The sequence below is a fragment of the Eubalaena glacialis genome, chromosome X (genome assembly GCF_028564815.1).
Source record: "Eubalaena glacialis isolate mEubGla1 chromosome X, mEubGla1.1.hap2.+ XY, whole genome shotgun sequence".
NCBI classification, from domain to species: domain Eukaryota; kingdom Metazoa; phylum Chordata; class Mammalia; order Artiodactyla; family Balaenidae; genus Eubalaena; species Eubalaena glacialis.
The window spans coordinates 68,381,264-68,453,352 of NC_083736.1; the positions used below are offsets into that span (position 1 = coordinate 68,381,264).

At 37.7% G+C, this 72,089-nt stretch overlaps 1 protein-coding gene across 1 annotated transcript; it reads right to left on the reverse strand.

Annotated features, from left to right (window-relative positions):
- Positions 1-617: 617 nt before the first annotated feature.
- On the reverse strand, positions 618-27,684 carry RLIM (ring finger protein, LIM domain interacting). The gene is made up of 4 exons (XM_061178309.1): positions 27,489-27,684; positions 4,740-4,932; positions 3,742-3,825; positions 618-2,429 (listed from the first exon to the last, which is right to left on the reverse strand). Exons 2-4 carry the CDS (start codon positions 4,906-4,908, stop codon positions 811-813), a joined length of 1,872 nt encoding a protein of 623 aa, XP_061034292.1. The 5' UTR covers positions 4,909-4,932; positions 27,489-27,684; the 3' UTR covers positions 618-810.
- Between the last annotated feature and the right edge of the window lie 44,405 nt (positions 27,685-72,089).

Sequence of the window (72,089 nt, forward strand, 5' to 3'; positions counted from 1 at the left end):
TATGTTGGCTCACAAAAAGCAGTTTTTTCATTTCTAAGCATGGTACTTTACAATTTTTAACGCATTAATACAACAGTGCATTGGAAAAGTACTGAGCCTCTACAAAATAGCTTTACATTTTTAAACAAATGAATGTGATTTTTTTTCACTTACACAAGCATAGGCTTTTTTTTTTTAATATTTCCACAAGATAAATATCTCAATTAAACTATAAGCTCACTCTACAGTGTGCCACAGTGATGGGCTTAGGAGACAGTTATACACTTAGAAGATCCTAACCTTAGTGTTATTTACACTGACATGTCCAATATCACCTTGTCTGAAAGGTGAACAAATGATATTCAGAATGTAGGTGAATTTGTGCCAACTAATAACTGGGAACAGTATAGCTTTAAGCAATCACTTAGGAAACATGTACTGTAACTTAGTCTAAACTGGGAATTTCCTTCGCCCCTCTTTCCTATGGCATAGGAAACTTTAAAGATCAACGTGAAACAGATAAGAGCCATTGCTAAGACAGATCTTTTAAGATAACAAAGGAGAAACTGACAACTATATATGATAAATCATCAGTAATAACAATTACTGATACTGAAATCAGATTTTTATGTCCTAAAACGTTGCTTTTTAAATATTTCCTTTTATTCTGGAACAGAAATTAGAGAAAGGACAATGATTCATTCAGAAAGCAATGACTCAATTCAGGTTGCTACTTTACATTTAAGCACCACTCAAAAAGTGGACATAAAGCAAGTGATTCCTGTTTGCCCATCACTATACCAGCTACATAGCTGAGAGTTCAGACCTTAATCACACAATGCTTTCTCTGTTACCTGAAGCTAAGACTGCTCTGCGACATATAGGACAAGTAGAATTCTCAGATAACCAGCGATCGATGCAGTGGACATGGTACTCATGGGAACACGGTAGTTTACGAAGTTTGTTGCCTTCTGTGTATTCTGTAATGCAAACACTACAGGTTTTTAATGCATCGTTTTCACCAAAACTTCTCATTGCCAAGTTGTCAATCTGTTCTTTGGTGAGTCCTCTAGGTTGGTCATCATCATCCTCATTTAAGAGGAAAAACTGAGCCAGACTAAGGAAGGGCAAAGAGCCACTTTCATCAAATGTTACTGGGGCCCTGTGTCGACCCTCTCGCCTGGCACCTGATGAGCCTGATGATGAGCTTCCTTCATTACTGCCTTCAAATACCTCTGAGCTAGTCTCTGAACTCTCACCACTGGAACTGGAACTAGGACTGGAACTGGAACTAGAACTGGAACTAGAACTGGAACTTGAACTGGAACTCGAACCAGAACTGCTACTACCACCAGAACCCCCTCTTCCATTCCGTGACTCTGACCTTTCCATATTTCGACTCGAGACTGAGCCACTAGGCTCTGAATCACTATCACTGTACATAAAGTAGCTTAACTCACCAAAACCTGTCATTATCTGCCTTAACATGGTCTGAATTGCAACAGATGTAGTCTCACTTAAACCAGTATTTAAGATTCTACGAATTGGAATTCTGATGGTACTGACATAGGTTCTCACACCTGCTCGCTCAGAACGTGAAAACGTACGCCTAAAACCTCCTCGTTCACTTTCGTAAGTGACGGTGTTGTTTGGCGTCTGAGACCTTGACCGAGTTCTGCTAGCTATGCTATCTCTCTGCCGATATTCTCCAGGACGAACTCTTCTTACTTGAAGATCAAGGACTATGGTTGGAGGTCTCTGGCCTGATCCTGTAGATTCACCATTGCCAGTTGTATCTGAAGACCCTGCTCCTTGTGAGGCATTTCTGGTTCCAGAAGCTGCAAAGAGACCTCTACTTAGCAAGTCAGGTCCACTTATTTGCTGTCTCAATGTCACGTGGTGCCGGGTTCTAGAACTTCCCTCAGTCTCATTTACTAAAGGATGCTCAAAAGTCTGAGATGAGATACTATGATGAGATCTTCGTGGAATTTCACTCATTGGATGCAGAGGTGATCTACTTCTTTCAGCTCTTGCTCGGGTTCTCCGATGGTCTGGGCTCCTACTTCTTGCCCTTCTCTGACCTCTGGTAGGTGGGGCTTCTCCTGTTAATGATTCAGTTGAATTTCGTTCTGATCTGGGTGGCCTTGCAGATGTTGATTCAGATCGTGGATTTTCCACTTGCCTTTGGCTGTTGTTGTCCATACTTTCTCCACTAGAACGTCTTGCAGATAGCTCATTTTCATTCTCTGGATTTTGGCTCCCATTATTACGGTTAACATTGATCTCTAAACTGAATCTGAAATCACCGCTGTTTGGATTAGTCCGGCTCACTGCTCTCCAAGATTGGTTTCCTCTTTGCCCACTTCTTGTCGTATTTCCAGTTTGTCTGACGGAGTTAAGCCAGTCTATTATAGAGTCACCATTAGACACATCATCTGAAGAGTCTCCACCTGTTTTTAAAAAAGGGAGGGGAGAGAGGAAGAAAAAGGAACTATTAAAATTAGGAAATCATGTAAGAGTACTCAGAAACTTCATATTAGAAAAAAAGAACAAAGATTCTAAACAGATTTCACATTTACAGATTTTTGTAAACCATACTGCATTGATTTGCAGTAAAAGCAGGAAAGTTTCAATTCCATTTTAAAAGAGCAAGCTAATCGTAGAGAAATTTAGGGAATTTTTTTTTAAAAAAAGGGAATTGGGAAGAACTCTATTTTTAGCACTTCATCATATACAGAGCCTAACATTCCACTGCGGACTGTCAGATGACAACATTTTTTCAGTCCACTGTCAACACTAATGTAATCAAACAAGGTAAACACCAGTTAAGGTACAGGGCTAATATTTTAGTTCAAATTACATTTTTTTGTCAAATTTTCATTAGTCTACATTTCTTTAGGCTCTTGACTTAAGTGCCTTTGATAATATGGGACATTTAAAAATACAAGACTGCTTTAGTCACTGCAAAAATATAAACAAGATTTACAGGCTTAAAAGTATTTGAATACTTCTTCACGTTACCAAGATTTTAAATTAACATGAAATTGGAGATCAGACCAAGTAAATAGTCTGAACCTAGCACAGTACATATAATGGCACATTCGAGAACCTAACTGTTATCATGGCTTCTTATGTTAGTCAAATTCCCTATTTCACATTGAGGGAGAAACACCAGACCCGAGGTAAGAGCAAGATTTCTCAACAGTGGGACTATTTATATTTTGAGCCAGATAATTCTTTGTTGTGGGGGCTGTGCTGTGCATTTTAGGATGTTTAGCAGCATCCCTGACCTCCACCCACTAGATACCAATAGCAAACCCCCAGTCATGACAACCGAAAATGTCTCCAGGCATTGCCAATGTCCCCTAGGGGGCAAAATTATACCCCATTGAGAACCATCAGATTAGAGAATGCAACATGTCTTTCTGCTGGTGAGGAACTCATGTTTATAAGGAAGGAATAATACAGTAGGTAGGGGGAAATTTCAATGGAGGTGGAAAATCAAGAAAAAAAAATCACATTTAAAATAGGCCATTCCTCACTATGTTCCAATTAACACAAAAAACCCAAAGGTGAAGCAGAAAAAAAAAAGTTAACATTCTCACCAAATATCAAGAAAATGCCAGTTGTTTTTATGAGCAGTTACTTAGCACCAAATTAATTTGTGCCATTGCTAGATTATCTTTGGCTGACATTTATCATTAGGAAGCTCCTTATCCATTCCATCCTCCACCCCTCCCCCGACCCCCAAGCAAAATTTACCTCTATTTTCATCTGAGTTTTGTGGTGGTGGGCCCTCTTTAATTTGTTGTAGTCTTCTCAGCAACTCTTCCTCAGTACTTTCACCTAAAATAGTTTAAAATGTTTGCCAAATTATGAATAAAAAACAGTGACTTATCCACCTGAGATGACAACCAGAGAGTGAGTAGGAAACCTGGGTAAAATTCACCTATTTGAGAGCATGACATTACAACTTATATTTATTCACATTTCTTTCCAGTTTACAAAATGCTTTTGCATACAGTATCTCATTGTTTAAAACTGCAACTCTGGGAGGCAGATATTATTTGCATTTTAAAACAATGAAACTCAGACTGAGTGAGAGACTGACGTATTAATTAATATATGGCAGGGCGAGAATGCCAACTTTGGCATTCTGACTCAAATCTGGTACTGTTGCCTCAAAATGCACTCCCTCTTATAAGAGCCATGCTAACTAACACCTTACCTTTTAAAATTTAAGGAATCACTCAAAGGTGAATAGAATTAAAGAGAAACAAGGAGGAAGGGAGATAATGAATTTTAACTAGAATCAAATGGGACCTAATCAAGCAAAGGAGAATAACCAAGTACAAAGTTCTGAATAATTGACTATTTTACCCAAGGCTAGCTCTGGTTGATTATGACAGAGTAAGTCTGTCCTAAGAACTGAAGTTCCCATTAGCTCCTCAAGACTACTAATGTCTAGTAAGTTATATAAAGATAAATAACAAAAAGATTGTTCAGGTCCACTCTCTTGAATTTAGCTCATTATAAATTCACAATATAATTCCTAACTAAAAAACCTGACATAGGATAATTCCAAATATGAGTGAACAAAATCATGTAATAAGTACAGCAGTTAATGTCACTCTACATCCCTTGTATTGAAATCATACTTCATAATGGCTAAAGAAACATTTTTTTAAGATACAGGTTTCCTTTTTTTTTTTAAGACCAGCAATTTACATATATAAATCCTTAAACTACACATTGCATACCTGGGGTGCCTAGCAAATTGTTATCCCTCATAAGCCTATAATCTTCTTCACTGAGGTTATTTACAAATTGATAGAAAGCTTCTTCCCGATCCAATCGGTCCATCTGACTTCTGCGCTGTGCTGCAGACTGATCACCGCTTCCTTTATCGTTAGAATCTGAGCTTTCCATCTTGATGAACAAGTGGAAAATTATCTAAAAGGAGAAAGGAGATCAATCTTGAAAACAGAAGTCAGTATGTATTCTATAGAACAGTTTTAGTTATGCGAAAATCCAGAATGCAGGTCCAGACGTGGATTTTAAGACCTCATATGAATGAAATTTCGTAACAGAAAAACTCCTGAAAAGCACTGTTATACTACGAAAAGACTAGGTCAGGGGTTGGCAAACTATGGCCCATGGGCCAAATTTAGCCCTGGTGCCTATTTTTTTCTCCTTGAGATCTAAGAATGATTTTTACACCTTTAAATGTTTTTTTAAGAGAATATTCTGTGATGTGTGAAAATTATATGAAATCCAAATTTCAGTGTTCAAGTTTTACTGGAATACAGCCATACACATTCACTTACATATTTTCTATGGCTGCTTCATGCTATAATGGCAGAGCTGAGTAGTTGTGACCAAGACTGTATATGGCACTCTCACTACTTTGCATTGGCGATCTGTGCACTGTAAGTTGCAGTGATGCAATTATAACTTGACAGCATTTCAAGTGCCATGCTTATCACCACACTGTGACATTTTTTAAATTACCAATGCACACTCATCATATTAAATGAAGAGAAAATGGACTTCAAATGCCTAAAGGTGCAGTGGAATATGGATTATTTTGTTATTAGATGGCAAAGGTAATATTTATAATGCAACAGCGCTAAAACTGTGCTAAAATAAAATATACATTAATATTATCAGACTAAGCACTCATCACAATATTCCCAATTCACAGGAAAGCTACAGTCTGAAAAATTAAAAAATTTACAACAAAGTATCTCATCACAAAATATTTCCTCACAAAAATAAAAAATGAGGCTTCAACCAGAGTAAGTTTCCAAGTGGCTCATTTGTTGGCTAAGCAAGCAAAGCCATTTGTCGATGATGTGTTAGTTAAACTGTGTTTGACTGCAGAAGCTAAAGAAACGTGTCCACAGAAAATAAACTTGTTTAAGATTATTAGCCTTTTGATGAGAACAGTTGCTCAGAAAGTTGAGGACACTGGGATATGTCAATAATCAAGTGAAAAACAAGGCAGCAAATGATTTCGAGTGGTTTTCCTTGGTTCTTGATAAGCTGACAAATATAACTGATACTATTCAGCTGTTTATTCAAGGAGTCAAGCATTGATTATTTGAGGAGTTTGAAGTAACTACAGAAGTGGCCTCTATGAAGAGTTCGCATGGAACAACTACAGGTGATAATATTTTCAAAGAAGCTGAGAAACACTAATTCAGCACAACATGAAGTGGAATCTGCTAAGATGTGTTACAACTGAAACAGTGGTTAAAAAAAAAGTGTAGACCTACTTGGACAAATTTACAATGCCTACGAAAATGTAAGGTGTTTAAAGTCTATGGTTATTCATTATATAGCAGTTACAGGTAGTTTGTAAAAAATATTTGTATCTATCATTATTGAACCAGTAATGTCAACGGTGAACTTCACTACAGTGGACTTAAACATAGTGAGTTCCATGAATTTTTGTCAGAAATAGAAGCTGAATATCCTGACTTGCTCTACCAGGTGCTCATTTTGATGGCTTAGCACTGGTAAAGTTTTACTGTGATTTGTTGTACCCAGGTCCAAGATTAGATTTGTTTCTGAATGAAAGGAACTACTCTCAGTTACTATTACCAAACAAGGAATGGCTTGGGAAATTAGCTTTTTCTGAAGACTTCATAATGTTTCTGAATGAACTCAACCTAAAATTACAGTGCTTATAATATGTAAATCTTATACTACAGTAAAGTCATTTCAACAATAACTAACAATGGAATCACAATGTCAAGCTGCTTTATGCACTTCTTGTGCTATCAAAGAAATGAGAGCTCCATTCCTATAGAAATTGTAGCAGATATATTTTCTAAGCACAAACTACAATTCCAGAAGTGTTTTTTGGACCTCAATGCAAGTACAAAGGAAATTTCCTTGTTTCAAAATCCACTTAACTGTGTAACTGAGGAGCTTCCACCTAGCCTTCAATTGAAAGTGATGACTCTGCAGTCTAATGATATGCTTGCTAAAAAGTAAATATCTAGAGAAGAATCTAATGAAAAATTCGATAAACGCCTTCTAAGGGGTGAATATACTTCATTAAAATTCTATGCTTGTGTACTGATTAGAGAGCAAGAGCTACCTATATGTGTGAATAGACATTTTCAAAGATGAAATATGTAAAATCTCACTTCAAGTCAGAAAACACTAAATGAACGTCTGCAAATGATTTTGAAAAGGAGTATGTTTAGAACCAATTAAGCAAAATGTTACCCCTCCGCCAGCAAAAGAATACCATTCTTCTCATTAGTAGACCTATATTACAAAACACTGTACTCAATTATTATTACATTGTGAGTTTTATCAAGAAAAACTTTGTGGAAATTTGGTTTCTCTGTTTTTAAATAAATAACTATGTAATATACTCAATTTTGATTAGCAAAGTGAAAAAAATTTACTATCTGGACTTCTACAGAAAGTTTGCCAACCCCTGCTCTGGGATAGTACATGAAACTAGCCAAAACTTTTTTTTTTTTTAACATCTTAATTGGAGTATAATTGTTATACAATGGTGTGTTAGTTTCTGCTGTATAACAAAGTGAATCAGCTATATGTATACATATATCCCCATATCCCCTCCCTCTTGCATCTCCCTCCCACACTCCCTATCCCACCCCTCTAGGCGGACACAAAGCACAGAGCTGATCTGCCTGTGCTATGCGGCTGCTTCCCACTAGCTATCTATTTTACATTTGGTAGTGTATATATATCCATGCCACTCTCTCACTTCGTCCCAGCTTACCCTTCCCCCTCCCAGTGTCCTCAAGTCCATTCTCTACGTCTGTGTCTCTATTCCTGTCCTGCCCCTAGACTCTTCAGAACAATTTTGGTTTTTTTTAGATTCCATATATATGTGTTAGCATACGGTATTTGTTTTTCTCTTTCTGACTTACTTCACTCTGTATGACAGACTCTAGGTCCATCCACCTCACTACATATAACTCAATTTCATTTCTTTTTATGGCTGAGTAATATTCCATTGTATATATGTGCCACATCTTCTTTATCCATTCATCTCTTGATGGACACTTAGGTTGCTTCTATGTCCTGGCTACTGTAAATAGAGCTGCAGTGAACATTATGGTACATGACTCTTTTTGAATTATGGTTTTCTCAGGGTATATGCCCAGCAGTGGGATTGCTGGGTCGTATGGTAGTTCTATTTTTAGTTTTTTAAGGAACCTCCATACTGTTCTCCATAGTGGCTGTATCAATTTACATTCCCACCAACAGTGCAAGAGGGTTCCCTTTTCTCCACACCCTCTCCAGCATTTATTGTTTGTAGATTTTTTGATGATGGCCATTCTGAGTAGCGTGAGGTGATACCTCATTGTAGTTTTGATTTGCATTTCTCTAATGATTAGTGATATTGAGCATCCTTTCACGTGTCTATTTAGCCAAAACCTCTTAATTGTCATTCACTACTTGTACAGCCTTAGATAATTATTATATTGGCAGACCTCCACACACCCATTAACCACTCTAATGAAAAAACAATGGTAGTAAACAATCTAAACTAAGAGAAGAATCCAAACAAAAAATTTCATTCTCTAATTCTTTTCCTTCCAACCTCAGATTGACCTTATTGAAGTTCACATTGACAAAATAAAAGTTAATTCCATAAACATATGAAAATATGATCTGTAGAAAAGAGGTAATCTATATTGGTACTAGGATTTAATCCCACACACAACATATGAAGTATCTGGATGTTTACAAGTCAATACTAGAGAAAAATAAAAACAAACCATCTTTCAGATATAAAAACAAAGAAGCCTCTCTACCTGTCTGATGAGTCTAAACAAATTTTAGGCTGTACATGGGCACACTTAGCTCTCCCCATTGTCTCTCTTAGATCATTATTTTTAGAACTACTCTATCATTGTTTAAACAAATAAGATAAATATGTCAAAGAAGGAGAGGGAGACGCAATATTTTTTGGAGTTTCCTAACCTCATAACTAAGATTCCTTACTTTTGGTAAGAATAAACTATATAGGGCTTCCCTGGTGGCGCAGTGGTTGAGAATCTGCCTGCTAATGCAGGGGACACAGGTTCGAGCCCTGGTCTGGGAAGATCCCACATGCCACGGAGCAACTAGGCCCGTGAGCCACAACTACTGAGCCTGCGCATCTGGAGCCTGTGCTCCGCAACAAGAGAGGCCGCGATAGTGAGAGGCCCGCGCACCGCGATGAAGAGTGGCCCCTACTCGCCGCAACTAGAGAAAGCCCTCGCACAGAAACGAAGACCCAACATAGCAATCAATCAATCAATAAAAAAATAAATAAATCTTTAAAAAAAAAAAAAAGAATAAACTATATAAATTTCTGAAAGATACTGTTTTCATAATAACTTGAAACTTTAAGAAGACTAGAAGTCAAGAGCTTAAATAAAACACTCATAAAAGTTATATGGGCCAGGCAATCAAAGAAACAAACAAAAGGAAGCCAAAATGTCCCATATGTACCTAAGTAACAACTTAGTATTGGTAATAGCACACAGCTAATTTTTAAAAATACAGAAAAGCACAAAGGAAAAAGTTCAGCCATAATTTCTCAAACCAAAGAAAACCACATTTGGCTAACATTAAGCAGTTAATATTCTGAACACTAACAACATGACAAAGTCCACTTGTGAAGGATCAATAAATAGTCCTGAAAATAATTTATAAAAAATACAACTCAGGAGCAGAAGCAAAAAGAATTACAATCCTGCAGCCTGTGGAACAAAAAACACATTCACAGAAAGATAGACAGGATGAAAAGGCAGAGGGCTATGTACCAGATGAAGGAACAAGATAAAACCCCAGAAAAACAATTAAAAGAAGTGGACATAACCTTCCAGAAAAAGAATTCAGAATAATGATAGTGAAGATGATCCAGGACCTCAGAAAAAGAATGGAGGCAAAGAACGAGAAGATGCAAGAAATGCTTAAAAAAGACCCAGAAGAATTAAAGAACAAACACCTAGAAGAATTAAAGAACAAACAAACAGAGATGAACAATACAATAACTGAAATGAAAAACACACTAGAAGGAATCAATAGCAGAATAACTGAGGCAAAAGAATGGATAAGTGACCTGGAAGACAGAATGGTGGAATTCACTGGTGTGGAACAGAATAAAGAAAAAAGAATGACAAGAAATGAAGACAGCCTAACAGACCTCTGGGACAACATTAAACACAAGAACATTCACATTATAGGGTCCCAGAAGGAGAAGAGAGAGAGAAAGGACCTGAGAAAATATTTAAAGAGATTACAGTCGGAAACTTCCCTAACATGGGACAGGAAATAGCCACCCAAGTCCAGGAACCGCAAAGAGTCCCAGGCAGGATAAACACAAGGAGAAACATGCCGAGACACATAGTAATCAAACTGACAAAAATTAAAGACAAAGAAAAATTATTAAAAGCAACAAAGGAAAAATGACAAAAAACATACAAGGGAACTTCCATAAGGTTAACAGCTGCTTTCTCAGCAGAAACTCTACAAGCCTCAAGGGAGTGGCATGATATATTTAATGTGATGAAAGGGAAGAACCTACAACCAAGATTACTCTACCCAGCAAGGATCTCATTCAGATTCGATGGAGAAATCAAAAGCTTTACAGACAAACAAAAGCTAAGAGAATTCAGCACTACCAAACCAGCTCTACAACAAGTGCTAAAGGAACTTCTCTAAGTGGGAAACACATGAGAAGAAAAGGACCTACAAAAACAAACCCATAACAGTTAAGAAAATGGAGCCAGATCCCAGGAGCACAGTGATTAAGGATGCCTGAGTCAATGAAGCTGTTTTCAGCACACACACACAAAAGACACTAAAGAGCATAGCATCTCCGGGTAGGAAGGGTCATTAGAGGTCTAGTCCAACCTCCTAAACAGAGAAAGAAGCTATAAGCTTAGCCTGGGAGGTCAAGGAAAGACTCAAGTCAGTGAAAAAAGAGGAGGGAGGGATAACATATCGATAATTACCTTAAATGTGAATGGATTAAATGCTCCAACCAAAAGACACAGGCCCACTGAATGGATACAAAAACAAGACCCATATATATGCTGTCTACAAGAGACACACTTCAGACCTGGGACATATACAGACTGAAAGTGAGGGGAGGGAAAAAGATATCCCATGCAACTGGAAATCAAAAGAAAGCTGGAGTAGCAATACTCATATCAGATAAAATAGACTTTAAAATGAAGAATGCTACAAGAGACAAGGAAGGACACTACATAATGATCAAGGGATCAATCCAAGAAGAATATATAACAATTATAAATATATATGCACCCGAAATAGGAGCACCTCAATACATAAGGCAACTGCTAACAGCTATAAAAGAGGAAATCGACAGTAACACAGTAATAGTGAGGGATTTTAACACCTCACCTACACCAATGGACAGATCATCCAAACAGAAAATTAATAAGGATACACAAGGTCTAAATGACACAACAGACGAGATAGATTAAATTAACATTTATAGGACATTCCATCCAAAAACAGGAGATTACAACACTTTCTTCTCAAGTGCACACGGAACATTCCCCAGGATAGACCACATCTAGGGTCACAAATCAAGCCTCAGTAAATTTAAGAAAATTGAAATCATATCAAGCATCTTTTCTGACCACAACGCTATGAGATTAGAAATCAATTACAGGGAAAAATACGTAAAAAACACAAATACATGGAGGCTAAACAATACGTTACTAAATAACCAAGAGCTCACTGAAGCTACCAAAGAGGAAATCAAAAAATACCTAGAGACAAATGACAATGAAAACACGATGATCCAAAACCTATGGGATGCAGCAAAAGCAATTCTAAGAGGGAAGTTTATAGCAATACAAGCCTACCTCAAGAAACAAGAAAAATCTCAAATAAACAATCTAACCTTACACCTAAAGGAACGAGAGGAAGAAGAACAAACAAAACCCAAAGTTAGTAGAAGGAAAGAAATCATAAAGATCAGAGCAAAAATAAATGAAACAGAAACAAAGAAAACAACAGCAAAGATCAATAAAACTAAAAACTGGTTCTTTGAGAAGATAAACAAAATTGATAAAGCATTAGCCAGACTCATCAAGAAAAAGAGGGAGAGGACTCAAATCAATAAAATTAGAAATGAAAAAGGAGAAGTTACAACAGATACCGCAGAAATACAAAGCAACCTAAGAGACTACTACAAGCAACTCTATGCCAATAAAATGGACAACCTGGAAGAAATGAACAAGTTCTCAGAAAGATATAACCTTCCAAGACTGAACCAGGAAGAAATAGAAAATATGAACAGACCAATCACAAGTAACGAAATTGAAACTGTGATTAAAAACCTTCCAACAAACAAAAGTCCAGGACCAGATGGCTTCACAGGTGAATTCTATGAAACATTTAGAGAAGAGCTAACACCCATCCTTCTCAAACTCTTGCAAAAAATTGCAGAGGAAGGAACACTCCCAAACTCATTCTATGGGGCCACCATCACCCTGATACCAAAACCAGACACAGATACTACAAAACAGAAAAATTATAGACCAATATCACTGATGAATATAGATGCAAAAATCCTCAACAAAATACTAGCAAACAGAACCCAACAACACAATAAAAGGATCATACACCATGATCAAGTGGGATTTATCACAGGGATGCAAGGATTCTTCAATATATGCAAATCAATGTGATACACCATATTAACAAACTGAAGAATAAAAACCATATGATCATCTCAATAGATGCAGAAAAAGCTTTTGACAAAATTCAACACCCATTTATGATAAAAACTCTCCAGAAAGTGGGCATAGAGGGAACCTACCTCAACATAATAAAGGCCATATATGACAAACCCACAGCAAACATCATCCTCAATGATGAAAAACTGAAAGCATTTCCTCTAAGGTCAGGAACAAGACAAGGATGTCCACTCTCACCGCTATTATTCAACATAGTTTTGGAAGTCCTAGCCACGGCAATCAGAGAAGAAGAAGAAATAAAATGAATACAAATTGGAAAAGAAGAAGTAAAACTGTCACTGTTTGCAGATGACGTGATACGATACATAGAGAATCCTCAAGATGCCACCAGAAAACTACTAGAGCTAATCAATGAATTTGGTAAAGTGGCAGGATACAAAGTTAACGCACAGAAATCTCTTGCATTCCTGTACACTGATAATGAAAAATCTGAAAGAGAAATTAAGGAAACACTCCCATTTACCACTGCAACAAAAAGAATAAAATACCTAGGAATAAACTTACCTAAGGAGACAAAAGACCTGAATGCAGAAAACTATAAGACACTGATGAAAGAAATTAAAGATGATACAAACAGATGGAGAGATATACCATGTTCTTGGATTGGAAGAAACAACATTGTGAAAATGACTATACTACCCAAAGCAATCTACAGATTCAATGCAATCCCTATCAAACTACCCATGGCATTTTTCACAGAACTAGAACAAAAAATCTTAAAATTTGTATGCAGACACAAGAGACCCTGAATAACCAAAGCAGTCTTGAGGGAAAAAAACGGAGCTGGGGGAATCAGACTCCCTGACTTCAGACTATACTACAAAGCTTCAGTAATCAAGACAATATGGTACTGGCACAAAAACAGAAATATGGATCAATGGAACAGAATAGAAAGACCAGAGAAAAACCCACGCACCTATGATCAACTAATCTATGACAAAGGAGGCAAGGATATACAATGGAGAAAAGACAGCCTCTTCAATAAGCGGTGCTGGGAAAACTGGACAGCTACATGTAAAAGAATGATATTAGAACACTCCTTAACACCATACACAAAAATAAACTCAAAATGGATTAGAGACCTAAGTGTAAGACCGGACACTATAAAACTCTTAGAGGAAAACAGGAAGAACACTCTGACATAAATCACAGCAAGATCTTTATTGACCCACCTCCTAGAGAAATGGAAATAAAAACAAAAACAACCAAATGGGACCTAATGAAACTTAAAACCTTTTGCACAGCAAACTACAAACAAGATGAAAAGACAACCCTCAGAATAGGGGAAAATATTTGCCAACGAATCAACGGACAAAGGGTTAATCTCCAAAATACATAAACAGCTCATGCAGCTCAATATTAAAGAAACAAACAACCCAATCAAAAAAAGGGGAGAGGGGCTTCCCTGGTGGCACAGTGGTTGAGAGTCTGCCTGCCAATGCAGGGGACATGGGTTCGAGCCCTGGTCTGGGAAGATCCCACATGCCGCGGAGCAACTGGCTCCGTGAGCCACAACTACTACTGAGCCTGCGCGTCTGGAGCCCGTGCTCCACAACGAGAGGCCGCGATAGTGAGAGGCCCGCGCACTGCGATGAAGAGTGGCCCCTGCTCGCCGCAACGGGAGAAAGCCCTCGCACAGAAACGAAGACCCAAAACACAGCCAAAAAAAAAAAAGATTATAAAAAAAGGGGAGAAGACCTAAATAGACATTTCTCCAAGGAAGATATACAGATGGCCAAGAAGCACATGAAAAGCTGCTCAACATCACTAATTATTAGAGAAATGCAAGCCAAAACTACAATGAGGTATCACCTCACACCAGTTAGAATAGGCATCATCAGAAAATCTACAAACAACAAATGTTGGAGAGGGTGTGGAGAAAAGGGAACTCTCTTGCACTGTTGGTGGGAATGTAAATTGATACAGCCACTATGGAGAACAGTATGGAGGTTCCTTAAAAAGCTAAAAATAGTATTACCATATGACCCAACAATCCCACTATTGGGCATATACCCAGCAAAAACTGTAATTCTAAAAGATACATGCACCCCAATGTTCACTGCAGCACCATTTACAATAGCCAGGTCATGGAAGCAACCTAAATGCCCATCGACAGACGAATGGATAAAGAAAATGTGGTACATATATACAATGCAACATTACTCAGCCCTAAAAAGGAACGAAATTGGGTCATTTGTAGAGACGTGAATGGATCTAGAGACTGTCACACAGAGCGAAATCAGAAAGAGAAAAACAAATATCGTATATTAATGCATATATGTGGAACATAGAAAAATGGTACAGGATGAACCGGTTTGCAGGGCAGAAATAGAGACACAGATGCAGAGAACAAACGTATGGACACCAAGGGGGGAAAGTGGCCAGGGGGTGGTGGTGGTGTGATGAACTGGGAGATTGGGATTGATATATATACAGTAATATGTATAAAATGGATAACTAATAAGAACCTGCTGTATAAAAAAATAAAATTCAAAAAAAAATACAACTCAGTAAGGCTGAAAGGCTTTAAAAATGTAAAGCTTTCAAAGAAGGCAAAAACATCTGATAAGTTCTGACATTTGAAGGACATGAACCAAACAAAGATAACAGAAAACTCACACACCAAGGACTGTTACAAGAATGGCACAAAGTCTTAAGAATAGTGCCAGGGAGGTTAAAGCCCACCAGGAACAGAAACTTTCAAAAGTATGGGAAAGATTTTTTAAAATGGCTTTGAAAAACAAAATCTGAAAGAAGAATGGAGTCTTGTACTAAGCATGTGAGGGGGTTGGTATATTAACAGAAGATGGTAGGTAGAGGCACTCAACTTCTATTTTATTCAACACGGAGAATCATCTTCCAACTGGAACTAGTGGAAAAAACCAAATTTCTCAGAGAGAATCAAGAGCCAAAACTGCAATATTTCCAATGATAATCTCTGAGAAATCACAGAGAACAGGAGAGATGCTAGATGATGTAATCTTCAAAGAAAGTGACGTCTATAAGCTATAGCACAGAAAAATCTGACGAGAAACCTAGGGGGAGATTCTGCAATAGACTATCAGATATATTGCAAACACGTAGAAGAAATATGTTCACCAGAAGTGGAATTCACTGCCAAATTAACCTCATTTGCTTTACATAGTTTTCTTTCACATACAACTTGCTTTACAAGATTCTCACATTAAAATCACCTGGGGAGCTTTCTCTGGGGCGAACCAGACAGTGATATTTTAAAAATTCCACAGGTAATTCCATTGTGCAGTCAGGGTTGAGAAACTCTTTGATAGGGGCATCAGGATAATACTGCCGACTAGTCTAGCTTGGTTTCTGTACAGAGTCTGAAAAGGTTTTGCATCCTATCGTTATGGAGAAATGTGGACTAGATCAGTGCTTCTCAAACTTCAGCATACAAACAAATCATATGGAAATCTTGTAAAAATACAGATTCTGATTCAGTAGGTTGGGGATGAGGCCTGAGAGCGTGCATTTTAAATAAGCCTCCAAGTGATGCTGATGCTGCTGATCAGTCTGAGTAGCAAGGAGCTTGATGACAATAATTTAACAGATTCACAGTTGTTAAATACCACTCTCAAAGATTATGGAGCAATGTTAACCTGCAAACAGCCCTGTTTTTAGCATTTTTAAAAGAACCATGTCGAAATGCTAAACAAATCTACAGACAACTCAAAGCTGGGAGTTAGTAATGAAGATGTATATGATAAAAAATATTCTGAATTCTCCGGGCTGTGAAGATGAGCTGAAATCAACAAAATGATGATAAATGTGCTACCTTAAACACTTTAAGGGTCAGCAAGCTGAAGTAATCCATAGTAAGAGTACAGAATAGGGGGGGCTTCCCTGGTGGCGCAGTGGTTAAGAATCCGCCTGCCAATGCAGGGGACACAGGTTCAATCCCTGGTCCGGGAAGATCCCACATGCCGCAGGGCAACTAAGCCCGTGTGCCACAACTACTGAGCCCGCGTGATGCAACTACTGAAGCCCGTGCGCCTAGAGCCCGTGCTCCAGAAGAGAAGCCACCGCAATGAGAAGCCCACGCACCGCAACGAAGAGTAGCCCCCTGCCCCATTCGCCACAACTAGAGAAAGACTGCATGCAGCAACAAAGACCCAACACAGCCAAAAATAAATAAATTAAAAAAAAAAAGAGTACAGAATAGGGGGAAAAAACCTGTCTTGGTGAGTTCACATGAAGACCTGAAGTTTTTAGTCAACAAAAGCTCAATAAAAAGACCGTTTGACCTGGCTGCTAAGAAACCTAAGAGTCACATGTTGTTTTCCCAGGCCATAGTGTTCAGATAAAAGTAGGTAACAGTGCCAATGCAACTTGCTCTTCAGACTATATGTGGAGTATTTGAAACATTTAAAATACCTCCAAAAGGACGTTGACAAACACAAGAAAGTATCTAGAGTGACCAAGATGGTGAGAAGCCAGGGAATACCATAAAAGAAACGGTTGAGGGACTTCCCTGGTGGTCCAGTGGTAAAGAATCCGCCTTCCAATGCAGGGAAAGTGGGTTCAATCCCTGGCCAGGGAACTAAGATCCCACATGCCGCAGGGCAACTAAGCCCACATGCCATGACTACTGAGCTCGCGTGCCTCAGCAAGAGAGCCCACGTGCTGCAAACTACAAAGCCCACGTGCTCTGGAACCCGCATGCCACAACGAAGAGCCCGCACCACAAGGAAGATCCTGCACGCTGTGACGAAGACCCTGCGTGCTGCAACTAAGACCTGACACAGCCAAAGAAAATAAATTAAAAAAAAAAAGAAAAGAAATGGTTGAATTACTTGGAGATGTCTAGCCTGAAGACAAGACTAAAAATGGACATGATTACCGTCTTCAAATATTTGGAGTTATAACATGAAAGAGAGCAGAACCATAGGGTCAAACTAGGGCCAAGAATTGAAGAAATATGGAAGCAGATAATTCTGTCTTTTAATAGTCTAACAAATAAGATTGTCTAAAAGTGGAGATGTAACCAGTCTCTTGAAGCAAGCTATTACCAATCTCTGGAAATATTCAAGCAGAGGCTAGATATTAGGTGGGAGTTTGTCCTTATTAGGTGGGAGTTTGAACAGACTGATTTCAAAAGACCGTTTGGACTAAAATGTCATTAAGGATGGATAGTCCCTTGGTTTTCTATTCTGGGCCTAGGGTCATACTAAGCCACATATTCCCAGTGGCACAATTTTGTTATAACATTTTCTTGGTAAGACCAATCCACTTATATTGCCCCATCCCCTCCCTCCAACACACTTTGTGCTTTACTACCTTCACACTTCTACTAATGCTGTTCCTTCAGCCCCCGCTTAGTCTTTCCCCATTTCCCTCACGCCTCAAGGTTTAATGAAATCTTACCACCTAAGAAGCTATTACTATCTCAGCTATCAATTTTTTCATCCATCTCTGCACACAGCATTTGTCTGTACCACTAGTGTCACTTCCTGCCTTACATGGTCTTTATATTTTTGAAATATTAATTTTATTAATATCTTATTTACCCAACATAACCAAAATATCATCATTTCAACATGTTATCAATATAAAAATTAGTGAGATGTTTTATATTCTTTTTTAAAATTCTAAGTCTCAGAAATCTGGTGTGTAATTTACACTTACAGCACATCTCAAGTTGGATGCTAAATCTTCATTAAAGTGAAATGTAGTCCTAATGAAACAACAAAGTTGTGTTTAATGGAAAAATTTTACACTGCTTCAGTTTATTTAGCTTAATTAAAATTAAAGCAACTTAAAAGTTCAGTTCCAGTTAATTAGTAACATTTCAAGTGTCCAGTAGCCACATGTGCTTAGAGGTTACCATATTGGGCAGTGCAGCTTTAAAGAATCTGTTTGTAAGACAGAGAAACCCCACATATGGAAAGAGCTTTAAAGTGTATAGTTTATGCTCTATAAACCCACTATTTATGCATCTCCTTTACATTTTTCAAAAATAAAATAATAATGAATACTCTACAAAAACACATGGGATAGATGATTCTTTCCTACACTCACCAATCTTCAAGTTCACTCTTGACATTCTAGAATTTCTAACATTTCCTACATGGAAACTAGAGACAAAAAAATCATACCTCCATTCAAAACCCTCCCAACACTGTGATTTTAGAGACTGTTAAATCCTAAATAGCTCCCACCTGATGAGTTTAGAGGTTGCTTTATTCTATTCAAGAGGGATTTTTATTTTGGTTTAATTTTACTTTTTAATTCAAAATTTTAACGAGACACTCACAAAGCAACATGTGAACAAATCCAAATTACTATTACTTCCATAATAACACGCTGCTCTCCTTTCCCCCTGCCTACACCAGAGAAAATAAAGGAAAATATTTTCCCCACATGGCATCCCTGCAACGCACTCATTTATTTCAAAATTGCAACCAAACTGGCAAGGCTTCATTAAACAGAACACAATGTTTTTGCTAAGGTAAAGGTTTCCATTTAAAATGCAGTTTGTTTCTTGTAGTTGATTAGGGCACAGGGAGAGAAAAAGCCAATTTGCTCCCCTACTTTTGCCCAAAGCCTTCATTCTTTCTGCCTCATTCTGCATTTCCCCTAGGTTGGGAGTGGTGGTCAAGAGATTCCAGCACTGGCAAGACATCTCTACCCTGTATGGACATTTAAGGGGTGAGTTACGGCTGTAACACCTGCCGAGGTCCCCTGGACTAGAAGTAATTATCAATACATCTTCAAAGAAAAGGAAATCCTGAATGTAAGCAATGCCCTCAAATGCCTTGTAAAATCATCTTACTAACATACACCCAAATGAACCTGGTCTCATTTTAAGCAGTCCCTTCACTACCTAAGTGGTATAAAAATGAAAAAAATGTAATAATTCTAAACCACAAGTTCAGTTCAGCCCCTGACAGATGTAATGTCACTATTGTTTGGAAGTGAAAACTAACATTTTAAAGGTTAAAGTATGCCAAAGATGTCAGGAGACTGCAGTCCAAATGATGAAATACAGATCTCTCTCCATTTTGGTGTGAAAAGATCAGTGAAGAATTATGTTAATAAAATGGGTCTCTAGACTCTACTCTGTGGTGAAAAACATTGTGGTACACTTCCAGTTTAACTTAGGTAAGAGAAAAAAAGAATCCCCACCGTCCCCCTCCCTCAGGCTCCTTCTATCATCATAAATGAGAAGATTTTAAATCTTTTTAGTTACCTTATATTCAGTTATAATATTCATGTGCACAAGTCAGAAATTTTGGATTGAGTATACGTTTAGCATCAGCTATCTATCTATCTATCTATCTATCTATTTATTTATTTATTTATGGCTGTGTTGGGTCTTCATTTCTGTGCCAGGGCTTTCTCTAGTTGCGGCAAGTGGGGGCCACTCTTCATCGCGCTGCGCGCGCCTCTCACTATCGCGGCCTCTCTTGTTGCGGAGCACAGGCTCCAGACGCGCAGGCTCAGTAATTGTGGCTCACGGGCCTAGTTGCTCCGCGGCATGTGGGATCTTCCCAGACCAGGGCTCGAACCCGTGTCCCCTGCACTGGCAAGCAGATTCCCAACCACTGCGCCACCAGGGAAGCCCCAGCCATTTTTAAACTTAAATATTTCTAGGGAAAGCTTACCAATAAAACAATTAAGAGAACAAATGTGTAATTGTTCTTAAATCACTTAGGTCTCTTCCTAGTTATAAGCAATACCTACCACCCTATTCATACAGCCCTTTCACCTATATTTCATTGAAGCCTTACAACAATCCTATGAAGTAGGAATCACCAAATCTATTTTACAGATAAAAAACAGAAGCACAGACAGAGGAAGTGATTTACCAAAGGCCATGTGCTTACTAAGTGGAAAGAGCCAGTAATTAAATCCAGGCCTCCTGATTCCAAATCCAGTCAACTTTTCACTAAATGGACAACTGCCTCCCAATATATGCCAAGACTATATACTTTAAATAAATACATTCCTTCAGTCCCAATAGGCATGTCCAATGTATTCAACCTCACTATGAGCTTTTTAGACCATGTTCATTTCCAGTATGAAAACTTCCAAAATGACAAAACACCTTTTATAAGCAGTCTGAACCCAGCAGGGCTTATTTTTAAATAAGTCAACTTTTAGTATTTTTGTTTTAAATAGAGTTGCCCCTCGGATAAATAACATATTTTATTAACCTTATTTCTTTCAGAGTACTGTGTGCCAATATATCCAAATCCATTCCTGGAACACAAGCAGCCAAATTAGAAAATTTGCCCAGTCATTTCAAAAACTACTCATTTGGTCAATAAATGTATGACTGTGTCAGGTAAATTTAATTCCGGGGAGGAAAAGCCAGCAAGAAAACCAAACCTGAGATTTATTCTGTAACTAGGGAGTTTAAAGCAGATTTTATTCACCTTGAGAATTTTAAAGCATTTTTAGAGATCTCCAATTCTCCTATAGGCATTATCATATATTAATATAAGTTATGCAGATTACTATGTTTCTAACCACTGCTAAAAGTATTTCATTTAATTCTCCTAATCCACGTACGCCAATCTTTAAAAAATGTAATCTTGTTATAATGTTAAGGCAAAAAGTTACTTAAAACATACTGTTCGGTACTAATGGGTCAGAAGACCTGGTGCTAAGTATAAGCACACGCATACTATGTTCAATGGACATACTGCATCAATTAAGAAGATTTAAGGCACTAAAATATATGGTCAACAAAACAACACTTAAAAAACTGAATTCTGAAATTCAAATGCTTGTGTGAATATCAGTTTTAAAATATGCCACATCTATTAAGTCTGGAAGAAATAACCTCTTTTTAAAAACAAAAAGGTATGGTGGGAAGGAGGAATCAAGGTAACCTAATATCAACCAACTACTAAAGTATTATACCTTGAGCATCGTCACCTTTTGGATGTGTTCATACAAGCTCCAAAACTCGATAGTGTTCTAAAGCACAACATGCCAATTAAAAAAAATCATAGGTACCAATGTAAAAATGTCATGCTGAAAAGAGAAGGGCAAACATTATTCTGTTTGCAACAGAGCTTCTTCATTAAGAACCTCATAGAGTAGATGAGAATTAATGACATGCAAGCCTTGTGAATAACGAAAATGTCAGCTCAATAATACCATCACCAAAATGAAAAATAATATAGTTAAACAAAAAAAGGTCAAATCACACAGAACTGCTGAATTTGAGGTCATGAAAATAAAATACCATCGTATATGTAGTTATATACAAAAGTGTTGGGAATTCTTCCTATATAGAATGTTTCATTAAAATTTTACAGCATTTGTAGCAGACAAATCAAAGGTTGATTACCAGATAGCTTTTTTATTCTATGAGTAGCAGGGTGGAATTCAGCTCTGTGAAAATGGAAAAAGAGAGGATACTAGGTTCTAGTGTTGGCTGTAACAGTAACTAACTGTGTAAATTTGGCCAATTTATTTAACCTTTTGTGTCTCAGGATCTCCATCAATATTAGAGTACTGGATTAAGCTATCTACAAGATACCTTTCCAATTCTATGAATCTGTGACTATGAATAAGATATAACCTGCATCACATTACAATACTAAGTCAGAAAAATAAAGCTTAAGAAACAACATGAATAACTAGGATGTAAGCTTAGAAGCTGTGCTTTTCTTAGTGCTATTTCACTCATACACTTCTATCTCTTTTTATGACTATCTTTTTTTTTTTTAAAGCATTCCTCTTTAAAAAACAGGGCAGGGTTTATGTTTCACTGCCTTTACTTATTGCACGGTACCGCTCACCACACAAACAATTTGTTGATCATTTCCATTACTGGCCTATCAGAGGATGCTACTAAGGCCTCCACCACTGCTGATACTACTAGAGCAAAATGGGATTATAAAATACCTGCATTGCAATGTTAGCTTAGCCTGGTTTATATTCTTCTATCTTTACCACTTGAAAAGGACAGCAGGAAAAAAAGGATTCAGCATGTGTCTAATCTCTTGGCAGGAAGTCTGCAGCTCACAAACAATTCTGACTTACAACAACCCTCTAAAACAGTTAAACTGAAAGAATATTAAGAATGTCAACAAATCAAAGGATGGAGACCAAGCCAAATGCTGCCAATTCACAGGATCAAGTTAGTTAAAAAAAGAAACCATTATAATGGCATTTCAATTCACTCAAGTACTTTAGACAGTGAATTTAATCTTCAATTACCCAGTTCAACCCAGTTCATGCTCTTTTATTATCAAGCTATGCCACTAAATTAGAATTTGGTCTTATTCACACTAACTCAATTCTGACTTCTCATTATTTTCAAGAAGTCAAAAACTGACTCAAAAACCCAAAAGATTCATGTGTTTATTTTTAAGTTATTAATGTAAGTCACTGATTACTGGCAATTTTGGTGTTAACTGGTAAAGTACTACTTTTTAAGAAATAAGTTTTCCACCAAAAATGAACTATTTAAAAGAGTGAAGTCAATTTTTAAAATTAAAATCACTTGACCAAAAAAGAAAATATTATCTACACAAATACAAATGACTGCTATATTGTTTGAGGAAAACAATATTGTGTTACAGAACCAAACACATTGACAACTGTGATCCCTGAACCAGTGCTCCTACACAGAAATGGTGACAAAGGTGACCATATATCCCCGGTTTATCCAGAAGAGTAGCAGTCTACAACTGTTTTCCTGTAATAATTATTAATATGGCCCTCTTTCATGCCTAAGTGTCCCAGTTTGGATAAATTATATGGTCACCTTAGATGTAACTGACACTAACAGGAACTTTGGTCAATAAAAAATGAAAATTGTAATTAAGAGTTAAATCCTTTCTTCATACACTCAAGTGAAGAACAAGAGGAAAGAGACCATTTTTCATTCCAGAAAAAACTGAAAACACTGAACACAAATATCTCCTCTCCCCCACAGAAAGTATCATGTTCATCACCATGCAAACGCTGTAATAGCAGCCCAACCTGTAGTAGTGAAATTACTGCAAGAGGTCCACAAATCTACATACATACCGTGCACTGTCTACAGATATTTGTCTCCCACATGTCTGTGATATTATGACTAATGAAATTAAAACCTTGGGTTGAAGCACTAAAATACAAGAATATCTACAGCAAAAATATCAAGTATATATTTCAAGAGCAAAACCACAAGTTCACAAATATATTCCCAAATTGTTCAAGATTGTCAAGAATTTTACATCTAAAATGAACTGTTTGATTATCTGGGAAACTTCCACATTCCAGGTTGGAAAAAAAAAATAACGAAGAAAAAATAGGCACAGAAGTGTTATTGCTTTCTTACACTGGGTATCAAAATGTCAAAGGATCATGTAAGCTGGATTCTTTTTAAAATCAATGGGCCATAAGGTTTTGGAAATGTCTGTGTTATACAGAAATGTTAAGGAATTAAACTTACAAAAGAAAAACATGTCCCAGTCCTAGTCAGTGGCCCAAAATTCTAGCACCTGATTGGTCTGGGTTTGACAGAGGACTTTTTACTTTCTAATTTGTTATCTACTTTACGGTAAATCAAGGGAACAGGAGGTTGGTGAGTGGTTTGCTCTATTTCCCAATCCGCTAGAGCTTTGGGAAAAGTAATATACACATTATAATTCCATAAATGCAGATGTCTCATTTGATCTACTGTATTATTTAAGGCCTCACTACATGTTCACTAACCTGAAAATATATCCAACCAGCCTTACATTTCTAGATATGACTTCATTATTAAGCTATTTCTTAAAGCCATTTCTGATTTTAAATTAAGTTTATCAAACTTTATCACAAGCAGTAACAGCTGAAACAGGAACCTTGACAGACCAAAAGAGGGTGTAATTGCTAAATAAGTCTCACCTGCTTCATAAAGCAAATTTCCTTTAACAAAAGTTTTTGATGCAAATAACCTATAGATTCTAAAAATTACAACCTTTAATTTTCTTTGCATTTCCAATCTAATTAGATAGCAATTAAGTCTAAAGACATAAAAGTTTAGTGACTTTGGCATCAGACAGACCTGAGTTAAAATGGGGGCTCTACCACTTATTAGCTATGTAATTGAGGACAAATTACCTAATCTCTCCTTTGAGTCTCAGTTACCTCTGTAAAATAGGTAACATCCTCATGAAGCTTTGCTGTAAGGAATACAAAATGATGCATGTGAAGCACAGGACCTAGCACATAAGTATTCAATACAAATTAGTTATGAATTTAGGCTAACTACCCATCGCAGTTTGCCTGGGACAATGCAGGTTTGCACCTGGATGCATTATTAATAATGTCCCTTTTGCTCTTAAAAGCATCCTGGCTAGGGCAATAAATTATGTGGCTACCTTAACAATGATGATGAAAGGAGTTAATACCAATTACAGTATTATATATCATTTATGACTTTTTAGACCTTGAAGGAAAAAAATCGAATGTCACACAAAATAATGAGATTATATTCCTGTAATACAGTCTACCGATAATTCATTTTGTTATTCAGTAAACATTTAAACACTATTTATTTATACCCATCTCATTCCAACAGTAATTTAAGGCAGCAAATTTCTGTATTGTTTTTTCTGTTCCATACAGGTACTGGTAAATTTCAAACGTTATTTTTTAAAGGAAAAAAATTGACAGATACAGCACTAATGAGGTTCCAGCTACTCAGGAACACTACCTTTTGAATTCCCAGTGAAAAACACCCATTCTGATCATTAAGAATGCCCAAGACCAACTAACATATATCAAATAAGCCCATCCAATTACAGGGCCTGCAAAACAGAATAAATATTTTTAAACATGCATTCTAGACATAAATCATCAGGAGACGCAACAAAAAATAAATTACCTGACTGTTATGACATAGTATTGTAATACAATAAACTGGATTTTAGTTTTCTTCACACTCTGCTCTAGAAAAAAAAAGAATCCATTATTCTTCCTCTTTTATAAGATAGACATTTTCTTTGAATCAGACACATCCTAAAAAAATACATATCCTATATATTTTAGATACAGATACACACACATACACACACACACACACTCACCACAACCCAACGTAACTCAACATTAGTATTAGGATATTTGGGGAGACTGAGAAGGTCAGAGGGAACCAGAAATCTTATATGTTGTACATAAGATAGCCTTTAAAGGCCAAGAGCCAATCTACCTTTTAATATAAAGTTACTTAAAATAGGCCTTTTCTCATCAGACCAGTAATTATTTTCAGATTCTCAGTTACTTCCAAAAACTTATTTGGCACATTACACTAGCCTAAGGCAGTAACTAAAGTATGAAAGATCATCAGGACATCTTAGGCTAAAGAAAAACATTTTTTCAGTAAGAGTATCCTAAAATCCAACTAAAAAATATTTAGATTGGTCTTCCTGGGTACTTTATCTTTACAACTTAGAAAACCGATTTTGGGGGAGCGTAACTGTGCCTGCCTGCTCTCAAATCATCCAGGACGGACATAATGTACCTGATGGGGTGATCTAAGTATTCTGTCTTTAATAAGGAGAAGAATCAAAAAAATGATTAGTAATAGTATGTCTATTTCTTCCTCCCTTCAATCATCCAAAGCCACTGCGGTTAATTCTGATTCAGGAAATGCGGGTTCCTTATTTCCAGCAAAAAATTATTCTGGGGCCTTGCAAACAGTGGATGACAACCTGATATAAATGCTTCCTCTTGCCCCAAAACTAAAGAATGACCTAAATAACAAGCCTGCTAGTCCTCAGAATCCCGGACTAACCTGTGGAATAAGTATGGTGAAACTGTCTAGGGAAGGAACGTGGCTGTCTCCTCCATCTTGAAATTAATCAGCATAAGGGAAAAAGGGACTGAGTATTCAGGAAGCAGAAGCCCAACCGGTTAATACTAGTTACTAAAGCTATGGCGTACGTGGCAGGTACCGCCCGCAGAAGCCGAGACCCTTAGGCATTTTTTTGAGGGGGGAGGGGTTGGGTTGCTCACGGATTGAACGGAAATTAACTTCAAAATCATTTGGCCCAATTCCCACCCTCACCCAGGGAAAAACAACAAACACGCAACGGCTTTTCCCTCCCTTTTGGGGGGATCCTTGCAGTGATATCTGCCAAAGGATATGCCAGGGTTATTCGAGCAAGGGAGTAAACCACATTTGCCTCAGATCCTCAGGGAAGATGTCATCGTGGCCCCAGGGGGCGCCTAATTGATAGTGCCCTGCAGAAGGGCTCAAAATGGGGTTTTGCAAATCCTGGGAAATATAAAGGCCCACGAGTTCTCAGCATCTAACTTAGAGCAGCCTGATTTTTCCCCCATTTCCTAAACCCAAGCCCGCCATGTAAAAGGGAGGGGGGGAGGAGGACGCGAGGGAAGTCTCCAGAGAACCGAGGAGAGAAAAACCTGAGACGGTCAAAGATTCTCACGCCTGAAGCCAACACTCGAAAATCGCCTCCCCAAAATTCTTAAGGTTCTGGAGGGCCCCGGCCGCGGCTCGAGCGACCACGGAGAGGAAGTACTTTCCACCTCCTTCCCCTTCTTCAAAGAGCCTGTCGGCCATACACCCAACTAAAATGGCAGCGGCGACTACGCCACGGAGCCCCCCGCAGCAACCTGCGCCTGGGGTCCGGAGGCGGCGCTGAGCCTCCGCCACGATGCGCCACTCAGGCCATTTTGAGAGAACGCAGTAACCGCGGCTCCGCTGTCTTCCTCTCGCTCTCCATCCATTTCTCAGAGGATTCCCAAAGCTTCACTTACTCGGTTTTAGTGTCGGGATCCGACTCGGTCGGTCCGGCCGCCGCCGCCGCCGCCGCCGCCGGGGCTCCTGCGCGCCTCCCCTACCGCCGCTCTCAAGCCCGCCTCCGATGAGTCGCTGGTTGAGACCCGCCTCTAGCCCAGCGCCTGCTCGGAGACGTTGCTCAGGCAGCCATTATCTTCCCCATTGTTACCAAGCAGCGACAGGAAACGCTTGCGCACAACAGGAAGTGATGATGCCGCGTCCGGGCCCCGCAGCCCGACTCCCAGCCGAGTAGCCAATCCCAGGCGATTCCTCGAAAAGGCTCGGTGGGAGGAGAAGGCTGCCGGCTGACGACGCGGCAAGGCGGGCCGCGGCCTGGAAAAGGAAAACCGCTGTGACGCCCACCATGTGACAGGCCCCACCCTCCTCCGCCATTTTGAATTGTGGCGAGAAATTTCGCGTTCTGAGAATTGTGGGAACGTTGGCTTTCCCGTTTTGAAAGCTGGAGGACGTCACCGTCTGACTGCTGGAAGCCCTTTTCAGAGTGAGAAATGCGATACTAGTCTAACCTGACGTCGATTCACACAATTAGTCCGGACCGGTTAATACAGCATCCTACCTTTATTCGACATTTATCGAGCGCCAGCTGTAGTGTCAAGCACTATTAAAGATGTTGGGGATACAGCGGAAATTAAAGCACACCAAAATCCCAGTTCTCATGGGTCTTTATATTCTACTTGGGGGAGGGACAATAATTACTATATATATATGTGTATATATATGTATAACATATATACAGTTGATGATAAATGCTAGGGAGAAAAATAAAGCGGGGGGAGGTGGGCGGGAGAACGCCCGGTGGGGGCAAACGGGAATTGCAGTTTTAAAAAGAGTGGTCAGAGGTGGCCTCTCTGAGATGGTAATTCTGAAATCCTTGGAAGAGGGCGGTGACTGTAAAACGGTGGGAAAATCTGATAAGGTTGGAATTTAAGGGTGGTTAAGGAAGGCCTTTCTTAGATGGTAATGCGTGAAGGAAGGTAGAGAATGAGCTACCCAGCATCCAACTCCCGTTTTCACAGTTAAAGAAAAACAACCACGGTTTTAGGGTGTGTCCCTGTTTTTTTCCCCCATTTTTCTGTTTTCTGTGTTTTCAGGTAACACTCCAACTACACTGGCTTTCTTAGTAGTATTCCAGCGAACTAAACTTGTTCCCACCTCTACAACTTTACCTTTTCTCAATGTCACCTCCCCAGAGAACACTTCCCTAACCACCCTATCTGAAATAACAACTTACCCGTCCCCTTACCTGCTTAATTTCCTTTAGAGCACTTCATCTGAAAATATATTATTTATTTGTTTACCCCACCCCCTTAAGAACAGTAAACCTTTTTGTTTTGTTCACTGTTATATCCGCAGCGAGCTCATAGTAGGCCCTCAAATATTTTTTGAGAGAGTGCCGGCCTCGGCATGACGGCCATTTCATCAGCCAGAAATATATTTCACTCCAAGCAGTTACAACAATATCCTTCATACTTCCCTGCTCAACGTTCCAACAGGCTTGATATTGTCATTTTTGACAGTATGGGAATATGAGTTTGGTATTGTGTCTCTACTCAGCTTTTGTCTTATATTACATGTCATATACTAGAACTTTTACCTAGAATGTGTAAAATGAGTTCTTCAGTGGCCTGCAATTGCTATTAAGCCTGATATTGAGATTATGGCAATAACATTAGCCACTCCTTGACATATTCTTGAGGCAAACGTGGCTTAATGTAAAATATGAAATCATAAAAGAAGTGGAAAATGTAAGTGAATATGTCCATAGCCTTGGGGAAGTGGAAGGACTTTCTAAACATGATACAAAGTCCATAAAAGGAATTACTGTTAAATACAACTTCATAAATGAAAGTAAAGCTTCTGAATGTCAAAACATAAGGTTAATAAAGTTAAAAGACAAATGACAAACTGAGAAAAATAATTTCCATATGACAGCTAAGGGGTAGTACTGGTTTATAATAAAATTAAAAGAGAAATGAGAAATTGGCAAAAATGCTACATATGATAAGCATGTATGGCTAGTATCACTACAGACAGTCCCCAATTTACGTGGTTTGACTTACGATTTTTTGACTTTACTATGGTGCAAAAGCGATACTCATTCAGTAGAAACTGTACTTCAATTTGAATTTTTATCTTTCTCTGGGCTAGCGATATGCAGTACGATACTTTCTGGTGATGCTGGGCAGCAGCAGCAAGCTGCAGTTCCCAGTCTGCCACATCATGAGGGTAAACAACCCAGACACTGATGATAGCAATTCTGTACCCACACAACCATTCTGTATTTCAGTACAGTATTCAATAAATTACATGAGATATTCATCACTTTATTATAAAATAGGCTTTGTGTTAGATGATTTTGCTCAGCTGTAGGCTAATTTAAGTCTTCTGAGCATGTTTAAGGTAGGCTAGGCTAAACTATGATGTTTGGTATGTTATGTGTATTAAATGCATTTTCCACTTAGGATGGATTTCTTGGGATGTAACCCCATCGTAAATTAAGGAAGATCTGTAGTCTATAAAGTGCTATTATAAATTTTTTTTAAAGATAAATACCCCAATTAAAAAACGTGCAAAGGGCATGAATAGACAATTCAAAGAAGGAGAAAATATTTGGCTGATAAGCATATGATAATATTAATCAGAGTAATCAACCTCACTCATAATGAGAAATAAAAATAAAAACAGTGATATCTCTTTTTTTTCCTATCAGAATGTCAAAGATTAAAAGTTTTATAATATTAAGTGTTGATGAAGATACTATGAAATGGGCACACTTATATGCTACTGGTACAAACTGATATAACCTTTTTTAGGTAATTTGGCAACACGTATCAAAAGCCTAAATATCCATATTGTTTGACCAACAAGTCCACAAACAGAAATTTATTTTAAGGAAAATAAATGGACAAGTTTTCAAAAATATACGTAATAAATGTACAAAGATGTTAACCATAGGTGTATAATATTGAAATACTGAAAAATCAGAAAAAAGAACATTCAACAATAATTAGTTAAATACAGTGCATCCACATAATGGACTCCTACATAGCCATTAGAAATGAGTAGCTAGATCTGGAAATATGTTTTTAAATAAAAAGACAATTTATAAAGTAGCATGTATTATTCTATTTTTATATTAAAAAGATGTGTAAATATACATAGGAAAAAAGTCTAAATGAATATACATGCAAATAAAATGTGAAAGGATTATTAGTCATTTTTAATTCTTTACCTCTTTCTGTATTGTCTTGAATATTTACAATATGCATGTATTTCTTGGTATTGGGAGGAGGGGCCATTTTTATTTTAAAAGAAAAGTCTGTCTGAATCTGAAAATAAAAAGAAAGAGCATCTCCCCATCTGCTTATTCCTTCCACGCTTCAACAAGTCTACTCTTCCTTCTTCCTTCCTCCCTTCCTTCCTTCCTCCCTCCCCCTCTGCCTCCCTTCTTTCTTCTCTCTCTCTCCCTCCCATGTACTCTTCCATGCTCTTTTATAACCAAGGGGCTGCTTACTTCCAACACCTAGGATATGACTTCTTCTCAAAACAGTTTATCCCATGATGGCATTCAGTGCCACCCTAGAACCCAGGGAAGCAACCCACTGAATAATTCTCATTGAGTTTCTCCTCAGCCTAATTGCATTTCTCTCCCATGTGCTTTTTACATATGTGTGATGTTCACATATTTTTATCCCTTCCTTAACAGGAAAATAATAAAAGAATTTTTTAATTTTCCTTCTGTTCATTTACTCAACAAAATGTATTGATCACCTATTATATGATGATCATCTACTGTAGATTGATCATCTACTTTATTTCCCAGCTGGTGGCTGGGAATAGATCAGTAGACCACAGACAAGAAGACCCTGCCCTTGTGGCAAGACAGACATTGACCAAATACTCGTAAATGTAATGAACATTACAAAGGAGACAACATATTGGTACATTGGGACGGGTATATAAAAGGAATATTTAACCCATAGAGTTGCCATTTTTAGCTGAGACTTGAACTGAAGCAAGAATGATGGTTAGGGAAAGAAGGAAGATAAGGGAGGAGCCCTGAGGGAATAACCTGCACAGATTTCCTGGGGTGAGAAAATGGAGCCTGGGAAACTGAAAGAGTAGCTCATTTTCTCTAGAAAATCATTCTATTTTATTTTCTTCATAGCACTCATCACATTGGAATTTATCTTGTCTATTTGTTTGCGATGTTTATTGATTGTATTTCTATGTTTATAGTCTGTCAGTCTTCCCACTGGCCCGCTCCCAGTGTAAAGTTTTGTGGGAACTGAGGCTTTGCCCCCGTGCTTCACCACTGTATTTTCCAAGCCTAAAATACTAATAGACACTCATCAATATTTCTGTAATGAATCAATGAGTTAGCTTATAGTTCAAATTAGAGATTTTGGATCTTATCCTAAAGGCAATGGGAAGTTGTTAAAGAGGTTTAAAAAGGGATCATTTAAAAATGATCTGATGAAGGTTTTTTTTGTTTGTTTTTTTAAAGATCTTTATGGCTGCTATGTGTTTGTGACTGCATTTTCTTTATGGTGGATTTATTTACTATTTTAAGGGTCCAAATTCCTTTATCTTTAAGAAATTAAACTGGTTTTGTTTTTAAAAAGTGACACCATCCAAATATATATTTATTTAGTCTAGATGCTGCCTCTAATGTCTTTATTAAAATTTTTTGCATAAGAATTACTGATCAAAAAAAAAAAAAAAGAATTACTGATCAAAATCAATTAACTAGAAAACCAGTATCTGCCTCTTAGCACTTCCATTTTGCTTAAGGTCATTCCTTTAGGAGTTCATAATAATATTCAAGATATGAATGGATTTTAAATGTTTTCTTCAGTTTGCCCTGAGGAAGGGGATAGCAGGATGAGAAGAGACAACTGAAAGGTAATCAGTAATCCATTCATTCCTTTATTCATTCAGTTGTCATTCATTCAACAATATTTATTGTGTACCATGGCACTGTGCTAGGTCTTGGGGTTACAGATATAAAAGATATAGTCTCTGTCCTGAGGAAGTTCACAGTCTAGAAGGGAGGCATCCTGAGGATGTAATTTCATCTACAGTCATTTTGTGAGATATGCGGAAGCTAAAGCTGATGTGTTGGTTCCATTGTAGGGGCCCAGGCAACACTTTTTAGGAAGTCAGCCACAAGTTTATATTTATAAAATGTTTGAGGTCAGCCATAAAAAGAAACGAAATTAGTTATTCGTAGTGAGGTGGATGGACCTAGAGTCTGTCATACAAAGTGAAGTAAGTCAGAAAGAGAAAAATACCGTATGCTAACACATATATATGGAATCTAAAAAAAAAATGGTTCTGATGAACCTAGGGGCAGGACAGGAATAAAGACACGGACATAGAGAATGGACTTGAGGACACGGAGAGGGAGAAGGGTAAGCTGGGACGAAGTGAGAGAGTAGCACTGACATATATACACTACCAAATGTAAAATAGATAGCTAGTGGGAAGCAGCTGCATGGCACAGGGAGATCAGCTCGGTGATCTGCAACCACCTAGAGGGGTGGGATAAGGAGGATATACATATGCATATAACTGATTCACTTTGTTATACATCAGAAACTAACACAACACTGTAAAGCAATTATACTCCAATAAAGGTGTTAAAAAAAATAAATGAAAGATTAGGGAGTGAAGCACACAAAGCATAAGAGTAAATCCCTTTTATTCCTTACCATCTGTGGAAGATATTTTTAACCTAAAAGCCTTAAGAACATCTTGTATATTTACCTTAGATTAGTAGAAAAGATTACAATTGCTTTCATTCCTAGCAGCACAATGCCATGTTTATACTAGCATTGTTATTGAAGACCTAGTTGCTCTAGAACTCAGTTCATCTTTTTGAAAATGTATATAGTGATGTATATCATTCCTCCTACAAATGCCCTGTAAGTTAATTAACTGGGGTTGTTCTCCTCCAGTAAAATATACTCTAGAAATAAGTATTATATTGCAAATATTCAAACATAGTAGAAATAAAATATGTACTGATGCCTGGTTAATTACATTAGTAGTAGGGGAACTCAGTAGATTAACTGTCATGTCTTTTTTTCCAGCTATTACAGCAGCAATGAAATATCTCTTTCCATTCTATGCTTTTGGGAGATATATGGGAGATATAAAAATGACTGCTTAAGGAAGCAGTATCAAGCACCTTATGTATCCAAACATGAAGGTTTCAGATGCTCTGGTTTAGAAAGCACAGGGCAGTTTTTCAACTCACGCCAAAAACAACCAGAAAGTGATCTTCCTGTAACAAATTAAGTGCAGTATACCAAGGAGAAGACAGAAGACTTGGATTTAGAGAAGAAACACCCATCTTATCTCCAATTATTAATCTATTTTAATAAATACTTTGTCATTTATATAAACTGTGAATAATAAAATGTTTAAAATAGATTCAGTTGACTATGCACTTTCTCTGGCATCAAACAACTTTATACCAAGTTTCTGTTTAGAGAGAGGATGACTCTGTCCCTGCTTCTTATCTGCATCCTCTTCAGTTGTCATGAAAGCTTCAAGCTCATCTGGTCCCGCACCCATCTAAACTCTCATTTCCATAGAGGTCAGCTGTAAATCCACTTCCATCATGATCTGCACTGTTTTGCACTCTCTCAACACTTCCCATTGAGCCCTCTGGGACTGCGCACTCAATACTAACGCACACCTCTGCTTTCTTAGTCTCTTCATTAGAAAGGTCCGTCCTTCTCAGCACTTTGAAAAGTGCCAACTGCCAAAAGACCTCTTCTCCCCACAGACTCACCGAGAAATAAAAAAACAAGTGCAGACTTTTTTCCTCACAAAGCCTTTATATCTCAAACCCAGAAGGAGAGATGGGAGGAGTATTTACTTAAAATATAGATTCCTAGGCTTCATCCTAAGAATCTGATTCAGACATCTTAGGGTAGAACTCAGGAATATTCGTTTTAAATAAACTCTCTACAAGATTCAGATGCAGGTTATCTGCAGAGAAATGTTTGGAAGATGGACTTTAGTTAAAACGATACTAATAGGGCTTCCCTGGTGGCACAGTGGTTAAGAATCCGCCTGCCAAGACGGGAATAAAGACACAGACCTACTAGAGAATGGACTTGAGGATATGGGGAGGGGGAGGGGTGAGATGTGACAGGGTGAGAGAGTGTCATGGACATATATACACTACCAAATGTAAAATAGATAGCTAGTGGGAAGCAGCCGCATAGTCCAGGGAGATCAGCTCGGTGCTTTGTGACCACCTAGAGGGGTGGGATAGGGAGGGTGGGAGGGTGGGAGGGAGGGAGATGCAAGAGGGAAGAGATATGGGAACATATGTATATGTATAACTGATTCACTTTGTTATAAAGCAGAAGCTAACACACCATTGTAAAGCAATTATACTTCAATAAAGATGTTTAAAAAAAAAAAAAAGAATCCGCCTGCCAATGCAGGGGACACGGGTTCGAGCCCTGGTCCGAGAAGATCCCACATGCCGTGGAGCAACTAAGCCCGTGCGCCACAACTACTGAGCCTGTGCTCTAGAGCCTGTGAGCCACAACTACTGAGCCCACGTGCCACAACTACTGAAGCCCATGCGCCTAGGGCCTGTGCTCTGCAACAAGAGAAGCCTCCGCAATGAGAAGCCCATGCACTGCAACGAAGAGTAGCCCCCGCTCGCTGCAACTAGAGAAAAGCCCTCGCGCAGCAATGAAGACCCAACGCAGCTAAAAATAAATAAATAAATAAAATTAAAAAAAAAAAGATACTAATAGTTACCCTCCATTGTGTCCCTAGTATGTGCCAAGAACATAATGCACATTATCTCATTTAACTTTTACCAAAAAAACCTTGAGAGATGTTATGAACATTTTGTAGTTGAGGAAAATGAAGCTTAAAGCAGCAAAACCAAACTTTGCATGAGATCACACAAGTAGTAAATAATGGAGAGATCTGTACTATAATTGTATGCTGCTTCTAACAAACCAGATCTCCAAGCTCCTAAACCAAGGGCTCATGTGAATAATACATTAAAAAATATCTTCTTAAAGATGATTGAAAAGATAGAAAACCTGGCTTTGCTGGAAATTTTGTTCCTCAGAATTTCTATATATCTTACAATACTAAAGATCTTGAATGGGCATGGTCTTTTCAAATAAAAGTTCTCTCTCCCCTCCCCCCCCACCCCCATTATGCAAATCAGCTAAAGTCACTTATTTCTTTGGCTTAGGTTAATTCCTTGTTTTCTTGTTTTGTTTTTGTTTTTGGTTTTGTTTTGGCAGGACAAAAGCACTTGGAAATACCTACAGAAATGGTGCAGTCTCTGACTTCCGGAAAGCCTGGGCAGTGGTCACCTGCTTCTTTGGTCCAGAACTTGATTGAGCAACAAGCCTAAAGTCTTAAATGGAATATCAGACTTAGGCAGCAGTGTAGCTGGACAGGTCACTTTCCATTAGGGTAAAGTTGAAATTGTACAGTTTGACTGATTCATGCTGCCAGTTGAATAAATGTAGTAAAAGACAGCACAAGATGAGGTGAGGAACCTAAGAGACACCAATGTAGTTGGTATTAGCTCTAACCCTGAGCAAAGCTGCCAGATAAAGCTCATTTTAGTTGTCCCTTTGGCATTCTTCCCCAAACTAGACTTCCAAGCATCTACCCCAGGAATCTCATTGTCAGTGTTTAGCCAACTTCAGTTATTTCTAATTATATTCAAAAGTTTGTTATATCCTCTTGCTATCAGTGATTTTTTTCCTTTAAATTGACTCACCTTTTAAAATGTAAATATGTTTATTTAAAAGGATATTTTGTATCACTATTATAAATGGGAAACCAGTATCACTTGTCATAAATGGAGGAAAATCAATACATAATTAGTAAAATAGAGACTGTTCACCTGAATATCACCTAAGATCATGCTGATTACACTTAACATGCTGACAAACATAAGGAAGAGAAACTTTGTTTATGGATTGGTATTCCCAGCCTGGAACCCAATGCTGTCCAGATATTATTACTGCATTATGTTCCTTCCTTCCCTTCCAAATTAAGCCAGTTCTGTACTTTTCCTCTTAGGGCTCAAGCCTCCTTGGTGGCCTATTCCAAAGTGATAATTAGCTCAAATTGAATAAACCAATTTCCAGCTTAGGAGGAGGATTGGGAGAGATTCTCTCCAGATAATATATATGGGTTTTAACTCTTGCCTTCTTGAGATAACTGTTATCTTTTTGCTAGAATCCAATGATTGCCAAACCTCCAAATCACTGGTGCCAGAGCCTGCCCTGGGGAGTCTGATTCCAGTAGGACTGATATCTGTACTTAAAAACAAACAAACAAACAAACAAACCTCCCCAAGTAATTTGAATGTGCAACCTGTTTGGGAACTTTGGTATAACCAAAAGAGACGTCTCTTGGGGGAGCCATAACGGATTGGTGGGGAAGATATTTTCAAGTGGGAGTGCTTGATGGCATTTTAAATCACACTGTAGGCAGTTACTACAGACAAGGTTAATTCTGTAGACTTGAGTACCTAAAGAAGAATTTAATTGGGAGCAAATGACATTTATTATTATTATTATTATTATTATTATTATTATTTTAAGAGAATTTCAAAGAAGTAGTGCCAGATACAAGTTTTGGGAGGGGGGGCAATAGAAAACCTGAACCATATGCAAATATTCCAAGTAAATATCTGATAAAGATGGAATTCCAAATCAACTGAATGATAGATTACTTTTTAATCAGTGATGTTGAGACAATTAATTAACTTTGAACAAAAAAGTACAAAAATGACATCTGTATGGATGAAGCCATTTTATAGATAAAAAATGAAACTCCTAAAAAAATGAAACTCCTGTAATTAGTGAAAGTATACATTGGTCCATCCTTTCTGAAGTAAAATTTGACATTATATCCCAAAAACCTTATAAATATTTTACTTAGCAATTCTGCATTTAGAAATTTATCCTGAGGAAATAATCACATAAGTGCTCAGAAAATGTTGTTAATAATGCAAAACTAGAAACAAAATATTCAGAAATATGGTATTGCTTACAAAACTTATGGTACACTTGTTCAGTGAAATGTATTTCAGAAATGAAATATGATTATGCCTGCCTATATTTATTGGTATGGAAAGACATTTATGATATGAAAATCCAGGTTACCAAATACAGTATGCTCCTTTTAAGATATGTATAATAATATATAAATATTTGTATATAAGAAAAAAAGTCTGGATAGTTACCAAAGTATTAATAGTGTTTAATCTCTGGATAGTGGGGTTAAAAGTAAGTTTTGTATTTTACATTTTTTTGACATTTTCTGAAAAAATTTACAAGCACAAATTATTTTTAAAATAAGGAAAAACAGTAAAGATATTTCTATTTTTGCTCATACCCTTGCTCATAATTGGGAGCTTAGCAGTCCCAATTCTAGGAATTTTACCTATAGAAAGTATCAGAGATATGCACATGCACAAAAATAACACTCAAAGATTGCTCATTATGGAATTATTTATAATAGCAAAAAATTAAAATACCCTCTCTTCAATAATTAGGGAGTTTTTGGTTTGTTTTGAAAGTTATTTTTAACCATCTTAACCATTTTTAAGTGTACAGTTTAGTAGTGTTAAGTATATTCACATTGTTGTGAATTATGATATTTGTTAATAAATTATTGCATACTTTATGATGAGATATTATTGATATGGAAAACTTTGTGGCATATTGTCAGGTAAGAAAAAACAGTTCATAACTTTGTATGCATAGTATGATTCTAATTTTGTTTTAAAGCCATTTAAAACAATATTTTTATTGAAGTATAGTTGATTTACAATGTGTTAATTACTGCTGTACAGCAAAGTGATTCAATTATACATATCTATACATTCTTTTTAAAAAGAATATTTTCCATTATGGTTTATCATAGGATATTGAACATAGTTCTCTGTGCCATACAGTAAGACCTTGCTGCTTATCCATTCCATATATAAAAGCCTATATCTGCTAACACCAAACTCCCACTCCATCCCTCCCCCAACCCTCTCCCCCTTGGCAACCACCAGTTTGTTCTCTATGTCCGTGATTCTGTTTCTGTAAAACAACTTTTTAAAAAAGAGTTTACTTTTTGGAGAAGTTTTAGTTTCACAGCAAAATTAGAGGAAGATATAGAGCTTTCCCCTTTACCCCCTGCCTGCACACATGGCTAGCCTTTCCCACTATCAACATCACTCACCAGAGTGGTACCTTTGTTATTACAATTGATGAACCGACATTGACACATCATTATCACCCAAAGTCCATAGTTTACATTAGGGTTCACTCTTCATGTTGTACAGTCTGTGGTTTTGGACAAATGTATAATGACATGTATCCATTGTTATAGTATCATACAAAGCGTTTTCACTCCCTAAAGTTCTCTGTTCTTTGACTCCTCTGTGCTCTATTCATCCCTCCATCCTTCTCCCTCAACCTCTGGAAACCACCGATCCTGTTATTATCTCCACAGTTTTTCCTTTTCTAGAATGTAATATAGTTGGAATCATACCGTTTGTAGCCTTTAAAGACATTTTATAAGCATAGGAAAAACAAGTCTGGAAGGATATATATTTAAATATATACATATATTTCTGGGTACTGGCATTATAGGTGATTATTTCCCAAAGTTTTTGCAAGAAACATGTATTACTTTTGTACTCAGAAGAAAAAAAAGTAAATGTTATGGAAGAGAAAGAGGTTTTTATCTCTAGAGTAATCAATTTTTGCTCATCTTCCTGCGCATCTCAATTGTCCATTAGACTATAACTATCATGTGGGCAGAGATTAGGCATTTTAAAAAAATTTCCCCTGGTACTTCCTGCCACATAGAGTTCTGCATTCAATAAATGTTGACTAACTGCATTCGTGCATGTGCATACATATAAGCCTATGTACCTATGTGGGCATGCATATTTAGATATGCCAACTTCTTTCTCATCAGTAATGAGAAAAAAGTGACAGGGTTTTTTTTTAATAGTGCTATAGTTCTACAGGCTTTTTGCCATATATTGGGAAAGGGAAGTACTTGCCAAGGCTAAGAGTACGAATGACCATTAAAGATTTGGGGGGCATACCAGTCAAGCTTGTCAACTTTAGCCCAAGCAATTATTTTCTTGTGCTTTCTCTGTTTGGATGATATTGGGTCTAGTCCCAATCTTCTATGACTCTACCAATTAGCTTCTCTGGGCATTTTATTGGTAATATTTAAATAAAAATCCACATACCAGGGCAACTGGTAAATGGGCTATCTGTACCCACTTTGGGCTCCTTGTTATAAGCCAGTGTTAAATCAGCTGAAGTGATAAGGGCTTTGTGCTTTTGGGAGGCTGGTAAGCAGGACAGGTTTACACGTCTTTAGTCACATTTCATTTCTCATCTTCAGAACTCCATACTCCACATCAAAACTGAGATGAGAGTACAAAGTTTGTACTTCAGGATATCAGCAGGTGCCCAAGAGAGAATAAGTGTTAAAACCCCTAAAACCACTAAATTATTTTAAAAGGTTTCTAACAAGCTCTTCAGAATCAGATAGCAGAGCTCAAGGATTTATACATTTGATCTCAGAAATAGGAGGACAGGATAAAGACCAGATTTGAGCCCTTGATGATTTGATTTTTTAAAATAGTTATGGCTGTGCAAGGAAGGCATGGAACGTGGAGGACATTTTAAAGGCAGATTATGGCTTATCCTTAATTATAGCTGCAGCTGAGCTGAGGACATGGGTTGGAGCCTAATCATCCCTCAGAGACACAGCAGGTAACTGGGTAGTACTTTTGCTTCCTCAAAGCCTCTGATAGAGAATTATTGATTCTGAAATCTCCTGTAGTATGTTTTTACACAGGGAAGTGGTGACTGTAGAGGTGGGAGTTTAGAAATATGGGCAGATTGACCAACTGTGAATTTATAATGGGTTAAGATAATGAGGCAGTATAAATTCTGGGGGACACACTAATGCCACTGTCTTCTTACATATTTATTGGGCTGTCAAGGTATAAATGTCACTATGAAAATCCAAAGTGCTATGCAGCAGGCCTTGGCTTAATATTCCTTCTGCTCATCAGCAAGCCCTGTAAGTCTCCCACACCCAAATCCTGGCAGCAGGATCCCTACACTCAGTAAAGATTTAATAGCAGGGAGCACTAGTGAGGTCTCATGTGACCCAGGTGTACTCCTTTTTCAAATTAACCTGGAAGTGTTCATTTGTGAATAATTAAAACTCTAACCCACTTTGAGGCCCCTCAACCACATCAGATCCTACACTGGGAATGATATCTGCTAAAAATCCTATAATTTGCATTTTGTGGGGAGATGCAGGGATTACCCTTGTGATGAAGAAAACATGGGAACTGGCACAGGAGTCAGTGAGAATTATAGGTTTCTAAGCAATACATTCCTAGTCCAGGAGCTTATGGCCCCACTCAAACCCTTGTCCTGTGAAACTTCTATACCACTGGCAAAGTCTGTACCCTTATAGAATATACTCCCAGCTTCTAATCTAGTGACTACATCCTCAGTCTCACCCTTGCATACTAGGTGCTAAATAAATATTTGTTAGATGAATAAATAAATGAATCTAGAGAAATGGTATTTTTAAAGTGCCTGCTAGTGTTAAATTGCATAGAAGTGAGCTTTCAAAATATAGTCCATCTTAAAATGTGTGATCAACTGTAGGGAGTGGACCCTTGGAAAGAGAGGTTGTCTAAAAGTGACATCTGAGAATGAGTTCTAGATATTTTTCTTTAGCAGTTCAGCTTCTAGGCTGAGCCACTCGATTTGCCTTTTTGTTACTTATCCTACAGATTTTAGAAGAGTCAGAAATCTGGCCTTTGTAGCTCTTTGTAGAAACCTGCACACTGGCTACTTTTATTGCCTCCTGGCTGAATGATTTTATATTCTGGTATTTTATTTCCACATTGTCATTGGTCTGGCCAATGCCTGCTCCTTGTTTATATATTCCTTTTCATCCTCATATGAGACTCCCGTTTCACTTCCCCACTCTCCATATACAACTATTCTAAAGTGTTTAGTGGGTATCTTTTCATTTATAGGTATTCTTGCAAAACGTGTATATGCATATTTTTTTTCAATAGATGCTAATGGCATTATGTTGTATATCTTACTTCTTCCTTAGCACTATTTAAAAGCTCCATCCGTGTTGCTATGTGCACATCTAACACTGCTTTTTTCTGCTGCATTCGCTCTCCAAGCATCTTCAACTTCCCACTACCACAAACCATGCTGCAGTGAACATAGCCCTGCCTGAACCCATGTAAGAATTTGGGATACCAGCTCAGGAAAAAGATTGCTGGGGCATAGGACATGCATTAAATTTAACTGCTTCATGTTAGATCTTCAGAGTGATACTACAAATCTACAACCTAACTGCATGAGAGTTCCTACATCCCCAGTCTCCACCAGCACTTGGCCTGACCCTGCTTTCAAATTTTTATCATTTAATAGGTACAAAGAGATATTTCATTGTTTTTTAAATTTACATTTCTCTGATTAAGAATGAGTTTCAGCATCTCTACATATGCTTTATTAGTCTTCTGGGTTTGCTGTTATGTAAATTGCCTATAAATATCATTTGCCTATTTTTCTAGTGAAGCTGCTGATTTTTTTAAACATCTTTATTGGAGTACAATTGCTTTACAATGTTGTGTCAGTTTCTGCTGTACAAAAAAGTGAATCAGAGTTATATGTATACATATATCCCCATATCCCCTCCCTCTTGCGCCTCCCTCCCACCCCCGCATCCCACCCCTCTAGGTGGCCACAAAGCACTGAGCTGATCTCCTTGTACTATGCAACTGCTTCCCACTAGCTATCTATTTTACATTTGGTAGGATATATATGTCCATGCCACTCTCTCACTTCGTTCCAGCTTACCATTCCCCCTCCCCGTGTCCTCAAGTCCATTTACTATGTCTGCGTCTTTATTCCTGTCCTGCCCCTAGGTTCATCAGAACCTTTTTTTTTTCCTTAGATTCCATATATATGTGTTAGCATATGGTGTTTGTTTTTCTCTTTCTGACTTACTTCACTCTGTATGACAGACTATAGGTCCATCCACCTCACTACAAAGAACTCCATTTCTTTTTATGACTGAGTAATATTTCATTGTATATATGTGCCACATCTTCTTTATCTATTCATCTGTCAATGGGCACTTAGGTTGCTTCCATGTCCTGGCTATTGTAAATAGTGCTGCAATGAACACTGTGGTACATGTCTATTTTTGAATTATGGTTTTCTCAGGGTGTATGCCCAGAAGTGGGATTGCTGGGCCATATGGTAGTCTATTTTTAGTTTTTTAAGGAACCTCCATACTATTCTCCATAGCGGCTATATCAATTTACATTCCCACCAACAGTGCAAGAGGATTTCCTTTTCTTCACACCACCTCCAGCATTTATTGCTTTTTGATGATGGCCATTCTGACTGGTGTGAGGTGATATCTCATTGTGGTTTTGATTTGCATTTCTCTAATGATTAGTGATGTTGAGCATCCTTTCATGTGTTTGCTGGCAATCTGTATATTTTCTTTAGAGAAATGTCTGTTTAGGTCTTCTGCCCATTTTTGGATTGGGTTTGTCTGTTTTTTTGATATTGAGCTGCATGTGCTCTTTGTATACGTTGGAGATTAATCCTTTGTCAGTTGCTTCATTTGCAAATATTTTCTCCTATTCTGAGTGTTGTCTTTTTGTCTTGTTTATGGTTTCCTTTGCTGTGCAAAAGCTTTTAAGTTTCATTAGGTCCCATTTGTTTTTTTTGGTTTTTATTTCCATTTCTCTAGGAAGTGGGTCAAAAAGGATCTTGCTGTGATTTATGTCATAGAGTGTCCTGCATATGTTTTCCTCTAAGAGTTTGATAGTGTCTGGCTTTCCACTTAGGTCTTTAATCCATTTTGAGTTTAGTTTTGTATATGGTGTTAGGGAGTGTTCTAATTTCATTCTTTTACATGTAGCTGTCCAGTTTTCCCAGCACCACTTATTGAAGAGGCTGTCTTTTCTCCATTGTATATTCTTGCCTCCTTTATCAAAGATAAGGTGACCATATGTGCGTGGGTTTACCTCTGGGCTTTCTATCCTGTTCCATTGATCTATATTTCTGTTTTTGTGCCAGTACCATACTGTCTTGATTACTGTAGCTTTGCAGTATAGTCTGGAGTCAGGGAGCTTGATTCCTCCACTCTTTTTCTTTCTCAAGATTGTATTGGCTATTCGGAGTCTTTTGTGTTTCCCTACAAATTGTAAAATTTTTTGTTCCAGTTCTGTGAAAAATGCCATTGGTAGTTTGATAGGGATTGCACTGAATCTGTAGATTGCTTTGGGTAGTATATTCATTTTCACAATGTTGATTCTTCCAATCCAAGAACATGGTATATCTCTCCATCTATTTGTGTCATTTTTAATTTCTTTCATCAGTGTCTTATAGTTTTCTGCATACAGATCTTTTGTCTCCTTAGGAAGGTTTATTCCTAGGTGTTTTATTCTTTTTGTTGCAGTGGTAAATGGGAGTGTTTCCTTAACTTCTCTTTCAGATTTTTTGTCGTTAGTGTATAGGAACACAAGAGATTTCTGTGCATTAATTTTGTGTCCAGCTACTTTACATAATTCACTGATTAGGTCTAGTAGTTTTCTAGTAGCATCTTTAGGATTCTCTATGTATACTATCATGTCATCTGCAAACAGTGACAGTTTTACTTCTTCTTTTCCGATTTGGATTCTTTTTATTTCTTTTTCTTCTAATTGCCATGGCTAAAACTTCCAAAACTATGTTGAATAATAGTGGTGAGATTGGGCAACCTTGTCTTGCTCCTGATGTTAGAGGAAATGGTCTCAGTTTTTCACCATTGAGAACGACGTTGGCTGTGAGTTTGTCATATATGGCCTTTATTATGTTGAGGTAGGTTCCCTCTATGCGCACTTTCTGGAGAGTTTTTTTTTTTTATCATAAATGGGTGTTGAATTTTGTCGAAAGCTTTCTCTGCATCTATTGAGATTATCATATGGTTTTTCTCTTTCAGTTTGTTAATTTGGTGTATCACATTGATTGATTTGTGTATATTGAAAAATCCTTGCATTCCTGGGATCAACACCAGTTGATCATGGTGTATGATCCTTTTAATGTGCTGTTGGATTCTGTTTGCTAGTATTTTGTTGAGGATTTTTGCATCTATGTTCATCAGTGATATTGGCCTGTAGTTTTCTTTTTTTGTGACCTCTTTGTCTGGTTTTGGTATCAGGGTGATGGTGGCCTCATGAAATGAGTTTGGGAGTTTTCCTCCCTCTGCTATATTTTGGAAGAGTTTGAGAAGGATAGGTGTTAGCTCTTCTCTACGTGTTTGACAGAATTCACCTATGAAGCCATCTGGTCCTGGGCTTGTGCTTCTTAGAAGATTTTTAATCACAGTTTCGATTTCAGTGCTTGTGATTGGTCTCTTCATATTTTCTGTTTCTTCCTGGTTCAGTCTTGGAAGGTTGTACTTTTCTAAGGATTTATCCATTTCTTCCAGGTTGTCCATTTTATTGGCATATAGTTGATTGTAATAGTCTCTCAAGATCCTTTGTATTTCTGCAGTGTAAGTTGCTACTTCTCCTTTTTCATTTCTAATTCTATTGATCTGAGTCTTTTCCCTGTTTTTCTTGATGAGTCTGGCTAATGATTTATCAATTTTGTTTATTTTCTCAAAGAACCAGCTTTTAGTTTTATCAATCTTTGTTATTGTTTCCTTCATGTTTTTCATTTATTTCTGATCTGATCTTTATGATTTCTTTCCTTCTGCTAACTTTGGGTTTTTTGTTGTTGTTGTTCTTTCTCTAATTGCTTTAGGTGTAAGGTTAGGTTGTTTATTTGAGATGTTTCTTATTTCTTGAGGTAGGATTCTATTGCTATAAACTTCACTCTTAGAACTGCTTTTGCTGCATCCCATAGGTTTTGGGTCATCGTGTTTTCATTGTCATTTTTTTTGTAGGTATTTTTTGATTTCCTCTTTGATTTCTTCAGTGATTTCTTGGTTACTTAGTAGCATATTGTTTAACCTCCATGTGTTTGTATTTTTTACAGTTTATTTTCCTGTACTTGATATATAGTCTTATAGCGTTGTGCTCAGAAAAGATACTTGATACAGTTTCTGTTTTCTTAAATTTACCGAGGCTTGATTTGTAACCCACGATATAATCTATCCTGGAGAATGTTCCATGAACACTTGAGAAGAAAGTGTATTCTGTTGTTTTTGGATGGAATGTCCTATAAATATCAATTAAGCCTATCTCGTCTAATGTGTCTTTTTTTTTTTTTTTAGAAATTTCATGTAATGTCTGAAACATTTATATTAACATATTTCCATACAAATAACCCAATGAAAGTTTAGTATTAGTTGTTGTTTTTTGTTTGTTTATACTGCAGGTTCTTATTAGTCATCAATTTTATACACATCAGTGTATACATGTCAATCCCAATCGCCCAATTCAGCACACCACCATCCCCACCCCACCGCAGTTTTCCCCCCTTGGTGTCCATATGTCTGTTCTCTACATCTGTGTCTCAACTTCTGCCCTGCAAACCGGCTCATCTGTACCATTTTTCTAGGTTCCACATACATGCGTTAATATACAATATTTGTTTTTCTCTTTCTGACTTACTTCACTCTGTATGACAGTCTCTAGATTCATCCACGTCTCAACAAATGACTCAATTTCGTTCTTTTTTATGGCTGAGTAATATTCCATTGTATATATGTACCACAACTTCTTTATCCATTCGTCTGTCGATGGGCATTTAGGTTGCTTCCATGACCTGGCTATTGTAAATAGTGCTGCAATGAACATTCGGGTGCATGTGTCTTTTTGAATTACGGTTTTCTCTGGGTATATGCCCAGTAGTGGGATTGCTGGGTCATATGGTAATTCTATTTTTAGTTTTTTAAGGAACCTCCATATTGTTCTCCATAGTGGCTGTATCAATTTACATTCCCACCAAGAGTGCAAGAGGGTTCCCTTTTCTCCACACCCTCTCCAGCATTTGTTGTTTGTAGATTTTCTGATGATGCCCATTCTAATTGGTGTGAGGTGATACCTCATTGTAGTTTTGATTTGCATTTCTCTAATAATTAGTGATGTTGAGCATCTTTTCATGTGCTTCTTGGCCGTCTGTATGTCTTCTTTGGAGAAATGTCTATTTAGGTCTTCTGCCCATTTTTGGATTGGGGTGTTTGTTTCTTTAATATTGAGCTGAATGAGCTGTTTATATATTTTGGAGATTAATCCTTTGTCCGTTGATTCGTTTGCAAATATTTTCTCCCATTCTGAGGGTTGTCTTTTCGTCTTGTTTATGGTTTCCTTTGCTGTGCAAAAGCTTTGAAGTTTCATTAGGTCCCATTTGTTTATTTTTGTTTTTATTTCCATTACTCTAGGAGGTGGATCAAAAAAGATCTTGCTGTGATTTATGTCAAAGAGTGTTCTTCCTATGTTTTCCTCTAAGAGTTTTATAGTGTCCAGTCTTACATTTAGGTCTGTAATCCATTTTGAGTTTATTTTTGTGTATGGTGTTAGGGAGTATTCTAATTTCATTCTTTTACATGTAGCTGTCCAGTTTTCCCAGCACCACTTATTGAAGAGACTCTCTTTTCTCCATCGTATATCTTTGCCTCCTTTGTCATAGATTAGTTGACCATAGGTGCGTGGGTTTATCTCTGGGCTTTCTATCTTGTTCCATTGATCTATGTTTCTGTTTTTGTGCCAGTACCATATTGTCTTGATTACTGTAGCTTTGTAGTATAGTCTGAAGTCAGGGAGTCTGATTCCTCCAGCTCCGTTTTTTTCCCTCAAGACTGCTTTGGCTATTCGGGGTCTTTTGTGTCTCCATACAAATTTTAAGATGATTTTTTCTAGCTCCGTAAAAAATGCCATTGGTAATTTGATAGGGATTGCATTGAATCTGTAGATTGCTTTGGGTAGTATAGTCATTTTCACAATGTTGATTCTTCCAATCCAAGAACATGGTATATCTCTCCATCTGTTGGTATCATCTTTAATTTCTTTCATCAGTGTCTTATAGTTTTCTGCATACAGGTCTTTTGTCTCCCTAGGTAGGTTTATTCCTAGGTATTTTATTCTTTTTGTTGCAATGGTAAATGGGAGTGTTTCCATAATTTCTCTTTCAGATTTTTCATCATTAGTGTATAGGAATGCAAGAGATTTCTGTGCATTAATTTTGTATCCTGCAACTTTACCATATTCATTAATTAGCTCTAGCAATTTTCTGGTGGCAGTTTTAGGATTCTCTATGTATAGTATCATGTCATCTGCAAACAGTGACAGTTTTACTTCTTCTTTTCCAATTTGTATTCCTTTTATTTCTTTTTCTTCTCTGATTGCCGTGGCTAGGACTTCCAGAACTATGTTGAATAATAGTGGTGAGAGTGGACATCCTTGTCTCCTTCCTGATCTTAGAGGAAATGCTTTCAGTTTTTCACCGTTGAGAATGATGTTTGCTGTGGGTTTGTCATATATGGCCTTTATTATGTTGAGGTAGGTTCCCTCTATGCCTACTTTCTGGAGAGTTTTTATCATAAATGGCTGTTAAATTTTGTCAAAAGCTTTTTCTGCATCTATTGAGATGATCATATGGTTTTTCTTCTTCAATTTGTTAATATGGTGTATCACATTGATTGATTTGCGTATATTGAAGAATCCTTGCATCCCTGGGATAAATCCCACTTGATCGTGGTGTATGATCCTTTTAATGTGTTGTTGGATTCTGTTTGCTAGTATTTTGTTGAGGATTTTTGCATCTATATTCATCAGTGATATTGGTCTGTAATTTTCTTTTTTTGTAGTGTCTTTGTCTGGTTTTGGTATCAGGGTGATGGTGGCCTCATAGAATGAGTTTGGGAGTGTTCCTTCCTCTGCAATTTTTTGGAAGAGTTTGAGAAGGATAGGTGTTAGCTCTTCTCTAAATGTTTGATAGAATTCACCTGTGAAGCCATCTGGTCCTGGACTTTTGTTTGTTGGAAGATTTTTAATCACAGTTTCAATTTCATTACTTGTGATTGGTCTGTTCATATTTTCTGCTTCTTCCTGGTTCAGTCTTGGAAGGTTATACCTTTCTAAGAATTTGTCCATTTCTTCCAGGTTGTCCATTTTATTGGCATAAAGTTGCTTGTAGTAGTCTCTTAGGATGCTTTGTATTTCTGCGGTGTCTGTTGTAACTTCTCCTTTTTCATTTCTGATTTTATTGATTTGAGTCCTCTCCCTCTTTTTCTTGATGAGTCTGGCTAATGGCTTATCAATTTTGTTTATCTTCTCAAAGAACCAGCTTTTAGTTTTATTGATCTTTGCTATTGTTTTCTTTGTTTCTATTTCATTTATTTCTGCTCTGATCTTTATGATTTCTTTCCTTCTGCTAACTTTTGGTTTTGTTTGTTCTTCTTTCTCTAGTTTCTTTAGGTGTAAGGTTAGATTGTTTACTTGAGATTTTTCTTGTTTCTTTAGGTAGGCTTGTATAGCTATAAACTTCCCTCTTAGAACTGCTTTTGCAGCATCCCATAGGTTTTGGGTTGTCGTGTTTTCATTGTCATTTGTCTCTAGGTATTTTTTGATTTCCTCTTTGATTTCTTCAGTAATCTCTTGGTTATTTAGTAACGTATTGTTTAGCCTCCATGTGTTTGTGTATTTTATGCTTTTTCCCCTGTAATTCATTTCTAATCTCATAGCGTTGTGGTTAGAAAAGATGCTTGATATGATTTCAATTTTCTTAAATTTACTGAGGCTTGATTTGTGACCCAAGATGTGATCTATCCTGGAGAATGTTCCGTGCGCACTTGAGAAGAACGTGTAATCTGCTGTTTTTGGATGGAATGTCCTATAAATATCAATTAAATCTATCTGGTCTATTGTGTCATTTAAAGCTTCTGTTTCCTTATTTATTTTCATTTTGGATGATCTGTCCATTGGTGTAAGTGAGGTGTTAAAGTCCCCCACTATTATTGTGTTACTATCAATTTCCTCTTTTATAGCTATTAGCAATTGCCTTATGTAATGAGGTGCTCCTATGTTGGGTGCATATATATTTATAATTGTTATATCTTCTTCTTGGATTGATCCCTTGATCATTATGTAGTGTCCTTCCTTGTCTCTTGTAACATTCTTTATTTTAAAGTCTATTTTATCTGATATGAGTATAGCTACTCCAGCTTTCTTTTGATTTCCATTTGCATGGAATATCTTTTTCCATCCCCTCACTTTCAGTCTGTATGTGTCCCTAGGTCTAAAGTGGGTCTCTTGTAGACAGCATATATATGGGTCTTGTTTTTGTATCCATTCAGCAAGCCTGTGTATTTTGGCTGGAGCATTTAATCCATTCACGTTTAAGGTAATTATCGATATGTATGTTCCTATGACCATTTTCTTAATTGTTTTGGGTTTGTTTTTGTAGGTCCTTTTCTTCTCTTGTGTTTCCCACTTAGAGAAGTTCCTTTAACATTTGTTGTAGAGCGGGTTTGGTGGTGCTGAATTCTCTTAGCTTTTGCTTGTCTGTAAAGCTTTTGATTTCTCCATCAAATCTAAATGAGATCCTTGCCGGGTAGAGTAATCTTGGTTGTAGGTTCTTCCCTTTCATCACTTGAAGTATATCATGCCACTCCCTTCTGGCTTGTAGAGTTTCTGCTGACAAATCAGCTGTTAACCTTATGGGAGTTCCCTTGTATGTTATTTGTCGTTTTTCCCTTGCTGCTTTCAATAATTTTTCTTTGTCTTTAATTTTTGCCACTTTGATTACTATGTGTCTCGGCGTGCTTCTCCTTGGATTTATCCTGTATGGGACTCTCTGCGCTTCCTGGACTTGGGTGGCTATTTCCTTTCCCATGTTAGGGAAGTTTTCGACTATAATCTCTTCAAATATTTTCTCTGGTCCTTTCTCTCTCTCTTCTCCTTCTGGGACCCCTATAATGCGAATGTTGTTGCGTTTAATGTTGTCCCAGAGGTCTCTTAGGCTGTCTTCATTTCTTTTCATTCTTTTTTCTTTAGTCTGTTCCGCAGCAGTGAATTCCACCATTCTGTCTTCCAGGTCACTTATCCGTTCTTCTGCCTCAGTTATTCTACTATTGATTCCTTCTAGTGTAGTTTTCATTTCAGTTATTGTATTGGTCATCTCTGTTTGTTTGTTCTTTAATTCTTCTAGGTCTTTGTTAATCATTTCTTGCATCTTCTCAATCTTTGCCTCCATTCTTATTCCAAGGTCCTGGATCATCTTCACTATCATTATTCTGAATTCTTTTTCTGGAAGGTTGCCTATCTCCACTTCATTTAGTTGTTTTTCTGGGGTTTTTTCTTGTTCCTTCATCTGGTATATAGCCCTCTGCCTTTTCATCTTGTCTATCTTTCTGTAAATGTGGTTTCTGTTCCACAGGCTGCAGGACTGTAGTTTTTCTTGCTTCTGCTGTCTGCCCTCTGGTGGTTGACGCTATCTAAGAGGCTTGATGGGAGGCTCTGGAGGTGGGTCCTAATGTGTCTTTTAAACCATGTGTTTGCTTCTTTATTTTCATTTTGGATGATCTGCCCATTGGTGAAAGTGGGATGTTAAAGTCCCCTACTATTATTGTGTTACTGTCGATTTCCCCTTTGATGGCTGTTAGCATTTGCCTTATATATTGAGGTGCTCCTCTGTCGGGTGCATAGATATTTACAATTGTTATATCTTCTTCTTGAATTGATCTCTTGATCATTATGTAGTGTTCTTCTTTGTCTCTTGTAATAGTCTTTAATTTAAAGTCTATTTTGTCTGATATGAGAATTGCTACTCCAGCTTTCTTTTGATTTCCATTTGCATGGAATATCTTTTTCCATCCCCTCACTTTCAGTCTGTATGTGTCCCCTAGGTCTGAAGTGGGTCTCTTATAGACAGCATATATACGGGTCTTGTTTTTTATTCATTCAGCCAGTCTGCATCTTTTGGTTGGAGCATTTAATCCATTTACATTTAAGGTAATTATCGATATGTATGTCCCTATTACCATTTTCTTAATTGTTTTCAGTTTGTTATTGTAAGTTATTTCCTTCTCTTGTGTTTCCCGCCTAGAGAAGTTCCTTTAGCATTTGTTGTAAAGCTGGTTTGGTGGTGCTGAATTCTCTTAAGTTTTGCTTGTCTGTAAAGGTTTTACTTACTCTGTCAAATCTGAATGAGATCCTTGCTGGGTAGAGTAATCTTGGTTGTAGGTTTTTCCCTTTCATCATTTTAAATATGTCCTGCCACTCCCTTCTGGCTTGCAGAGTTTCTGCTGAAAGATCAGCTGTTAACCTTATGGGGGTTCCCTTGTATGTTATATATTGCTTTTCCCTTGCTGCTTTTAATATTTTTTCTTTGTATTTAATTTTTGATAGTTTGATTAATATGTGTCTTGGCATGTTTCTCCTTGGATTTGTCCTGTATGGGGCTCTCTGCACTTCCTGGACTTGATTGACTCTTTCTTTTCCCATGTTAGGGAAGTTTTCAACTGTAATCTCTTCAAATATTTTCTCAGTCCCTTTCTTTTTCTCTTCTTCTTCTGGGACCCCTATAATTCGAATGTTGGTGCATTTAATGTTGTCCCAGAGGTCACTGAGACTGTCCTCAATTCTTTTCATTCTTTTTTCTTTATTCTGCTCTGCAGTAGTTATTTCCACTATTTTATCTTCCAGGTCACTTATCCATTCTTCTGCTCAGCTATTCTGCTATTGATTCCTTCCAGAGTATTTTTAGTTTCACTTTTTGTGTCGTTCATCATTGTTTATTTGCTCTTTACTTCTTCTAGGTCCTTGTTAAACGTTTCTTGTATTTTCTCCATTGTATTTCCAAGATTTTGGATCATCTTTACTATCATTACTCTGAATTCTTTTTCAGGTAGACTGCGTATTTCCTCTTCATTTGTTAGGTCTGGTGGATTTTTGCCTTGCTCCTTCATCTGCTGTGTGTTTCTCTGTCTTCTCACTTTGCTTAACTTACTGTGTTTGGGGTCTCCTTTTCGCAGGCTGCAGGTTCGTAGTTCCCATTATTTTTGGTGTCTACCCCCAGTGGGTGAGATTGGTTCAGTGGGTTGTGTAGGCTTCCTGGTGGCAGGGACAGGTGCCTGTGTTCTGGTGGGTGGGGCTGTATCTTGTCCTTCTGGTGGGCAGGCCCACACCTGGTGGTGTGTTTTGGGGTGTCTGTGAACTTAGTATGACTTTAGACAACCTCTTTGTTAATGGGCAGGGTTTTTTTCCTGTCTTGCTAGGTGTTTGGCATGGAGTATCCAGCACTGGAGCTTGCTGGCCATTGCATGGAGCTGGGTTTTAGAGCTGAGATGAAGATATCTGGGAGAGCTCTTGCCGATTGATATTATTTGGGGCCGGGAAGTTTTTGGTGGTCCAATGTCCTGGCCTCGGCCCTCCCACCTCTGAGGCTCAGGCCCAACACCCGGCTGGAGCACCAAAACCCTGCCAGCCACATGGCTCAGAAGAAAAGAAGAAAGAAAGAAAAAAAAACGAACAGAAGAACCCCAGGACAAATGGTAAAACCAAACCTAAACAGACAAAATCACACAAAGAAGCATACACATACACACAAAAAGAAAAAAGGAAAAAGAATTTTTTAATTAAAAAAATTAAAAATTAAAAAGTAATAAAAAATTAAAAATAAAAAAATTTTAAAAAGAGGAGAGCAACCAAACCAATAAACAAATCCACCAATGATAATAAGCACTAAATACTAAACTAAGATAAAGATAAAACCAGAAACAAATTAAACGCAGAAAGCAAACCCCAAGTCTACAGTTGCTCCCAAAGTCCACGGGCTGAATTTTGTGAACATTCATTGTCTATCCAGGTATTCCACAGATGCAGGGTTTATCAAGTTGTTTGTGGGGATTTAATCTGCTGCTCCTGAGGCTGCACGGAGAAATTTCCCTTTCCCTTCTTTGTTCTCACAGATCCTGGGGTTCAGCTTTGGTTTTGGCCCCACCTCTGTGTGTAGACCACCCTCAGGAGTCTGTTCCCCACCCAGACAAAGGGCTTAAAGCAGCAGCTGATTAGGGCTCTCTTGCTCACTCAGGCCTGGGAGAGGGAGGGTACAGTAGTCATAATTGGAATGCGGGGCAAGCCTGCGGCCACTGGCGTAACATTGCAACAGCCTAAGGCATGCCATGTGCTCTCCCAGGGAAGTTGTCCATGGATCACAGGACCCTGGCAGTGGCGTGCTGCACAGGTTCCCAGGGGGGTGTGGGTAGTGACCTGCACTTGCACACAGGATTCTTGGTGGCAGCAGCAGCAGCGTTAACAGTTCATGCCTGTCTCTGGGGTCTGAGCTGATATCTTTGGCTCACGCCCATCTCTGGAGCTCACTTAGGCGGTGCTCTGCCTTCTGTGGGCACACAGGGAAGGAATCCCCTCTCCTCGCACACCCCAAAACAATGGTCTTTTGCCTCTTTGGCAGTTCCAGACTTTTTCCCAGACTCCCTCCTGGCTAGCTGTGATGCACTAGCCCCCTTCAGGCTGTCTTCATGCAGCCAACCCCAGTCTTCTCCCTGGGGTCTGACCTCCGAAGCCCGAGCCTCAGCTCCCAGCCCCCACATGCACTGGCAGGTGAGCACACAAGCGTCTCAGTTGGTGAGGGCTGGTTGGCACTGATCTTTTGTGTGGGAATCTCTCCGCTTTGCCCTCTGCACCCCTGTGGCTGTGCTCTCCTCCATGGCTCCGAAGATTCCCCCACCCCCACCCCCCATCCCCACCAGTGAAGGGGCTCCCTAGTGTGTGGAAACCTTTCCTCCTTCTCAGCTCCTTCCCAGAGGTGCAGGTCCTGTCCCTATTTTTTGTCTCTGTTTTTTCTTTTTTCTTTTGCCCTACCCAGGTATGTGGGGATTTTCTTGCCTTTTGGGAAATCTGAGGTCTTCTGCCAGCGTTCAGTAGGTGTTCTGTAGGAGTTGTTCCACATGTAGATGTATTTTTGATGTATTTGTGGGGAGGAAGGTGATCTCCACGTTTTACTCCTCTGCCATCTTGAAGGTCTCTCCAAGTTGCTGATTTTTTGTTGCTGATTTGCCAGAGTTCTTGTATGCTTTAGGTATTCTTTGTCAGTTTCAGACATTGAAAAAATTTTCTCTAATTTTATCATCTCCCTATTAGTTTTATCCATGGTGTTTTATGTTGAATAGAAATCCTTAAACATATTCAAATTTATCAAAGATTTGCCTTATGGTTTGACTTTTAGGATTTTGTTTCCACTCTAAATTCAGAGAAACAAAGAATTCTTCTTAGGCAACCCAGAGTCCAGCATGAGAAACATAAGGCTAACTTAAAAGATAATTAAACATTAGGAATTAACACACACAGAGGCAGTTACCCTGATATATCTCCTGTTCATTGGGTACAAGATAAAAAGTTATCAGGTCATTCTCATAATCCTGAGAATGGTCCAGAGGTAGAGCTATGTTACATTTGTCATTTTAATTTATTTTATTTTGAAAAAATACTTTGTTGAGAAAAGAATGAAACAAGGATTAGTAATTAATATATAAATTCTGAGAAATTTTGACATATGTATATCACCATGAAGCCCCAAAATCAAGATAATAAATATATCTATCCCTCCCAAACTTTCCTCATTCCACATTTTAATCCCTCCCTCCCAACCCTCATCACTTCCCAAACTCCCCCACAGCCCCTGTCTATAGACAACCACCATCACAATTCTAGATTATTTTACATTTTTGAAGTTTTATGTAAATGGAATCAAACAATAAGTACTTTTTTCTGACTTGTTTCACTCAGCAGAATTATTTTGAGATTCAGCCATATTCTACTGTGAATAGTTTGTTTATTTTTATTCCTAAAAAGTATTCCATTGTATAGATAATAGCATGTTTCATTGATCCACACATCCGGTAATGGACATTTAGGTTGTCTTTACTTTTTGGCTACTATTGATAATGCTGCTATGAACATTGTATGGAATTATGTTTTTAGGTTTTTTTAAATGAATAAGTTGCATATGTATTCTCATGTATAAATGAGTACAGGTTTCACATTTGACTTTATCAATTAATAGAGTCTAACATTAACATTGTCAAACTGTTCAGTACATCTTAAAATCACTAATCATATGTCTTAAGTTGAAATTTAGCTGTAAAATAATATATATATTTTTTAAGTATGAAAACTTTGCTACAAGGAAAATAGCACATATATTTTACCATAGCTATTAAATATCTCAGTTTAGTCAGTCCACTCTACCCCTTTTATTTTTTATTGGAGTAAAGTTGTTTTACATTGTTGTGTTAGTTTCTGCTGTATAACAAAGTGATCAGCTAGATGTATACATATATCACCATACAGCCTCCCTCTTGCCTCTCCCTCCCGCCCTCCCCATCCCACCCCTCTAGGTGGTCACAAAACACCGAGCTGATCTCCCTGTGCTATGCGGCTGCTTCCCACTAGCTATCTATTTTACGTTTGGTAGTGTATATATGTCCATGCCACTCTCACTTTGTCCCAGCTTATCCTTCCCCCTCCCCGTGTCCTCAAGTCCATTCTCTACATCTGTGTCTTTATTCCCGTCCTGCCCCTAGGTTCTTCAGAACCTTTTTTTTAGATTCCATATATATGTGTTAGCTAATGGTATTTGTTTTTTCTCTTTCTGACTTACTTCACTCTGCATGATAGACTCTAGGTTCTTTTTGACCCACCTCCTAGAGATATGGAAATAAAAACAAAAATAAACAAATGGGACCTAATGAAACTTAAAAGCTTTTGCACAGCAAAGGAAACCATAAACAAAACGAAAAGACAACCCTCAGTATGGGAGAAAATATTTGCAAACGAAGCAACTGACAAAGGATTAATCTCCAAAATTTACAAGCAGCTCATGCAGCTCAATATCATAAAAACAAAAAACCTAATCCAAAAATGGGCAGAAGACCTAAATAGACATTTCTCCAAAGAAGATATACAGATTGCCAACAAACACATGAAAGGATGCTCAACATCCCTAATCATTAGGGAAATGCAATTCAAAAGTACAATGAGGTATCACCTCACACCAGTCAGAATGGCCATCATCAAACATCTACAAACAATAAATGCTGGAGAGGGTGTGGAGAAAAGGGAACCCTCTTGCACTATTGGTGGGAATGTAAATTGTTACATCCACTATGGAGAACAGTATGGAGGTTCCTTAGAAAACTAAAAATAGAACTACCATATGACCCAGCAATCCCACTACTTGGCATATACCCTGAGAAAACCATACTTCAAAAAGAGTTATGTACCACAATATTCATTGCAGCTCTATTTACAATAGCCAGGTCATGGAAGCAACCTAAGTGTCCATCAACAGGTGAATGGATAAAGAAGGTGTGGCAGATACATACAATGGAATATTACTCAACCATAAAAAGAAATGAAATTGAGTTATTTGTAGTGCTTTTATTTCTTTTAGGTAAATACCTAGGAATGAAATGGCTGGAACAGATGGTAGATGTGTTTTACCTTTGTGAAAAACTTACAAAGTGATTACACCAGTTTACATTCCCACCAGCACCATAGGAGAGTTCTAGTTGTTCCACATCCTCACTAACATTTAGTATGGTTAAGAAATCTGTTGCATTTCTATACACTAAGAACAAGTTATCAGAGAAACTGAGGAAACAATCTCTTTTGCCATCATATTGAAAATAATAAAATACCTAGGAATAAACCTACCTAAAGAGGTAAGAGACCTGTACTCGGAAAACTATAAGACACTGATGGAAGAAACTGAAGATGACACAAACAGATGAAAAGATATATCGTGTTCATAGGTTGGAAGAATTAATATTGTTCAAATGACCATACTACCCAAGGCAATCAACAGATTCAATGCAATTCCTATCAAAATACCAAAAGCATTTTTCACAGAACTAGAATGAATAATTTTAAAATTTGTATGGAAACACAAAAGACCCCGAATAGCCAAAATAATCTTGAGAAAGAAGAACAGAGCTGGAGGAATCATGCCCCTGGACATCAGACTATACTACAAAGCTATGGTAATCAAAACAGTATGCTACTGGCACAAAAACAAACACATAGATCAATGGAACTGAATAGAGAACCAAGAAATAAACCCACATACTTGTGGTCAACTAATCTATGACAAAGGAGGCAAGAACATACACTGGAGAATAGACAGTCTCTTCAATAAGTGGTGCTGGGAAAACTGGACAGCTACATGTGAAAGAAGGAAATTAGAACATTCTCTAACACTATATACAAAAATAAACTAAAAATGGATTAAAAACCTAAATGTAAGACCTGAAACCATAACACTCCTAGAAGAAAACGTATATGGAACACTCTTTGACATAAATCAGCAATTTTTTTTGGATCTGTCTCCTAAAGCAAAGGAAATAAAAGCAAAAATAAACAAATGGGACCTAATTAAACTTAAAAGCTTTTCCACAGCAAAGGAAACTATTGACAAAACAAAAAGACAATCTACTGAATGGGAGAAAATATTTGCAAATTATATGACCTATAAGGGGTTAATATCCAACACATATAAACAGCTCATACAACTCAACATCAAAAACAAACAACCTGATTAAAAAATGGGCAGAAGACCCGAATAGACATTTTTCCAAAGAGGAATTGAAGATGGCCAACAAGCACATGAAAAGATGCTCACCATCGCTAATTACCAGGGAAATGCAAATCAAAACCACAATGAGCTCTCTCCTCACACCTGTCAGAATGGCTATCATCAAAAAGAACAAAAATGTAGAGAAAAGGGAACCTTTGTATTCTGTTGGTGGGAATGTAAATTGGTACAGCCATTGTGGAAAACAGTATGGAGATTTCTCAAAAAACTAAAAATAGAACTACCATATGACCCAAAAATTCCACCCCTGGGTATATATCTGAAAGCAACAAAAGCACTAGTTTGAAAAGATACATGCACCCCAATGTTCATAGCAGCATTATTTATTCATAATTGCCAAGATATGGAAGCAACCTAAATGTCCATCAGCAGATGAATGGATAAAGAAGATGTGGCATACTGTGGAGAACAGTGTGGAGGTTCCTTAAAAAACTAAAAATAGAGCTACTGTATGATTCTGCTATTCCACTCCTGGGCATATATCCAGAGAACACTATAATTTGAAAAGATACATGTACCCCAATGTTCATTGCATCACTATTTACAATAGCCAGGGCATGGGAGCAACCTAAGTGTCCATCGACAGGTGAATGGATAAAGAAGATGTGGTATATTTATACAATGGAATATTACTCAGCCATAAAAAAGAATGAAAAAATGCCATTTGCAACAACACGGATGGACTTGGAGATTATCATACTAAGTGAAGTAAGCCAGACATAGAAAGACAAATATCAAATGATATCACTTATATGTGGAATCTAAAAAAAATGATACAAATGAACTTATATACAAAATAGAAATAGACCCACAGACATGGAAAACGAACTTATGTTTATTAAAGGGGAAGGGGGGAGGGAAAAATTAGGAGTTTGGGATTAACAGATACAAATTACCACATATAAAAGAGATGAACAACAAGGTCCTACTGTATAGCACCGGGAACTATGCTCAATATTTTGTAATAACCTCTAAGGGAAAAGAAGCTGAAAAAAAATAGATACAGAGAGACCTTCAAGATGGTGGAGGAGTAAGACGTGGAGATCACCTTCCTCCCCACAAATACATCAGAAATACATCTACATGTGGAACAACTCCTACAGAACACCTAATGAACGCTGGCAGAAGACCTCAGACTTCCCAAAAGGCAAGAAACTCTCCATGTACCTGGGTAGGGCAAAAGAAAAAACAGAGACAAAAGAATAGGGACGGGACCTGCACCTCTGGGAGGGAGCTGTGAAGAAGGAAAAGTTTCCACACACTAGGAAGCCCCTTCACTGGTGGAGATGGGGGGTGGCGGTGGGGAAGCTTTGGAGCCATGGAGGAGAACACAGCCACAGGGGTGCAGAGGGCAAAGTGGAGAGATCCCCACACAGAGTATTGGTGCTGACCAGCACTCACCAGCCTGAGAGGCTTGTCTGCTCACCTGCCGGGGCAGATGGGGGCTGGGAGCTGAGGCTCCAGCTTTGGAAGTCAAAGCCCAGGGAGAGGAGTGGGGTTGGCTGCATGAACACAACCTGAAGGGGGCTAGTGCGCCACAGCTAGCCAGGAGGGAGTCTGGGGAAAAGTCTGGAACTGCCAAAGAGGCAAGAGACCATTGTTTAGGGGTGCGAGAGGAGAAGCGATTCAGAGCACCACCTAAATGAGCTCCAGAGACGGGTGCGAGCCTCGGCTATCAGCACAGACACCAGAGACAGGCATGAAATGCTAAGACTGCTTCTGCAACCAACAAGAGGCCTGTGTGCAAGAACAGGTCACTATCCGCATCTCCCCTCCTGGGAGCCTGTGCAGCCCGCCACTGCCAGGGTCCCGTGATCCAGGGACAACTTCCCCAGGAGAACACACGGCGCGCCTCAGGCTGTTGCAACGTCATGCTGGCCTCTGCCGCTGCAGGCTGGCCCCACATTCCGTACCCCACCCTCCCCCCCCGCCGGCCTGAGTGAGCCAGAGCCCCCTAATCAGCTGCTACTTTAATCCCGTCCTGTCTGAGCAAAGAACAGACGCCCTCAGGCTACCTACACGCAGAGGCTGGGCCAAATCCAAAACTGAATCCCAGGAGCTGTGAGAACAAAGAAGAGAAAGGGAAATTTCTCCCAGAGCCTCAGGCTCAGCAGATTAAATCTCCACAATCAACTTGATATACCCTGCATCTCTGGAATATCTGAACAGACAACGAATCATCCCAAAATTGAGGCGATGCACTTTGTGTGATTTTGTCTGTATAGCTTTGCTTTTACCATTTGTCCTAGGGTTCTGTCTGTCCATGTTTTTTATTTTCTTTTTTAGTGTAGTTTTTAGTGCTTGTTATCATTGGTGGATTTGTTTTTTGGTTTAGTTGCTCTCTTCTTTCTTTCTTTTTTGAATTACTTTTCAATTTTTTTTAATTTTTAATAATTTCTTTTTATTTTAATAAGTTTATTTTATTTATTTATTTATTCATTTATTTTTTATTTTTTTCCTTCCTTTTCTTTCTTTTTTTGTGTGTGTGTATTGTATGTTTTTTTCTTTTTATATACACCAAGTTCTTATTAGTCATCAATTTTATACACATCAGTGTATACATGTCAATCCCAATTGCCCAATACATCACACCACCACCCCACGCCCCCATGGCTTTCCCCCTTTGGTGTCCATACGTTTGTTCTCTACATCTGTGTCTCAATTTCTGCCCTGCAAACCAGTTCATCTGTACCATTTTTCTAGGTTCCACATATACGCGTTAATATACGATATTTGTTTCTTTTGAGCCATGTGGCTGACAGGGTCTTGGTGCTCCAGCTGGGTGTCAGGCCTGTGCCTCTGAGGTGGGAGAGCAGAGTGCAGGACATTGGTCCATCAGAGACCTCCCAGCTCCATGTAATATCAAATGGCAAAAGCTCTCCCAGAGATCTCCATCTCAACGCTAAGACCCAGCTCCACTCAACGACCAGCAAGCTACAGTGCTGGACACCCTATGCCAAACAACTAGCAAGACAGGAACACAAACTCACCCATTAACAGAGAGGCTGCTTAAAATCATAATAAGGTCACAGACACCCCAAAACATACCACCAGATGCGGTCCTGCCCACCAGAAAGAAAAGATCCAGAGTCATCCACCAGAACACAGGTACCAGTCCCCTCCACCAGGAAGCCTACACAACCCACTGAACCAACCTTAGCCACTGGGGGCAGACACCAAAAACAACGGGAACTACGAACCTGCAGCCTGTGAAAAGGAGACCCCAAACACAGTAAGTTAAGCATAACAAGAAGACAGAGAAACACACAGCAGATGAAGGAGCAAGGTAAAAACCCACCAGACGAAACAAATGAAGAGGAAATAGGCAATCTACCTGAAAAAGAATTCAGAGTAATGATAGTAAATATGATCCAAAATCTTGGAAGTAGAATGGAGAAAATACAAGAAACGTTTCACAAGGACTTAGAAGAATTATAGAGTAAACAAACAATGATGAACAATACAATAAATGAAATTTAAAATTCTCTAGAAGGAATCAATAGCAGAATGACTGGGGAAGAAGTACGGATAGCTGACCTGGAAGATAAAATAGTGGAAATAACAACTGAAGAGCAGAATAAAGATAAAAGAATGAAAAGAACTGAGGACAGTCTCAGAGACCTCTGGGACAACATTAAACGCACCAACATTCGAATTATAGGGTTCCCAGAAGAAGAATAGAAAAAGAAAGGGACTGAGAAAATATTTGGAGAGATTATAGTTGAAAACTTCCCTAATATGGGAAAGGAAATAGTCAATCAAATCCAGGAAGGGCAGAGAGTCCCATTCAGGATAAATCCAAGGAGAAACACGTCGACACATATTAATCAAACTATCAAAAATTAAATATAAAGAAAAAATATTAAAAGCAGCAAGGGAAAAACAACAAATAACATACAAGGGAACCCCCATAAGGTTAACAGCTGATCTTTCAGCAGAAACTCTGCAAGCCGGAAGGGAGTGGCAGGACATATTTAAGTGATGAAAAGGGAAAAACCTACAACCAAGATTACTCTACCCAGCAAGGATCTCACTCAGATTCGACGGAGAAATCAAAACCTTTACAGACAAGCAAAAGCTAAGAGAATTCAGCACCACCAAACCAGCTTTACAACAAATGCTAAAGGAACGTGTCTAGGCAGGAATCACAAGAGAAGGAAAAGACCAACAATAACGAACTGAAAACAATTTAGAAAATGGTAATAAGAATGTACATATGGATAACTACCTTAAATGTAAATGGATTAAATGCTCCAACCAAAAGACATAGACTGGCTGAATGGATACAACGACAAGACCCATATATATGCTGTCTACAAGAAACCCACTTCAGACCTAGGGACACATACAGACTGAAAGTGAGGGGATGGAAAAAGATATTCCATGCAAATGGAAATCAAAAGAAAGCTGGAGTAGCAATTCTCATATCAGACAAAATAGACTTTAAAATAAAGACTATTACAAGAGACAAAGAAGGACACTACATAATGATCATGGGATCAATCCAAGAAGAAGATATAACAATTGTAAATATTTATGCACCCAACATAGGAGCACCTCAATATATAAGGCAAATGCTAACAGCCATAAAAGGGGAAATCCACAGTAACACAGTCTTAGTAGGGGACTTTAACACCCCACTTTAACCAATGGACAGATCAGCCAAAATGAAAATAAATATGGAAACACAAGCTTTAAATGATACTTTAAACAAGATGGACTTAATTGATATTTATAGGACATTCCATCCAAAAACAACAGAATACACTTTCTTCTCAAGTGCTCATGGAACATTCTCCAGGATAGATCATATCTTGGGTCACAAATCAAGCCTTGGTAAATTTAAGAAAATTGAAATCGTATCAAGTATCTTTTTCAACCACAACGCTATGAGACTAGATATCAATTACAAGAAAAAATCTGTCAAAAATATAAACACTTGGAGGCTAAACAATACACTACTAAATAACCAAGAGATCACTGAAGAAATCAAAGAGGAAATCAAAAAATACTTAGAAACAAATGACAATGAAAACATGATGACCCAAAACCTATGGGATGCAGCCAAAACAGTTCTAAGAGGGAAGTTTATAGCAATACAATCCTTCCTCAAGAAACAAGAAACATCTCAAATAAACAACCTAAACTTACACCTAAAGCAATTAGAGAAAGAAGAACAAAAAACCCCAAAGTTCAAAGAAGGAAATAAATCAAAAGGATCAGATCGGAAATAAATGAAAAACAAATGAAGGAAACAATAGCAAAATCAATAAAACTAAAAGCTGGTTCTTTGCGAAGGTAAACAAAATTGATAAACCATTAGCCAGATTCGTCATGAAAAAAAAGGGAGAAGACTCAAATCAATAGAATCAGAAATGAAAAAGGAGAAGTAACAACTCACACTGCAGAAATACAAAGGATTATGAGAATTATTACAAGCAACTCTATGCCAATAAAATGGACAACCTGGAAGAAATGGACAAATTCTTAGAAAAGCACAACCTTCTGAGGCTGAACCAGTAAGAAATAGAAAATATAAACACACCAATCACAAGCACTGAAATTGAGACTGTGATTTAAAATCTTCCAACAAACAAAAGCCCAGGACCAGATGGCTTCACAGGCAAATTCTAACAAATATTTAGCGAAGAGCTAACACTTATCCTTCTCAAACTCTTCCAAAATATAGCAGAGGGAGGAACACTCCCAAACTCATTCTATGAGGCCAACATCACCCTGATACCAAAACCAGAAAAAGATGTCACAAAGAAAGGAAACTACAGGCCAATATCACTGATGAACATAGATGCAAAAATCCTCAATAAAATACTAGCAAACAGAATCCAACAGCACATTAAAAGGATCATACACCATGATCAAGTGTGGTTTATCCCAGGAATGCAAGGATTCTTGAATATACGCAAATCCATCAATGTGATACACCATATTAACAAATTGAAGGAGAAAAACCATATGATCCTCTCAATAGATGCAGAAAAAGCTTTGGGCAAAATCCAACATCCATTTATGTTAAAAACCCTCCAGAAAGTAGGTATAGAGGGAACTTACCTCAACATAATAGAGACCATATATGACAAACCCACAGCCAACATCGTTCTCAGCGGTGAAAAACTGAAACCATTTCCTCTAAGATCAGGAACAAGACAAGGTTGTCCACTCTCACCACTATTATTCAACATAATTTTGGAAGTTTTAGCCACAGCAATCATAGAAGAAAAAGAAATAAAAGGAATCCAAATCGGAAAAGAAGAAGTAAACCTTTCACTGTTTGCAGATGACATGATACTATACACAGAGAATCCTAAAGACACACCAGAAAACTACTAGAGCTAATCAATGAATTTGGTAAAGTAGCAGGATACAAAATTAATGCACAGAAATCTCTTGCATTCCTTTACACTAATGATGACAAATCTAATAGAGAAAGTAAGGAAATACTCCCATTTACCATTACAACAAAAAGAATAAAATACCTAGGAATAAACCTACCTAAGGAGACAAAAAAACCTGTAGGCAGAAAACTATAAGACACTGACAAAAGATATTAAAGATGATACAAACAGATGGAGAGATATACCATGTTCTTGGATTGGAAGAAGCAACATTGTGAAAATGAATATACTACCCAAAGCAATCTACTGATTCAATGAAATCCTTATCAAACTACCACTGGCATTTTTCCACAGAACTAGAACAAAAAATTTCACAATTTGTATGGAAACACAAAAGACGCTGAATAGCTAAAGCAATCTTGAGAAAGAAAAACGAAGCTGGAGGAATCAGGCTCCGTGACTTCAGACTATACTACAAAGCTACAGTAATCAAGACAGTATGGTACTGGCACAAAAACAGAAATATAGATCAATGTAACAGGATAGAAAGCTCAGAGATAAACCCATGCACATATGGTGACCTTCTTTTTTTTTTCTTTTTTTTTTTTTGGGTGACCTTATTTTTGATAAAGGATGTAAGAATATACAATGGAGAAAAGACATCCTCTTCAATAAGTGGTTCTGGGAAAACTGGGCAGCTACATGTAAAAGAAAGTAATTAGAATACTCCCTAACACCATACACAAAAATAAACTCAAAATGGATTAAAGACCTAAATGTAAGGCCAGACACTATCAAACTCTTAGAGGAAAACATAGGCAGAACACTCTATGACATAAATCACAGTAAGATCCTTTTTGACTCACCTCCTAGAGAAATGGAAATAAAAACAAAATGAACAAATGGGACCTAATGAAACTTAAAAGCTTTTGCACAGCAAAGGAAACCATAAACAAGACAAAAAGACAACCTTCAGAATGGGAGAAAATATTTGCAAAGGAAGCAACTGACAAAGGATTAATCTCCAAAATTTACAAGCAGCTCATGCAGCTCAATATCAAAAAAACAAACAACCCAATCCAAAGATGCACAGAAGACCTAAATAGACATTTCTCCAAAGAAGATATACAGATTGCCAACAAACACATGAAAGGATGCTCAACATCCCTAATCATTAGGGAAATGCAATTCAAAAGTACAATGAGGTATCACCTCACACCAGTCAGAATGGCCATCATCAAACATCTACAAACAATAAATGCTGGAGAGGGTGTGGAGAAAAGGGAACCGTCTTGCACTATTGGTGGGAATGTAAATTGTTACATCCACTATGGAGGTTCCTTAGAAAACTAAAAATAGAACTACCATATGACCCAGCAATCCCACTACTTGGCATATACCCTGAGAAAACCATACTTCAAAAAGAGTTATGTACCACAATATTCATTGCAGCTCTATTTACAATAGCCAGGTCATGGAAGCAACCTAAGTGTGCATTGACAGATGAATGGATAAAGAAGGTGTGGCAGATATATACAATGGAATATTACTCAGCCATAAAAAGGAACAAAATTGAGTTATTTGTAGTGAGGTGGATGGACGTAGAGTTTGTCATACAGAGTGAAGTTAAGTCAGAAGGAGAAAAAACAAATACCGTATGCCAACACATATATATATGGAATCTAAAAAAAAAAAAAGGTTCTGAAGAATCTAGGGGCAGGACAGGAATAAAGAGGCAGACGTAGAGAATGGACTTGAGGACACGGGGAGGGGGATGTGTAAACTGGGACGAAGTGAGAGAGTGGCATGGAGATATATACGTTCCCAAATGTAAAATAGATAGCTAGTTGGAAGCAGTCACATAACACAGGGAGATCAGCTCCGTGCTTTGTGACCACATAGAGGGGTGGGATAGAGAGGGTGGGAGGGAGATGCAAGAGGGAGGAGATATGGGGATATATGTATATGTATAGCTGATTCACTTTGTTATAAAGCAGAAACTAACACACCATTGTAAAGCAAGTATACTCCAATAAAGATTTTAAAATATATTTATATATATATGTATGTGTAAATGAATCATTTTGCTGTACACCTATAACTAACACAACATTGTAATTCAACTATAATTTTAAAAAAATCTCAGTCCAAAAAAGAACGTTGTATATATACATATGGAATACTACTCAGCCATTAAAAAGAATGAACATTTGCCATTTGCAGCAACATGGATGGACTTGGAGGGTATTATGCAAAGTGAAGTAAGTCAGACAGAGAAAGACACATACTGTATGATTTCTCTTATATACGGAATTTAAAAAATAAAACAAAGTAGTGAATATAACAAAAAAGAAGCAGACTCACAGATATAGAGATCAAACTAGTGTTTACCAGTGGGGAGAGGGAAGGAGGGAATGGCAAGTTAGGGGTAGGGGATTAAGAGGTACAATCTTCTATGTATAAAATAAATAAGGATATATTGTACAACATGGGTAATATAGGCAATATTTAGTAATAACTGTAAATGGATTATAACCTTTAAAAATTGTAAATCACTATGTTGTACACCTGAAACTTATATAACATTGTACATCAACTATACCTCAATAAAAAATAAACATTTAGTGTGGTTAACATTTTTCATTTTAGCCATTTATTTATCTATGGGCTATGAAATGTATTAATTTCCTATTGCTGCTGTACAAACTACCATGAATTTAATGACTTTAAAAAACAGAAATTTATTTATTTATCTTACAATTCTGGAAGCCAGGAGTTCGGAATGAGTCTTATAAATACTAAAATCAATGCATAAACCAGACTGTATTCCTTCTGGAAACTGCAGGGGAAACTCCTTTCCCTTGCTTTTTCCATCTTCTAGAGGCCACCTACATTCCTTGGGTCATGCCTGGCCCCTTCCTCCATCTACAAAGCATATCACTCCAACCTTTGCTTCTGTTGTCATATCCCTTTCATTCAACAGATAACTCCAGTCTCTCTCTTAAAATGAACCTGTTGATTATATTGGGTCCATACAGATAATCTGGGAAGATCTCCCCAGCTCAAGATCCTTGACTTGCTCATATTTGGAAAGCACCTTTTACGATGTTAGGTAACAGTCATAGGTTTCAGGGATTAGGACTTAGACACATTGGGGGAGGGGAAGCATTATTTAGCCTACCACAATTGATACCTCATTTTCTGTGTGTGTTTTTAACAGCTTGAGATATAATTCACCTACCATAAAATTCACCCTTTTAAAGTGTTCGGTAGGTTTTAGTATATTAACAAAGTTGTGCAACCATCACCACTAATTCCAGAACATTTTCATCACCCCAGTAAGAAACCTGATACTAACTCACGTGTTCCCTCCTACTTGCCCCTAGGTCCCTTTCTCCAGCCTTAGGCAACCATTAATCTGCTTTCTGTTTTCATGGATTTGCTTACTCGTTTAATATACATGGAATCAAACGATACATAGTCTTTTGTGACTTGATTCTTTCACTTAGCATGTTTTCCAGGTCCATCCATTTTGTAGCATGTGTCAGCACTTTATCATTTTTATGGCTGAACAATATTCTATTGTATAGATATACCACATATTGTATCCATTTGTCAGTTGGACAATTTAGTTGTTTTCACTTTTTTTCACTATCATGAATAATGCTGCTGTGAACATTGTGTAGAAATTTTTGTGTGGGCATATGTTTTTTCTTGGGATTTCATTTCTCTTGGAATTGCTGGATCATATGGTATTTCTATGTTTTACTTTTTGAGGAACTGCCAAATCATTTCCTCAAGTGTCCACATCATTTTACATTCCCACCAGAAATATATGAAGGTTCAGATTTCTATACATCCTCACCAACACTTGTCCACCCTTTTTTTCATTATTATTATAGCCATCCTAGTGTTTGGGAAGTAGTATCTCACTGTGGTTTTGATTAACATTTCCCTGAAAACTAAAGATGTTGAGCATCTTTTCATATGTGTATTGGCTATTTGTGTATCTCCTTTGGAGAAATATCTATTCAGATTATTTTCTTGTTTCTTAATATATCAGGGTACAGTTCCTTATCAGATATATGATTTGCAAATATTTTATCCCATTATCTAGGTTGTTTTTTTCATTTTCTAAATGATGTCCTTTGAAGCACAGAAGTTTTTAATTTTGTTAAGTCTAACTTATCTATTTTTTCTTTTGTTGCTTGTGCTTTTGGTGTCATGTCTAAGAAATCATTGTTGAACTCAAGGTCACAAAGATTTACCCTTATATTTTCTTCTAAGAGCTTTATTGTTTTAGCTCTTACATCTAGCTCTTTCATCCATTTTGAGTTCTTTTTTGTGTATGATGTGAGGAAAGGATCTTACTTCATACTTTGCTTGTGTATTTCTAGTGGTCAAGTTCAAGTTTATTTGTTGAAAAGACATTTCCCCCCATTGAATTGTCTTGGATTGCTTGCCAAAAATCACTTGTGAATAAATTTGAGGCTTTATCTCTGGGCATTCAATTCTATTCTATTCAACTGATCTGTCTGTTTACCCTTATGCTAGTACCACACTGTCTTGATTATTGTAGATTTGTAATCAGTTTTGAAATTAGGAAGAGTGCGTGTTCCAACTTTGTTCTTTTTTTCAAGATTATTTTGACTATTCTGAATCCCTAGAATGGCTATATGAATTTTAGGATTAACTTGTCATTTTCTGCAAGTTTGTCAATTTGAGTAGCATTGCCACTTAATATTTAAGTCTTAATTCAGGAATATTGGATGTCTTACTATATTTAGGTCTTCTTTAATTTCTTTCAACAACATTTTGTAGTTTTCATTGTACAAGTCTTGCATTTTTTGTTAAATTTATTCCTAAGTATTTTATTTATTTTGATGCTATTTTTAAAAATTAATTAATTAATTTATTTATTTGGCTGTGTTGGGTCTTCGTTTCTGTGCGAGGGCTTTCTCTAGTAGTGGCAAGTGGGGGCCACTCTTCATCGTGGTGTGCGGGCCTCTCACTATCGTGGCCTCTCTTGTTGCGGAGCACAGGCTCCAGACGCGCAGGCTCAGTAGTTGTGGCTCACAGGCCTAGTTGCTCCGCGGCATGTGGGATCTTCCCAGACCAGGGCTCGAACCCGTGTCCCCTGCATTGGCAGGCAGACTCTCAACCACTGCGCCACCAGGGAAGCCCGATGCTATTTTAACAAGAATTTTTTTCTTGACTTCATTTTCAGATTGTTCAGTGCTAATGTAGAGAAATACAATTGTTTTGTATGTTGATCTTGTATCCTGAAACATTGCTTAACTCATTTATAAGTTCTAGTAGGTTTTACTTTTTATTTTTTTGTGTGGGGGGAGATTCTTTAGTATTTTCTATATACAAGATTGCGTCATCTGCAAATGCAATTATTTTTACTTCTTCCTTTTCAGTCTGCATTTTCTTGCCTAATTGTCCTAGCTAGAAATTCCAGTACAATGTTCCACTGAAGTGACAAAAAGAGACATCCTTGTCTCGATCCTTACCTTAGGAGGATATCTTTCCACTATTACGTACGATGGTACCTATGGGTTCTTTTGTAGATATTCCCTATCAGATTGAGGAATCTCCCATTTCTAATGAGTTGAGTGTTTTTATCATTAAACAGTATTGGATTTTGTCAAATGCTTTTCCACATCTCTTGAAAGGATCATGTAGTTCTTGTCCTTTATTTTATTAATATGGTATATTACATTGATTTTCATATTTAAAACAAACTTGCATTTCTTGGGGTAAGTCCTACTTGATAGTAGTATATAATCCTTTCCACACATCACTGGATTCCAATTTCCAGTTGCTAGGTTTTTGGTTTTGTTTTTTTTTAAGGATTTTTGTATCTATATTCACAAGAGATATTCAGATAAGTTAATTTTGTCTGGGGTCCCTTGCTTCCAGCCTGAAGAATTTCCCTGAATATTTCTTGTAAGGTAGGTCTGCTAGCAACAAATTCTCTCAGCTTTTGCTTATTTGGGAATGTCTTTATTTAGCCTTCATTCTTTTTTTAAAAATTTTTAACATATTTATTTATTTTATTTTTGGCTGCATTGGGTCTTTGTTGCTGCACGCGGGCTTTCTCTAGTTGCAGTGAGCGGGGGCTACTCTTCGTTGCAGTGCAGTGGCTTCTCTTGTTGTGGAGCACGGGCTCTAGGCATGCAGGCTTCAGTAGTTGTGGCACGCAGGCTCAGTAGTTGTGGCTCGGGGGCTCTAGAGCGCAGGCTCAATAGTTGTGGCGCACGGGCTTAGTTGCTCTGCGGCATGTAGGATCTTCCCGGACCAGGGCTCAAACCCGTGTCCCCTACATTGGCAGGTGGATTCTTAACCACTGCGCCACCAGGGAAGCTCAGCCTTCATTCTTATAAGACAACTTTACTGGATATATGATTACTGACTGACAGAGTTCTTCTTTCAGCACTTTGAATATATCATCCTTCTACTCTCCATGGTTTTGATTAGTAGGCAGCTGTTAATCTTACTGGAGTTCCCTGTATGTGATGAGTCATTTTTCTCTTGCCACTTTCAAGATTTTATCTTTGTCTTTTAATATTTTTACTGTGGTATGTCTTGGTGTGGATCTCTGCATTTACCCTACTTGCAGTTCTTTGAGCATCTTAGGTGTGTAGGTTAATGTTTTTCATCAAATCTCAGAAAATTTCAGCCATTATTTATTTGAATATTTTTTCTGCTCCTTTTTTCTCTCTTCTTCTTCTGGTACTCCCTTTGTGTATATGTTGGTGCACTTAATGTGGTTGTACACATCTCTGAGGCCCTGTTCATATTTCTTCATCCTTTTTTCTCTTTATTTTTTTACATCTTTATTGGAGTATAATTGCTTTACAATGTTGTGTTAGTTTCTGTTGTATAACAAAGTGAATCAGCTATATGTATACATATATCCCCATATCCCCTCCCTCTTGAGCCTCCCTCCCACCCTCCCTATCCCACCTCTCTATGTGGTCACAAAGCACCAAGCTGATCTCCCTGTGTTATGCAGCTGCCTCCCACTAGCTATCTATTTTACATTTGGTAGTGTATATATGTCAATGCTACTCTCTCACCTCGTCCCAGCTTTCCCCCCACCGCTGTATCCTCAAGTCCATTCTCTGTGTCTGTGTCTTTATTCCTGTCCTGCCCCTAGGTTCATCAGAACCTTTTTTTTTAGATTCCATATATATGTGTTAGCATACGGTATCTGTTTTTCTCTCTCTGACTTAACTTCACTCTGTGTGACAGATTCTAGGTCCATCCACCTCACTACGAATAACTCAATTTCGTCTCTTTATTATTAAGATTGCATAACCTCTATTGATCTATTTTCAAGTTTACCAATTCTTTCTTCTGCCAATTCAAATCTACTCTTTGAAGTCTATTAGAGTCTCCTAGTAAATTTTTTATTTTCATTATTATACTTTTAAACTCCAGAATTTTGATTTTTTTAAAAATTTATTTATTTATGGCTGTGTTGGGTCTTCGTTTCTGT

Bases quoted from the DNA above. Each gene is read 5' to 3' on its own strand.
- RLIM (XM_061178309.1), bottom strand. From the start codon at position 4,908: ATGGAAAGCTCAGATTCTAACGATAAAGGAAGCGGTGATCAGTCTGCA. The intron at 3,826-4,739 runs GTATGCAATGTG...AAACTATTTTAG, and splicing joins CAATTTGCTAGGCACCCCAG to GTGAAAGTACTGAGGAAGAG. The intron at 2,430-3,741 runs GTAAATTTTGCT...TTTTAAAAACAG, and splicing joins AAACTCAGATGAAAATAGAG to GTGGAGACTCTTCAGATGAT.